Source organism: Aulonocara stuartgranti (assembly GCF_965226115.1).
Source record: "Aulonocara stuartgranti genome assembly, chromosome: 20".
NCBI lineage: Eukaryota > Metazoa > Chordata > Actinopteri > Cichliformes > Cichlidae > Aulonocara > Aulonocara stuartgranti.
Genome location: NC_138956.1, coordinates 15,923,452 through 15,995,540, shown reverse-complemented (window position 1 = coordinate 15,995,540; position 72,089 = coordinate 15,923,452). Strand labels below are relative to the sequence as shown.

General features: G+C 42.3%; 2 protein-coding genes across 6 annotated transcripts in view; one reads left to right on the top strand and one right to left on the bottom strand.

The window, feature by feature from the left end:
- Nucleotides 1-18,919: 18,919 nt before the first annotated feature.
- Nucleotides 18,920-47,444, bottom strand: LOC309696697 (protein FAM110A). Of its 5 annotated transcripts, none has more exons than XM_082518042.1 (4): nucleotides 47,110-47,444; nucleotides 46,310-46,419; nucleotides 22,102-22,498; nucleotides 18,920-21,816 (listed from the first exon to the last, which is right to left on the bottom strand). In XM_082518042.1, the coding sequence occupies exon 4, from the start codon at nucleotides 21,804-21,806 to the stop codon at nucleotides 20,415-20,417; it is 1,392 nt and encodes a 463-aa protein (XP_082374168.1). In that variant the 5' UTR covers nucleotides 21,807-21,816; nucleotides 22,102-22,498; nucleotides 46,310-46,419; nucleotides 47,110-47,444; the 3' UTR covers nucleotides 18,920-20,414. The 5 variants fall into 5 exon arrangements, with proteins under 5 accessions (XP_082374168.1, XP_082374167.1, XP_082374166.1 ...); XM_082518041.1 differs by having other exon boundaries at nucleotides 46,342-46,419; XM_082518040.1 differs by having other exon boundaries at nucleotides 46,350-46,419.
- Nucleotides 47,445-71,816: 24,372 nt separating this feature from the next.
- The window catches only part of cox4i2 (cytochrome c oxidase subunit 4I2), a 7,774-nt gene continuing 7,501 nt past the window's right edge, over nucleotides 71,817-72,089 (top strand). Inside the window, exon 1 of the mRNA XM_082518075.1 lies at nucleotides 71,817-71,958. The gene's annotated coding sequence lies outside the window, so the exon portion shown is untranslated. The remainder of the gene's footprint in view (nucleotides 71,959-72,089) is intronic.

Here is a 72,089-nt window from a genome sequence, read left to right as displayed (position 1 = left end):
AACCTGCAGCTCGAAGCCTTCTCTTCACAGTTGAAACAGAAACTTGCTTACTATGACCACTATTAAGCTGTGCTTAAAGGTGTTGTCCTGTGAGCCACCTATCACACAAGCTGTTAACTCTCAGAAACTTGTCCTCTGATTCAGTTGTGCCTTTGCGTCTGCAGAAGCACAGACCTCGTCCTTTCAGTGTTTTCCCCAGTTCTTGAGTGGCTTTTGATGGTGAAGGAAACTGTACTCATTGACACCTTGACTTTTTTTGCAATTTCCCTGTAGGAAAGAAATACATTTTTAAATGTTAGGATGGTCTTACTCTTTTCCATTGTTAATTGCCATTTTCTCGCCATTTTTGTAGCAACACACTACTTTCTGCAGTGCAATACTGTTCAAGTGATGCTCATGAGGGTATGGTACAACAGTGTGTTCCAACACTGCTTTTATGCCGACAGAGGGGGTTGTACGTAATCCAGAAAAGATGGAACACCTGCAGGAATTAGTAGCACCAGCTTTCAAGATTGATCAACCTCCGCTGCTGTCACAATCTGGCAGAAGCAGACTGTCTGGCGTGAGGAGGAGTATCCAAGTGCGGACACATGAAAACAAAACTTTTATTAAGGCTGGATTAATGGACTTGAGATTTTTGTGAGCTTTTCATGATCCTTCTTCCTGATGTTGCTTTCACTTGGTATAGCTACATCATGTCACATACAGCTGTGTGGCAGGCATGGATGGAGACACCCAGGGCTGGGTGATAGCAAGAATGAACTAAACGAGGCAGTTTAGAAAATTCTAAAAACATAACCTAGAGGATCTTAGCTTGGTCATTCTCAATTAACCTAGGTGATCATCGCATTTTGACCTTGGGATTTCCAGGTCATACTAGTCACAGATGTTTATGGCATTCCATATATGCCCTGGCTGCTAGCATCTGCACCCAGCTGTTATGTGCTGGATTGTCTGAGAGGCATTTTTGCACAGCCTGCACTGGCTGTGCTCTATCGCTCTTGTTCTTAGAGCGTGTTCCTGTGCTGCCATGATTAGTTCCTCTGTACTCCAGTTTTCTCCATCCATTGATAGGATTTTTTGATATCAGTCACTTTTTCTATCTGCCGGTGATACATGCCGTAGAGGGGCCTCCCCTTCCATGATGAATTCTTTTCTTGCTCCTCTTCCTCTGGTTGCTGCTACCTGAGGTTTTCACTATAAGCACATGATCAGTCATGGCCATCTTCCTGGTGTACTCATGGATCTTTTTTGTTTCATCCCGGATAGTGGTTCTGACTCTTAGTAGTCCCCAGCCTCCTTCCTTTCTATTAGGGTGCTGAGCTTGGAGTGAAACGCTATCTAGTTTGATGTCAGTGGCTTCTATTTCCTTATTGGCCAGTGTAGTATCCCAGCAGGGTATCTGGTAGTCTGGCGAGGTGTTGACTGCCTGGATCTTGTTCTTACTCTTCACCTGACTCCTCAGGACATGCATTACTCTCTGCAGGTATTTGGTGCTTGTGGCTTTCCTAGCAGCCTCTTCATTGTTCCCATTTTCCTGTGGGATCCCAAGGTACTTGTAGCTATCCCCAATGGCTGCAATGGTAGTGCAATCCCCTCAGTTCTGATTGCTTTCCCTCTCTTAGTTACTATCTGACTACACTTATGCAGTCTGCTTGACATTTGAATATCACTGCTGTAGATCCTTGTGGTGTGGATGAGTAAGTCAATGTCTTGTTCACTCCAGCTCAACGTCATCCATGTAGAGGAGGTGACTGACAATTTCTCCATTCTGTAGTCCCTATGGTTCATAGGGAAGCTCCAGGCACTGATGGAGCTTCTTTAGCCAGTAGGCATGAATCATGTCAGGACTTAGTGCTGTCCAACTCTTCATACTTGAGACTTTTTCATGGATTTTCAGGGAGGTTTCTATGGTCTGCAAGTAGCTCCAGTAGCCGCTGACCATTGTTGTTATGAGTTGTGTCCTTCTTCCATATGCTCTTTCAGTATTGCTCTGTTTCCAGCCATGGTAGGGGTGTTTTCAGATTGTTGCTCTGCCACTGGGAGTAGACTTTGGATGGTTCAGTGGAAAACAGTTGGTTAATTCTCCTGTCTGTGAAGGTTCTCAGTTATCCAGGTCACCGAAGTCTAAGGAGCTTGGAAAGAAAAGCGCGTGTGTGTGTGTGTGTGTGTGTGTGTGTGTGTGTGTGTGTGTGTGCGCGTGTGTGTGTGTGTGTGTGTTTGTGTGTGTGAGAGAGAGAGAGAGAGAAAGAGAGAGTGTGTGTGTGTGTGTGTGTGTGTGTGTGTGTGTGTGTGTGTGTGTGTGTGTGTGTGTGTGTGTAACAGGAATCATCGTCTCATGTTATTTTAGTTCAGATTAGGCATTGTCCAAAACAAAATGCAGAAAACTGAACATAGAAGTTTGGTGACAGAATCCAACCAGTACTAAAAGGAGGTCATTAATGAATCTCATTATATATATATATATATATATATATATATATATATATATATATATATATATATATATATATATATATATATATATTAGGGGTGCAACGATATTCGTATCGATATTGAACCGTTCGATACAGTGCTTTCGGTTCGGTACGCATATGTATCGAACAATACAACATTTGTAATTTATTTTATCAACTTTCCTTCTGACGATGCTGTCTGTGTTGAGCGCTCAGTGAATCTGTGTTCGACTACTCCGCCTAGGCTGCACTGTCGAGCGCAGATCCACTGAGCGCTCAACACAGACAGCATAGTCAGAAGGAAGAGCGCAGGGCAAGCTAGCAAGACAGAAGTTAAGCTCTCCTTGCAACAGGCAAATTGAACGTCATTCAGATCTGGCGTTTGGAATTATTTTGGTTTTCATGTGACGTATGACCCTGAAGGTAAGCGAGTCATGGACTAAAGTAAAACAGTATGTTGAATGTGCCATGCAATGCTCAATTACATTGGTGTGAACTAGTGTGTTAGCGCAGTTAGCTCGTTAACGTGTTGGCCGTCTAGCCCCATGCACGGAGCGATCGGCGGTAGCTCGTTAACGGAGATTTGCCGTGTTGTGGCGTTAAGGTCATTTCAACGAGATTAACCTGAAAGCACTAGTGGGAACACAACGAATATGACTGCACATTTACGCCGACATCATCCTAGTGCAAAGACAAGTGGAAGCAGACAAAAAAAAGCAAGCATGCTACTAACTTTAGCCGAGTCATTTAGACAGCTGTTTAATATGCTGCTGAGAATATAGCCCAGAAGAAGCGGATAGTATAGCTTTTATTTTGGAAAGAGCCATTTCTCTGTAATAAACTCTCTTTTCCAAAGATGAGTGATTCCTCAATCAGATACAGGGCTTGCAATATCGCTAGCCCGACGTCCCGGAGCTAGCGATTTTTTCAGTCGGGCTACCAAAATCTATCTCTTCCCTGCCCGTCGGGCTATTGTAGGAAAAATATGTGTCAATGCTTTTGCATTCTTTCGGAAATGTAGCTGGGTAATTATGTCATTAGCATCGGTGAGCCACTGTCAATATGTGACATATTGAAGTCGCGTTTGAATTTGCGCTTGTTTTTTTGCTTTCACTTTGCAATCGTGCGAACTGTGTATAGAGAGCGACAGCACTGATCTGTGAGTGATGATAATTTGTGCACCAATTCCTCTGACATCGTCTTATTAATCGTCATGTTTGCATAGTAAGCTAACAAGTGAAATCTCCCGCAGCAAGCTTAAACATGTGAGAGGTTGATCGCGCAGAGAATCGCTGAGCTTATGTGAGTGAGTGTGTAAAAGCATATATATATATATATATTAGTGGTGCAACGATACACAAAATTCACGGTTCGGTTCGGTTCGATACTTTGGTGTCACGGTTCGATATTTTTTCGATATAAAAAAATGTTCATGCATTTTTAATTTGTCATTTATTAAAATTATAAATATATATTTTAACTCAAAAGTTTTTAAATTTAACCCTAACCCTTGTGCGTATTTTTTATTTTGACAGCGAATGCGCACCTGCGGACCACTTATGTGCAGCCCTGGTTATTTAGCTCATCATATTGTAGCCACAGAAATTCTTTTGTCCATGAAACCATAAAGCTGCACTTTCTTTTTGCCTCATAGTCTGATTTGTCATAACTTCTCCGTTTTGTGGTAAGCTTTTCTTTGGCTGTCACTTCTTCACCCTGACCTGTCTTATTTGGCTCAGCAGAACTGAAATATATATCTGTCTGTGAAGGTTCTCAGTCATCCAGGTCATCGTAGTCAAATATAAATCCTGCTGCTTTTACATACGCACTCACATAAGCTCAGCGATTCTCTGCGCGATCAACCTCTCACATGTTTAAGCTTGCTGCGGGAGATTTCACTTGTCATGTTTGCATAGTAAGCTAACGATTAATAAGACGATGTCAGAGGAATTGGTGCACAAATTATCATCACTCACAATATCGCTAGCCCGACGTCCCGGGGCTAGCGATATTGCGAGCCCTGTATCTGATTGAGGAATCACTCATCTTTGGAAAAGAGAGTTTATTACAGAGAAATGTCTCTTTCCAAAATAAAAGCTATACTATCCGCTTCTTCTGGGCTATATTCTCAGCAGCATATTAAACAGCTGTCTAAATGACTCGGCTAAAGTTAGTAGCATGCTTGCTTGTTTTTTTTCTGCTTCCACTTGTCTTTGCACTAGGATGATGTCGGCGTAAATGTGCAGTCATATTCGTTGTGTTCCCACTAGTGCTTTCAGGTTAATCTCGTTGAAATGACCTTAACGCCACAACACGGCAAATCTCCGTTAACGAGCTACCGCCGATCGCCCCGTGCATGGGGCTAGACGGCCAACACGTTAACGAGCTAACTGCGCTAACACACTAGCTCCCACCCATGTAATTGAGCATTGCGTGGCACATCCAACATACTGTTTTACTTTAGTCCATGACTCGCTTACCTTCAGGGTCATACGTCACATGAAAACCAAAATAATTCTAAACCCCAGATCTGAATGAGAGTGGGGGAGGTCCATGTTGTAAGGAGAGCTTAACTTCTGTCTCGCTAGCTTGCCCTGCGCTCTTCCTTCTGACGATGCTGTCTGTTTGAGCGCTCAGTGAATCTGCGTTCGACTACTCCGCCTAGGCTGCACTGTCGACCCTAGGCTGGGCGGGGGCCCGGGCCGGGCCTCGGGGGCTCGGGTCCTGGTTGGTGTGTTGCCGGGGTTGTGGGCGGGTGGGTGCATGGGGGCCCGGCCCTGGAGCAGGGTGCCGCCGGTGCATTGAGCCGCCTGGGGGGCTCTTCAACTGGTGGGGGGGATGGTCACATCTGGCAGGAGCTTTCTTCTCTCAGGAACTCTCTGCAGGAGGGGGAGATACAGGAGAGGTGGAGGAAGATCTCAGCCTGGGCGTTTACCGTCTTATGTAGTCTGGAAGATGTGTGGTTGGTGGGGTGGGTGCAGTTTTCTCTGTGGTGGGGTTGGGTGGACTGTCCAGGGCTCTGTGGAGCCGGGGGGCGCTACTGCACTGGGCCCCGGTCTGATGGGCCTGGGCCCCCCTTCCCTGGCGGGTCGCGGAGGGTGGGAGTGCCTACTGGGGTCAGCGGGGGAGCTGGCCCCAGGGAGGGGTTACCTGCCCCTCCCTTCCTTCCCTCCCCATCTCCAGCTGCCTCCCTCTTCCCGCTCCTCCACAACCACCCACACATGCAGGGCCTTGGAGTGGGGGTATGTCACCAGGGTGCAGAGGAGGCTACCCCCCCCCCTGTCCCCTTCTGGCTGCCTCTGCCTCAATTTTATCCCACAACTTAGACATTCACATTATTCACACTCTCATTACACATACATATAGGATCTTGGGGGTGGGCACAATCACGGAGTCCAAATCACCATCAGGGTGTATACCTCACCCCTGACGTCGTTGCCCACCTCTCAATTTTAAATACACTTAGTCATTGAGGGCTAGCAGGAGGGACCATGCGCTTACCTGCTGCTCCTTGGCAGGTAGCTCCATGCCCTCCTGGGTTTTAATTGCACCTTAGAACACATATGCATCAACACTACAATGAGCGGGTGGAGGGAGGTTTGGAGTCTTCTCCCACCCCCATTCTCTGCGGCCTGCTGGAGCGGGGGGGCTAGTAGGAGGAGTTGGCCGTCCGACTGCGGTCTGGGGTGTGGGGCCTCCCTGCTGCTGCGGAGTCGGGGTGGTCTGCCTCTCCCCACCGCAGGGAAAAGGGTAACACCACCTGGGTCTGGGTGCAATTCCCCCCTCCAGGGGCAAGGGTACCTAGACCCGGTTTGTAGAGTACGCTTGGGGAGTGTGATTGTGTGTACAGCGTCTCTTTATGTCTGTCTCCACGTTGGTTGAGTGTGGAGTGAGTGCATATGAGAGCATGAGGGTGGGAATGGATGTTTGTGTCTGTGTGTGCCTGTATGTCTGTGTCTATATGTCAGGTTGGGTATCAGACGCCACCTCTCTGGGGACACCTCAGGCCCTCCAAGGTTTGGAGGCCTATCTCCACCCACCACCACTTCCCCTGCCGGTGGCGGACTCCCTCAGGTGTCGGTGTGTTGGTGGTTCTTTGTGTCTGGGGGTGGGCGTCCGGGTACACACCGGCTCACTCCTTGGCGGCCGCTTGTCGGGGCCTGGGGCCTGGGGCTCGCTCGGGCCCCTTTGGAGGTGGGGTGCCCCCGGCCTCTCGGCCTAGGGCTCGGTCACTCAGGCGCAGCTGGGGGCCGGCGGAGCTCACGGGCGCGTCACTGCAACCCCCCCTGGCTTCTGCTCCGCGGCTGCTGAGTGAGCCCTCATCTGGGACTCTCCTCAGCTCTTACTGGAACAGTGGCGCGGCTGCCCCTCTGTTGGTCTTCCATGGTCTCTTGTGTTCTGGGGGCCTCTGGATGTCTGGAGTTTTGATCTCCTCCATACCCGCTTCACACCCTGGAGGATGGGGCTGTGGCCCCCCCACACTCCCTAGCAGATCATTACATGGAGAAACCTTTGGAATGCAAGCATGCTGATCCACACAGGTATGCACACATGGGTATTCACAGACGCGGACTAAAGCTTTCTTGGCTGCTGCCTCAAAGCACACTGTGCGCTGTCTATCTTGCGTGCTGCACAATATCGTTTATTACTTAGTAAATACTGATATCTATGACTAGCTAGTTTATTGTGATGGTGCTTTGTTTTCTCTATTATTATGTTGCTCTTTGTTGTTTGCTGTCTCCTCTGTTTGTTTGTTTGTTTGTTTGTTTGTTTTTTCTCCATACAGGTGACCCAGGAGTTTTTTTTTTTTTTTTGTCTCTCTTCCCCCCCCTTCTCACCGTCTCTTCTCCCCTTTGGTTTTCTTTCTTTCTCTCCCCCTCTCTCTCTCATTCATTCCCCCTGTCCTATTTATTAAAAAAAAAAAAAAAAAAAAAAAAAAAATGACAAAGGATGAACTGAAGCTCTGCCATCACGTAATGTCGCATACTGCTGTTTCTGATGTCATTTAAAAAAAAAAAAAAAAAAAAAAAAAAAGGTAAACATTAAGCCTCTGGAGATCAGCCTACTTTCTCTTTGCCTCACACACACTTGCCAGGCACATTTGTGTGCGTCTGGCAGTTTTTCAGAGGCGGGTACACTCCATGCATCCGCTGATTACTGCTGAGGGGAAAAGGAAGAGAGATTTTGTTTTGGCTGCAGGAAAAAATTCTGTCCAATTATTAAAAAAAAAAAAAATTGTCACAGTGCTTTTAAGCTTTGCAATGACGTATATTCAAATCAAAGTTTCCTTGGTTGTACTTTGCTCTTTTCTTTGAATGTTCTTTTAGGAGTACAGTTATTTGTTAACTGTGTCCTCCCTCTAAGGCACTGGCTGCTGTACGAAAGATAATTTACATGAGAGCAAAATGACTGCAAAGGATCCAAATCCACGTCTGTTTGGTGTTTGCATGTTGTTGTCTTAAAGCTCAGCAGATTTGTTCACAGATTACTTGGCTGAGTCTGAGACCTCAGGTCAGTCCAAATTCTTGTCGGAATGTCAGCACATAAAATCCAAGAGGCATGAGTCATAAAAATGCCAGGGCAAGGAATAACATTGACAGAAAGAGAAAGATTAAACAGATAACAGAGGGAAAAAGAGAAAATACGGGCGTCAAGACATTTTTTTTGAAACTGTAATGAAACAATCGAGGCATTTATATGGGTACTTTTCATGTTCAATACTTCAAATTTGACCTTTTCTATTTGGTTCCCTCACTACCTTTACAGCTCCATTGGAAAAATTAGGTACTTTTCAGATTGTCCTTTGTTTCCTTTAACTCTGGCAAGGTGTTTCAGACTGTTTTCAAACTTTCCACATCTGTCTCCGACATGCCCAGCCAAGACTCCTAAGGCTCCAGCCACATAATCCTTGTTTACTTATAACGACAGACCGTCCAGACAACCATTTGAGTATTTGAAACAATCTAATTCTGACATGCCTGTAAATATATATCACATGACGTTTATACTTGGCAGGTATGCTTGTGGAACAGTGGTGGTAAAAACTATATACATTGTTACTACAACATTGCTGGCCCTGTAGAGGAACACGTGTAGATCAACAAAGTTCACGTAACCATTAGGTTTTTATGGCAGCGCAATGCAGAACCATATAGCTACTAGGCAATGTGAATCAAATGGACTTGACTAACTGATTATCAGCAAGTGTGAGCATCTCTATAAAACAAGAGGTTTTGGCAGTTTGCTAGTCTGGAGCATTCAGGTATCGGGAGGAAATATATCAGCAAATATGTGAGAAAGAAGCAATTGTTTCTGCCAGTCAATTTGGGAAACCCATTTCCAAACAACTTGAAGGCCATCCTTCTACAATGAGAAAGATTATCGACAAGTGGAGTAGACCTCCCAGCAAATTCACCTTAGACTGTGTGATACTCACAGAAACTGCAAAAAACCCAGGAGCTACATATCAGACTCTACCAGTTAGCATGTTAAATATTAAGGTTCATGCGAATGAACTTGAAAACATGAAACATCTCATACCAGCTGTCAAGCACGGTGGTGGAGAGGTGATGATTCCAACTGCAGGACCGGAATGCCTCTGTATACAAATGTGAGGCATCTGAAGTGTGGTTGAAACTGGGTCATTTAACAGGTCAATGTTCCCAAAGAGCAGCAAATCTACAACAGAATGAAAAGAAAAGAATCATGCTGGTCCAATGGGCCAATCAAATCTCAGACCTGCACGGCGTCAACGCATTAGCGTGGTTAGCTCATTAACACATTAGCGCCGTCCAGACCCACACACGGTGCAATCCACGATAACTCACTAACGGAGATTTGCTGCGATAATGTGGTTATGGCGTTAAAGTCCTTTTAACGAGATTAACGCTGACAACACTATAAATAATATTAGAACCTACTAGACTAGACTAGATTATTTTTAATTATGTCCCATAATTTACTTTCCTTTTCACAACTGCACTTCTTGAATCAATGTAAAGAACATAAGGGTAAAGATACCATCACACTAAATTCAAAACGCGACAACTGTGAGACTAAGACCAATTTATTTATAATCACTTATGTAGGCTTTTACACAACACCTGATAAGCAAGCTTAATTACTGGCATCTTCCCTTTGTACAGACATGAGTGTGTATTTCAGATGTGGCTTTGCTGCTCTGCAACTCTGTGCTGTCCCGTCTGAGTGGGTCTTGTGTGTGTTATAAACTGCTGATCTTTGCTGTGGTCTGTGAGTGCGTCAGTATTATGAAATATCCACAATCCACCTCATTTAATCACACGCATCCTAAACACACTCTTAATCACACCATGCTTTCTAGATCAGCCTCCCACGTCTTCTGTTTCTAGTGGGAAAACATGGGAGTAAAATTGTGCCTGTCAGCAAACACTTGGAATCCTATCTTGCACAATGCAGACACACTGTAACATCACTATGGGTGATTCTTACCTCACCTTAGTAGTAAAGTGCTTATATTTTTAACCTATTACTGTAGTTATTCATGGTTAAAATGGGCTAAACTATGTGGTGAAAATGTGTACTTTAAACCTGATAGTGAAAATGACCACAGCAGCACCAATTCATCTCTAGTCGGAAAAATGAAAACTTTGACTTACTGATGGCATTAGGTGAAGGGCACTCATTCTTTACTGTTTTAGAAAATATCTTTAGTGATCATATGTGATTTCAGGGTGGCCAGAAATAACTGTCAACCCAAATTGTGATAAAAATTCTATTTATTTACATTTTATGGTTTGACCAGGGTTACGGTTAGAGTTACAAAAGATGACATGACACCTACAACCCCCAAAAGTCTCAAAAACACTGGAACACTGTGTAAATTATAAATAAAAGCAGACTGTAATCATTTGAAAATTTCATAAATGCATATTTGACCGTGTCCTTCTGAATGCCCTGTGGGGGTTGCTCCGGGAGTGTGGGGTGTTTGGCCCATTGCTACAGACCATTCGATCCTTGGTTCGCATAGCCGGCAATACGTCAGACTCGTTCCTGGTGGGTGATGGGCTCCACCAGGGCTACCCTTTGTCACCAATTCTGTTCATAATTTCTATGCATAGCCAAGTAGCGGAAGGCTTTCACTTGGATGGTCTCAGAATTTCGTCTCTGCTTTTCGCTGATTATGTGGTTCTGTTGGCTTCATCGTGTGATGGCCTCCTGCTCACATTGGAATGGTTGGCAGCCAAGTGTGAAGTGGTGGGAATGAGACTTGGCACCTCCAAATCCGAGGCCATGAAAAGGGTGGAGTGCCCACTCTGGGTCAGGGATGAGTTCCTGCCCCAAGTGGAAGTTTAAGTATCTCGGGGTCTTGTTCACAAATGACAGGAGAAGGGAGCGGGAGATCGACAGACAGATTGGTGCTGTGGCTACAGTGATGTAGACACAACACCGGTCTGTTGTGGTGAAGAGAGAGCTAAGTGTAAAAGCGAAGCTCTCAATTTACCGGTCGATCTACATCCCTACCCTAACCCTATGGTCATGAGCTGTGTGTAGTGACCGAAAGAAGGACATTGCAGATACAAGTGGCAGAAATTGACTTCCTCCGAAGGGTGGCTGGCCTCTCTCTTAGAGATAGGGTGAGAAGTTCATCCATCCGGGAGGGGCTCAGACTAGAGCCGCTGCTCCTCCACATCGAAAGGAGGCAATTTAGGTGGTTTGGGCATCTGACAAGGATGTGTCCTGGGCACCTGCTGGGTGAGGTGTTCCAGTCATGTCCCACCGGGAGGAGGCCCCGGGGAAGACCCAGGACATGCTGGAGAGATTATACCTCTTGGCTGGCGTGGGAACACCTTGGTGTTCCCCCAGATAAGCTAGAGAAGGTGGCTGGGAAGAGGGAGGTCTTGGCTTCTCTTCTTAGGCTGCTGCCCCCTTGACCCGAATGGATGGATGGCGTATTTTATACAGAGTATAACACAGAAAACAAATCAAATGTTTAAACTGAAAGTCCAAAGCCTAAAGCCAAAATGAATACATGACTGTGCTGGACTTGTGTTTGCCTAAAATGCACCATTTTTATGTAGATTCTTAGTCATCCAGGTCATGGTAGACGTAGGAGCTTAAAAAGGCAACTGGAGTTCATGAAAAGTTCAACTAAAGCAGGCGTTTGGAAGAGAGGAGTAGCGTCTAGAGCAAACATAAAGATGTCCAGTCACCTTCTTTTTAAGTTTCTTAGTCTACCATTTTAAGAAAAATATTCGTTCACTTGAAATGTGATGGCAGCAACATGTTTCCAGAAAGTTGGGACAGGACCATGTTTTATACTTTACTTTTGTCCATTTTAAATAAGACTGCAGTGTTTCTGGACTATGTTCACATATGGATTCTTCTTTGCATGGTGGAGCTTTAAACTGCATTTGTGGATGCCACACTGAACTGTGTTCACAGGCAGATTTCTGAAAGTGAACATGTGGTGATTTCTATTTTTAATGCAGTGCCACCTCAAGGTCCAAAGTTCAGTATTGATTTTGAGCCTTATCATTTGAGTACAGATTCTCCAGATTCTCATAAACTCTTGATGATGTCATGTACAATAGATAATTAAATATTCAAGGTCGACACAATTTTATGTTAAGGATCATTATTCTGAAATTTTACCACACTTTGTAGACATTGTGTTCAGCTTTCTGAGCTTCTGTCCATCTTTACTTGTAAGAAACTCTGCCTGTCTAGATGCTCTTCTTAGACCCAGTCGTGTTAATGACCTGTTGCCAACCTAACTATTACTACATCTTTTTCTTGAAATAGCTGTAGTTATGTCTGTAGTTATGTTAAAATCAAACAGGCGGTGGTAGCAAACACACAATGGCACTGCAACCATGTAACAAGCAATTGTGGTGTCTAGACACATTATATTTACAAAGTTTTCATTTCTACCATAATTCCCCAGTGAAGCTCTCAATCACTACCAAATCCTTCATCATTCTAGTTCATAAAACATTTTTTAAACCATTTCATTCAAAATAACACCTGCCGCTGTTTTTGCTAGCACTAATGCTGTTCAAATACTTATGGCTTATGGCCATACCACCCTGAGCACAGCTGATCTCATAAGCTACGCATGGGCAGGTCTGGTTAGTAGTTGGCTGGGAGACAGCCTGTGAATGCTAGATGCTGTAAGCTTGGGTGGCAGTGGTCAGCACCATTGCTTCGCAGCAAGAAGGTTCCTAGCTCAAACCCTTGCTGGGGCCTCTCTGTGTGGAGTGTTTCCATGTTCTCCCTGTGCCTGTTTAGGTTTCTTCATGATACTCCAGCTTCTGCTCAAAAACATGCATGTAAGGCTTATTGATGATTCTACAGTGGCCATGGATGTGATGCAGACAAAAATGGATGGTTGTATAGTAAAAATGCGACGTAGTCTAAAGTGCTTTGCGCAGTCAGTGAGACTAGAAATGTGCTATTTATACATTACATTAAACATGCTTTGTGAAACACAAGCAGCCTCATATGAGCAACATTGTGACTATCACAGTAACTATGACTAAACACGCTGATACTGATGTTGCTAAATTTAAATACTGAATCATTAAACTTGGTAATTACATTTGAAAAAGTTTGATGCAGCCCAGTCAGCAAGATTACAAATCAGCAGGTAATTAAAAGTAAAATGACGAATTCTTGTCAGTTGAAATTCAGCATTCAATTAAATCTCATTTATATGGCGCCAAATCACAACAGCAGTTGCCTCAAGGTGGTTTATATTGTAAGGTAGACTATAACAGGGGTAGGCGACTCCAGGCCTCAAGGGCCGGTGTCCTGCAGGTTTTGGATCTCACCCTGGCTCAACACACCTGAATCAAATGATTAGTTCATTACCAGGCCTCTGGATAACTTCAAGACGTGTTGAGGAGGTCATTTAACAATTTGAATCAGCTGTGTTGGACCAAGGACGCATCTAAAACCTGCAGGACATCAGCACTGGAGGCCTAGAGTTGCCTACCCCTGCTCTATAACATTGTTGCCACGTCGAACATTATGATGTTGCCCCTTACTAAGGTTTTTCTATCTAGGATAACACATTACATATAAGTGTAAATTTACGCTGAAAAAAAGATTGCTAATCTTTTATTTTAATTAAATTTTTAATTCATTCTAATTATTTGTGAGCACAACATAAAAAATGTCACCTTGTGATTATTTATTTGCTCCATGGAGCCAACAAAGGACTCCCAATCTGAAGAAAAGGACTTTTCTTTGTGACTGATATAAATAGCCACCCAATCCTGGACTGTAATCAACACTGACTACTGTACATAGCACCATAGACAGTATAAAAGATGGACAACCAAATCCTGGTTTAGCTCAGTGGGATGAGCCATATGAGCAGAGAGGAGTAGGCCTGAGTTTGAGTCTGGAGCCCTTTGCTGCATGCCTTCTCCCCTCTCTCTCTTCCTGCTTTACTGTCTCTATTGGATAAAAGCTAAAAAAAATTAAAAATGATGAATAACGAGTTGCAGTAGATCACTGCTGCTCCCTGAGAGTTTTTCCTTCCCACTGTTACCAAGTGTTTGCTCAGTGGGTCATGTGATTGTTGCAGTCTATTATAGTAGGGTCTTTACCTTACAGTATACATTGAATTGAGATGACTGTTGTTATGATTCGTCTCACCAGCAGTTATTTGATCTGTGATTACTTGAAGTTGCTGAATGTAATTGACTGCCAGTGATCGCTCTGGTCATTGGTGTTAGTTGCTGTTTAGACTCTCTTACGCTACACAGGAGTGCTGAACAGCTCCATTTTCAGAGGAAAAAAATCTGTCACCACAGTCTCATGTCTTGAAGACAACCTGCAGTGAATTCTTTGCTCGGAATAAATAAGATTTGAATATTGGTTCTAGTGGATATTCAAATATTTTGGACTGTTTTTCAATGCACTTTTCCAGCATATTCACAGTTTAATATGCCAAATAGTCAAACCACAGCAGGAACTAAGTATCAGGTCTGTCTGAGGCCAGCTGAATGACAAAAGCTGCTTCGTGTCCATATGTATAGAGGAATGTAAACAAAGCATAATGCTCCATGTGATTAGGAAGCATCCAGAGGCTGGTATGATTTAGATGAACAGATAAATGCTCAGAGTCTTTATACGGAGCATGGAAAATTGGGAGATGGGTGTCGAGAGATAAGGGAAGCAGCGCAGCACTCTGCAACAACATGTAAAGCTAACACAGACAGCCCAGTTTTGCTTTCCCACGGGATGTACAGTAGGTCCCACTGAAAGACACACACACACACACACACACACAAATATAGTCAAAAACACAGAGATCCCATCTGCCCCAGCGTTTTAATCAGCTTATCACTCCCAGGGCCATTCAGAACGACTATATCAAGCTCTGACATACATTAGCGGTACTACAGGGATCAAGCGATATACAATCCTCACTGCAATACTCCTCACGTCACACACGTACTCACACGCACAGTCACACAAGTCCAGCACAGTTGTGCATTCATTTGGCCTTAAGTATGCGTGCAATGAAAACATGGATCCCAAAAGGATTGAAAACATCATCTGTGTGTAAGCGCCACAAAAGTCATCAAACATGCTAACGCACTCACACAAATACAAACTCTGTGCGTGTGCTTGTGTATTCTGACATAGTGCCAAAGCCCAGCTGATCTCTCAGTAAATATGGACATATGGTCAGCCAGAGTGGGGAGAGAGGTAGTATGAGGATGACACAGAGATGGTTCTTCGTGTGTTTTCATTTGTCTGTGGGGAGACCACAGCAGGGGGAGACATCTTATCCTCTCGAGACATGTGTTGCTCTCCCAAAGCTGAAGTGCTTAGCCTTTTTGGACTCTTTACATCAGCCCATACCACCAAACCCTACCTCACCCAGAGGAACAGGTCAGAGGTGTCCGCTCTTGGTTACGTAACTACTCTATTATGGAATGAAAACAAGGGAATTGTTGTGCCAGACTGAGGGGCTTGTTATGTAAGGCCCAGAAGATGTGATGCAAGATGATCAGCTTGGAATACTTCCTGGCAGCTGAAGTCAACCTGTGACCTCTGTCTTTCTTTCTCTATATTTGTCAAAAACCCAGGGCTGCTGCCCTGTTGTCCTTTTTATTAAAGAAAATTAATCAGTGTAGTTAACTTTTCAGATCTTTTATCTATCTCTTCTCATAAAAAAGTGCAAACACAGTGACAACTAATTTTGAAAAATAAAGTAAAACAGACTTAGAGTGGCACTCACGTGTGACCTAAAAGTCAATTTAGCAGAAGAACAGATTAAAGTTACAGAAATGACTTAGTTCTTCTTTCACAATGCTATAATGGCACCACATAGAGAAATTAGCAGCACTAGCTTGACAAACCGACCAACTGCTAATATCCTTGTGAATGTAGAGGGCAGAAAAGCATGCTCAATCACATTACTCTCTGTTGATTCGATCAAAATTTGGCTAAAATTAGCACTGAATTTGGATGACAAATGCAATCCAGTAACATCCACCTCCCAGTAATCCTGTCCCTACTCTTCAGAAGATCCATCCATCCATCTTCTGGTTATCAGGGGCCAGGTCGCAGGGGCAGCAGCTTAAGCAGAGAAGCCCAGATCTCGCTCTCCCAGCCTCCTCCTCCAGCTTGTCCAGGGGATCATCAAGGCGTTCCCAGGCCAGCAGTGAGATATAATCTCTCCAGCATGTCCTGTGTCTGCTCCAGGGCCTCCTCTCGGTGGGACATGCTCGGTACACCTCGCCAAGGAGTTGCCCACGAGGCATCTTGTCAGATGCCCAAACCACCTCGACTGGCTCCTTTCGATGTGGAGGGGTCCTGGGTGAGGGACCAGACAAAGAGCGACTCAGAAGACCCCCTATGAGCAGAACACCAGGGGAGCAGTTCACCCTGGATAGGGTTACTGGGCCCTGCCTTGGAGCCAGGCCCGGGGAGGATGAGCCCATGTCCCCAAATACGGGACATGGGCTCATCCTCCTGCAGGCCCACCACCAGCATTGTGAGCCGGGCGGCGACCAGGAGTGGAGGCCCTGGCAGACCGAACCCCGGCTACCAACACTGGCAATTGGCACATGGAATGTCACCTCTTCAGAATATGATGTACGTACTGGACCTGTGGCATCTACAAACCAAGTTGTATTTTGCTAATATTATATCACTGAAAGTACTATTAGCTAATATTGTAAGTAAGTAGCAACAAAGTAGCTGGGCAAACCATAACCAAGCTAGCATAACTAGCTAAAATAACTAACATTATTGGGATGGAAGAAGCATTTGTAACAATGTGGCATTACTTCAGTGTTTATAGGCATTCTGTAACATTAGGCACATCATTAATTAAGGCTATCGGCTATCTTATTTTTTATTTCAGATGTCTGTTCAACTGAAATAATTACATTCTGATGGTGTCAACTAAGCCTGTCATACAGTATCAACAGCAATTGGTCAATGGGTTTGTTTTTCATTTTAAAGAGCTGGTTGTTGAAAACTAACAATGTGCTGACCAAATGTAGACTAAGTTAGCCTCGGGCTAGTTTTCTCTAATTTAGCATGAATGATCACCTGGATTCAAGATAAACCGATCAGAATTTGTTGTTCAAAGGTCAAAGTCGGTTTAAGTTAAGACTTGCCCCACTCTTATTTCAGAAAATAAGATCACAGAACATCTGATACAACCAAATACTTACAAAATGAAGACTCAAATAATAACAGAATTTCAAGCAGATGTCAAACAAGTGTTGACATTATATCCAATGATATGGTTCCCAAAGTTCTGCAAAAACACTTCTGGTCATTCAGCAAAAAATAAAGGTTTTTATGATTGCATTTCATATTTGGTTGGTGCTCACCTTTCTTCTACACTATAATGACACACATGACTAGTTGCTGGAAACGTTACCCGATTCCTCGGTAGTAACATTTCCATTGTAAGTTAACTTACTGCGATTTAAAGGAATACCCAGCTGTTTTGACCAAGTTACCGTATGCTCAGAAGTCCATTCAATTCTCGCACAAGTCTTTACCCCAATTTTCTTTCTTGTTATTTAGCTCCATTCACAGGCTTCTCTGTGGTGCTCTTCCATCTCTGAGCCCTTGACTTTTGCGATCCATTGGTCAGTTAGATTTTCTACTTCTCTCCTTCCAGCTCAGTGTTGCTTGCTGTTCATCAGAGCTGCTTGGGAAATGAAGCAGGCTGCTGTCGTGATGCCCAAACCCAGGTTCCAGGCAGCAATATTTATCATTTGCAACAAAGTTCCCCACTTCATCACACTTCAACTCTCTAGCCACCCACACACTAAAAACCAGTCAAGAGAATGTCAATCAAAGCTATGTTTTGGCAGACATAATGAATGAGACCATACCAGGGTTTGAAAGGACTGGTTTCAGGCATGAAACAAGAACCTCAGTCCAGCTGTTTGAAAATGCCATAACACAGACATAAGAAACCAGAACTACTCATCTGAAGTGGTGTTTGATCTGAAGAGTTGGTCTGGAGGGGTGATGAAATTATAGTTTACAGTGAACTGGATCCCAGACTGTTCAAAAACCCAGGATGGTTGAGTTGAAACTAAATGTTATTCCTTACAAAACATATTAAAGCAAGTTTATTCATCATTAGTACAAAATATTCTTACACTTGAGGGCTTTGACACTGCATCTTGCCTGAATTGTTGAGTATATTTAATATGTTCTGGAAACTCTCTCTGCAGCTTTAGGATCAAACACTTATGTGATAAAATAAATCTATCAATTACAAATACCCTAACAAGTCCACAACTGAGTTCTTAGTCTTTAAAGCGCACAACTCTCGAGAACATACATCTTGCACCACATGCATGTTTATTTCAAGTCAGTTGCAGTGGAATCAAACAATAACAGAATCACTGTGTTTCAGGCTACTCCAGCATGAGCCACTTCTCTGCACGTGTCCTTTGATCCATAAAGCACTAAGCTTTTCGGTCACCTTCCAAACCCCAAAAGCAGAGATTCTGGAGTTAGATGGAGTTTCAGCTTTTGATTGCAAAGCTGCTGCTAGAAATGGGCCCCTTTCACACTGCCTCCCCTTAAATAAAGCAGTTTAAAGACCTAAAAGGTCCAGATCTCTGAAAAAGGTGTCACAAATGGCACAGTGAAGGAAAGTCGGACTTTATCTACACTACAGTTTGTTCCGTCTCACTAAATATCCGTTTCAGTACTTTTGAGTAAAAACATAACAGTAGCTCCTAACCTGGTGTTACTGATTACAACTTGCTCAGCAATTTTGTGCTGATGTCAGATTGCCATGTGTCAATTATTCATGTTGAAATATAATTTAAAGCAGACCTGCTTCAAATGAACTGAGCTGGACTCGGCAGCAGCCTATCATAAACACCAAATAAATCAGAGGAGTGACTGTTTGGAGCCATACGCTGGAAGCACCACCATCTGCCTTAATATTTAGAGAGAAATAAAGAAAAACCACAGAGTAACGTAATTGAACATTTTGTTTTTTTTTATTAACTGCTCAGAATACACCATGGTAAAGCATTTTCCATCTCTCATCTCTTGAAGATTCTTTGGGCATTGAGTGATGGACTCAACAGCATACTGCATGTGTTCTCCGGCCCTCTCGTCTGAGGAAACGTGGCCGCCACTCACACTGCTGGATAACTTACGAAGGCAGTAGATGCAGAGGAGAACTCGAGAGAACTCACACAGGGTGAGGGAGGAGACAGACCTCTTGTTCCCAGACAAACAGGAAGTTGAATAAATACACAACAGTCTCACTTTCTGTGCTCCCCACAGAGAGACAGGTGCAACATTCACACTTTGCATTTGTCTCCTTCCTGGATTTAACTGTCATCCTACATATACTGTGATTCTAGTAAACACCATCAGATTGCACTTAAGAACAGAGATTGAATTCTGTACACAAAGTCATCCAATATTAAAAAATACATTAAATTACATTTTCCAAATAAATATTGGTCCATTTTGTTAGTATGCCATCTTCCTGAGACACTTTCAGAGCCGCAGACATATTCATACAGCAAAGGTAGCTTTTCTTTTGATCCATGAGTATTCTCTTTTCAGTCTTCCTTTCATCCATCTTTTCGTTTTTCCCTCCAATTTTTTCCCACCCTGGAGGCTAAATATCTTTGTCATGTTACACTTACTTCAACCGTCTACATGTGAGCTCATCCTTCATCATATGACTTGCTCTCATACGTGCAGGGACATACACAGCAAACTGATTTCTCGGGCTGCACCAGCACAGCGTGAGCCACGATGTGAGAAAGTGTTGCGGATGCGCACAATTAGAAGACGTTGCACTCCGATATACAGACAGCACTAACTGTAATTGACCTGAACGTGAGTCAGTGCAGCGAACTTCTGTGCAAGGAAGACGTGTGCTTGATGACATACCCTAAAATATAATGTATACAAATGATTCACTTGCATGCTGACACAAACGTGTATAATAACAGTCCAACAGCCTAAAAGGTTTTTGAAAACAAAAAAACAAAAAACAGGAATATGATCGTAGAAGCTTTTTGTGTGAAAAAGTTTCACAGTATCAACGTGGTTTTCTTCCTGGCTTGCTCAGTGGCAGTCTGCCTTTGTGCCAAAACACACACACACACACACACACACACACACACACACACACACACACACACAGAGTACCTTTACATAAGGAGACCCTATCGCAATCATCCTCTGCCTTCATCCTCACCATTCTCTGACTATTATTGCTTTCAATACCAATATTGTTATACAAGACCTACAAAGGGGGGGGGGGGGGGGGGGTGCATCTTCCGCTGCAAGTACTGACTTGCAGCCCAGTTCTAAACATCCGATGTGAAATTCCGAGAACAAAAAAGAAAGTCTTTACAGGAAACACATCAACTGCAGGATTATCCGTATCTGTAACGTAAGGCAGCAAAAGATGAACAAACAGGAGTCCGAGTCCCTGACGGTCTATACGTTAGAGACGGCGTTGTTAGAATCTCTCGCCTGTCGGATGCCATACAGCCACTTGATGACTCGAGCGTTCCTCTCGATGACAGAGATGCCATACGGGACCCGCTCGTTGGCCCTTGACGGACCGTCGTCTTCGTCGTCCTCGTCCTCCCTGACCCGGTCGTCCCCACACTCCGAGCTGGGCGTGCTAACGCTTCGGAGCTTGGAGACTGACACAATGTCTGAGTTGGCCCTCGTGAAGCGCTCCACCCCGCCCATTCCCTCCACCTCCTCGGGGTCTAACCCGCAGTAGTTAAAGAAACGCTCCAGGTCGGCTGTGGCACGGGAGTAGCGGTCGCTCAGGTCCGACTTGGAGCGGTGCAGTGATGGGTGCTTGCGGGCAGACCCTTTGGAGCTGGCGTTTGAGATGCGGGTGAAAGCGGGTGAGGCTGGAGGGATCATGCCTGCTCGGACTAGCATTGGACTGGGTGGCAGGTAGGCTGATGGAGCGGGGATGGCTTGGGATGACTGAGGGAGGGGTTGCGGTTGATTCTGGGAGGGGGGAGGGGGTGACGGGGGTGGGACTTGGGGGTGTGCGACTTGGCCCTGGGGTGTCTGTCTGGGCCTGAGCTGTGGCTGCAGCTGAGCTCTCTGGGGCTTCCGTATCTCAGCATGAGGCCGAACGTCCACCCTGCGTACTGTCACCGAGTTAGGGGAGCTGTAGGGAACTGGAACGCCAAAGCGGGGTGTGCGAGCTGGCACAGGGGGTGGACGTCGAGTCACTTCTGCTGCCGCCGTCCGAAGATGATTGTTGAGTGGAGAGGAGGTGCAGGAGGAGGTGGACGATGAGTTGGCGAGGGCGTGATTCAAAGGTTTGAGGTTGTTGGAGAGTCGGCTGCTCCTCTCCTGCTCTCCTGAAAGACTGCTACTGATGCTCTTAGCTCCCGATGACGGAGATGACGAGGAAGGGGAGGTGGAGGAAGAGGACTGGGAACAATGTGATGGTCCATCACATACGTCATTGATTAGGTTATTTAGAATATCCAAGTTTAGAGCAGGTCGTCTCCTGTCTCCTGCTCCCTGCCTGCCTGCAGTGTTCTCCCCCTCAGCCGGCGATCGGTTAACTTTCCGGGCTGGAGGGGTGTTGATCATCATCCCCGAAGGGACGAGGGGCTTGCGGATGATTGGAGGCTGGATGGGGGCCTGGCGGGTGAGTGCCACCTGCTGGCTTTTAACATACTTGGCCTTGTCGGCCTCCAGGCGCTCCACGGCGCTCAGTTTGCGGGCCCCGGGCTCAGCCTGTCGGCGGAAATACTCCGGACCCTTATTGAGTATCCTGAAAGGCATGGCAGAGGTAAAGGGGACCCCGGCCAGACGGCCATCTGAGGGCCGCAGGGTCTCCACTGGCATTCTGCACGAGCTGGACAGAGAAAATAGAGATTTTCCATGAGTTACAAGTAATTGGAACATAAAATAATTCACTTGTATGTGAAAACAGTTTTACAGCTTCATGGTCAGACACTAGCTGACAGGAGGAGAGGCAGGCAAACACCTGGCTTTAATGGTCAGTGAACATCCTTTTAGAGCTCCCACACATCCTCTCTAAGCTTAAGGGAAACAAAAAAAGGGCTCTTTTGTACTCTTTTTCTCCCCACTCCTCCCCCTCTCACACCCGTGCTCTCAGAACCCCATTTAACTTCCTTACCGGTCGCTGTGCTGCTCCTCTGCCTTTCGTCTGTCCTCCACGACACCTCTCTTGCACTTTTATTTGTCCCTTTTCCCAGTCCGGGCTCAGTGAAAGGCTACTTGCGAGACAGGGTCAGTTGGGGTCAGATCCTCCACACCAGCCTTGTGCAGACCACCTCTATTAACTCAGCTGTGATCCAGAACAGTGAGAGACTGGGTCAGGGTCAGTCTTTTTCTTTTTTTTTTGTTTCTTTAAATCCAAAAGGCAAGTCTTGTAGATCAGTCGCCAGTTACTCAGACAACACCACAGTCTCTCTGATCCTCTTTACAATCCTCTGTTTAGCCCCAGCCCGCCTGTCCAGTTGTGATCAGATCCAAAAAGCCGGCCGGCAACTCAGCAGGAGCGCCCTGTAGTCCTGGAGAGGGTTAGAAAGAAACAAGTCCAAGTCAGATAAACCTCCACTTTCTTTCCACCGCTTAATACCATAACGCATCCACACATACTCTCTCTTTTTCCACACATGCACGCACACTTCTCTGGCTGACAGACGGGGACTCTCTTTAACACTGAAGTGGAGCAGACGGGACAGGCTTTAATACAGAGTCTGGCTCCTCCCAGCCAGCCAATCGCATGTCGCCGGGAGACTCGGAGGGGTACAAGGGGCGGGCTGGGAGGCGAGAGGTGTGCTCGCATTGGCTAGGCTCAAAGGAGATCCTGACCAATTGGGCCCCTCCCCCTGCCTTTCAAGCACAACAAAACTGAGGCAGGGCTTTCATTCAAATGAAAATTCTTTGAAAGGGAGAAAGGGGGGAGAGAAAGGGGACGGCGGGGGAAAAGAGGGGCACCGCAGATGCAATTTTTACATTGACTTGCATCAAGCTCAGTGGGGTGCTATGAAAACATGTGAAAAAAAAAAAAAAAAAAAAAAAAACCACTGAAAGCCTGCACAACTGTTCCTGCTGCTGAGCTCTTTGTGTGGCTGTTTGTGTGTTTGCATTTTAGCCTAATGAAGACAAAGTAGATGAAGATCACCGAAACCAAACCTGATTCAGCTTTTAAAAAAAAGAAAGAAAGAAAAGAAAAATAGTGTAAGAACAAAGTTTAAACAAAGAACTGGGACAAAGTTTTTCCTCTGCCGGAGCACAATTAACTTGTGGATTATTTCTCTCAGCTTCAGGGCTTTAAAACACTGCTAACACACATGCTGTTCATTTATTTCCCCCTTCAATTCCACAGAAAAAAAAACAAAAAAAAAACAACCCCACTCTCCCCCTCCTCCACACCTCTTCCCTGCTGCATGTTATCATTTACAGCCTTACACTCCAGGGTTACATCACATCCAGATAGACGGCACGGTGCGTCCCCTCCCCCACCTCCACCTCTTCTCCAGCACGTCTATCCACACATTTTTAATTAATCTTTTTATAGCCGTCTTCCTTCCCTGTCTCCCTCAACATGTGACCCTGTTTTTCCCCCAACATCTCGCCCCGTCTGACTCCCTCTTCACGCTCACATCCACAAACAGCAGACCAGCAGCAGACGAGAGAGAAAAACTGACAGCTTACACTTAAAAAGAAAAACGCACACACACGCTTAGCTTTCATCTTGTAACAGACCAAAGAAGAGTTTAAAATAGCCTACCTCAAACTACTCAAACTAAACACTTTTGCAGCACAAAAATAAAAACAGAAAGAAAAAAAAAAGATTCCCAAGCATGAGTGAGACGACCTGAAGCTTCTGCACAAAGCCTTTGGGAATATATGCATTCAGGGGATGGAACAAAAAATAATAATAAAATAAAGAGTCTTTCATGAAAAACACAATACAGAGAAAGCTTGAAGTGAGCTTGAAGTAGGAAAAGAAAGGAGAGGTGGATTAGCGGACAAAGTCACGAGATAGATGACGTCAGCACAGACTTGTCTTGGTGTCCTAAAAAAGCTCAAACCACTGCAGGGAAGCAGCTCTACTGTATTTTTTCCACATGTTCATCCTTATCATAGCGCTCAATGCAACTTAACACGGTTAAGCTTTAACGCACAACACGTCCAGTTATGTGACACCATGGTGGCGCTCCACCCGCTAATGTAAATGCCTGCAGCGCACAACAGTAAATACACTGAAGACCACAACCCACCTGGAGCCACTCACACACTCCCCGTCACTGTGCTGATTAGCACTTTCATCTGACTGTGTAAGTTGAGGAATTCGCCATAAAACATATGTAAAACATCACTGATCTGCTGCTGCATGTGGATCTCTTTCTTTCACATTGTTGTTTTCCTACATTCATCATCCTCACGACAAACTAACTAGTAGTTTAACAGCTAAAAGGTTAAAAGGTTTCAGGTAATTATAGAATTTCTTGTCCCTGAATCTACTCAAAGAAACTCATCTTAGAGAAAATGCTTTAACAGAAACGGTGAAGACAAACGTTGGGTCACAGAAACCTCAGCCACCTCGGTTTTAGTATGCTGTGGCCTTGTCATTACACTTACACAGCCCTCTGCCAAGAGGAGGAAAAAACACACCTCCTTTGCTCCAGATTTAGAGTCTTTTCATGTCTTTAAAAACACTAATTTCTGTAAGAACTGCCAACCTTTGCTGGAGTATTTGTTCTATTTCACTGTGTCCCAAAATGTCCAGCCAAACAGCTTGTGATCCAAAGTCTACACATTTTGTCTTTTTAAAGCGTGGTTATTGATTTCTATCACTCCTAATGACTAACATACACTTATACACAATTACTGGTGTGAACAAATCCCACAGACACAAAGGGGGCAGGAGATCCCTGTCACACCAGCATAAACCCACCTCTGCTGATAACTCTAATCCCCTGATCCACCCTTTATTCAGTCTTTTTGTTATCATTCTGCGCTCAACAGTTTGTGCATTGATATTGTTAGTGAAGGAGAACGAGTTCCAACAACTGACAACAATTATCGTCAAGCTGCTAAATGAATTCCCTCTTCATGGAGATTAGATTTGCTTTAACTATGTAAATGTTAACCCAGTTACCCTCCTTCCTTTGAGCCTGCCAATGAGAAGAGTCGTCCACATGCAAATACTGTGAGCCTGGATAGTCACTACTTTAAAAACAGCAGCTATTGTCATTCATCTTCTCCAGTGAAAGGGGTCAGATGGCTAAAAGCCGCTCTGCTAATGGGACTAATGTGTGTGCAAACGGCACCATTAAGCCTCTCGTCCCCACCGGTCCACGAGTTGAGCGTTGCAGCAGCGCTCAGTCTCGTTTCTCTTAACTTTTCTGCCTCTTGGTTTCCGTTCATGTTCTGTAACTGTAGTTGATGATGTCTCCAAAAAGGCAAAGGGCCGAGGAATGATATTCCTATTCCTCAATGGAAACTTGCGCATTGTGATTATCATCACAAAACTATGCAAACCGCTGAGTTGTTATGAATCGGACTGTTTTTACGTTCAGTTTTCTAACCACCATATAAGTGGCCAACAACATGGTTTATGATGTCTGCATGAGAGAGAGAGAGACTGCGTTTCATGGCGTGTGAGTGACTGTGGGGGGTGAATAACAGAATGTTTGAAATCAAAGAGAGAAGCCCAAAATGTCTGCGCGCACAAATGTTGTAAAGCAGCTGAAAGGAAACAGTGACTGGCATTTTACCACAGCTGACTTGACCGTGCCGCCGGCTTAAGTGTAATTACAGAGAGAGCCCATGAATGGGAGCAATTTGCTTCGCCAATATTTTCTAGCAAGTTACTGAATAAGTAGCAGCTCGTGAGGAAACGGGTTGCAGTAGGAGGGTGGGGGAGGAGGAAAAGGTGAGAATAGACAAGATTAGAAAATATATAATAGCAGAGAAAACAAGAGAAAGCCCAACTAAGAGAGATGGTGTCAACCTCCCATCCAGGGTGAGCCTCACAATAAGAATGAATCATACTGAGTCTTAAACAGTTCCTGATGCTGACTCAAAGCCAGAGTGCAGCTCCATGCGATACCATTCAAATCCTTCAGTTTTTGAGCCTGTCAGCTTTACCCCAGCATGGAAGGAAAGAGGTGGTGAGTTCATCAACAGTGACTACTCAGCTGCTTCACCCACTGGAGGGATGAGCAGGAAGCCGGGATTTATTTCACAACAGAACGTGAGTGGGAAAGAGAAAACCAAACAAACGTCCTCGGCTGTGGGCAATTCCCGCAGGTTGACCCTGTTTCGCGGTGAACTTAGCTCATCTATTTCTGGACACTTGGAGTTTCCCGATTTGCTCCTGAAGCCTGTGAACACCCGACTGTCAACTGCAAGGAAGCCCACATGGAAATGCTGCACTACAATCCAAAGTGTTCAGGAAGGGGGAAAAAAGAAAAAAGCAAAACAAACAATGCTCCATGCTCATAGAAACAAATAATGAAGTCAGTGAGTGGGTAAGTGATCTAGTGAGCCAAAAGTCACATGCTTCAGACTGCTCAGGCAGTTTTTTTCCTGCTCCTAGCTCTGTAGATGACTGAGCGCACTTATCCCTGATTTAGTTATAACTAAATCATTCACCTGCTGTGCAAACCTGTTTGCAAGTTAAGCCAAAGGAAGGTCTACAGAGTTATAGTTTATCTATTTGGACCAGACCTGAATTTATCTGTACCAAAACCCAGTTCAACAAAAGGTCAAGAAACGGGACAGTAAGCAAGATGGATCGTATTAACAAATCTCTCATCTCAGTGCAGGGTTCAGCTGGTGTCCTCCCTGTGGCTTCCAGATGAACGATAACCTGATGAGAATCAGACCAAGCTTGGACAGAAACTAATGCAACACAAGCCCCTGCCCATTATCCCACTGGGACACTCAGCCGACGTTTTTAAAAATCAATAGAGAGCTTAAAAGAAGGGTTCAAAAAGTTATCAACCACTCCCCTTAGGGCTGATTTAGGGAGCTCCAAAGAATGATAATGAAGACAGACAGTTGGTCGTGACAGCGTCAGACCTTGCTGTTATTCTGTTGAGCGGCTATCAGCTTCAGCCACGTTGCTTGTTTCCAACTGAAGAACTGCTCCTGGCTGGATGGACTGACATGCATGACTGAAGTGTCTGGACAAGGTTATGCAACTGTTTTTATACGGACAGAAGTCGAGTCGACTGCAAAAACAACCACTGAACCATAAACCGACAGTTATTATAGCACCCAGCTCGTCTTTTTTCCCCTGGATCTCCCCGCTTCTGTCAATCCATCCGTCCGTCTCCCCTTAAACCCCCTCCTCCACCTCTGCCCATATCTGTCTGTGTCTGTGGCCCCAGGAAACGCACACATCCATGTACAATTACACCAGAGGGGGGAAAATGGAGGTCAAACCAATGAACTCTTGTGTCTGTGTGCCTGTGTGTTCACGTCAGGAAGAGAGTTTTGACTGAGTAGGTAATCACAGGAGAGCAGGTGGCTGAGTCCTCCCTTGGGAAAACTAAGCCAAGCTGTGAAGACAAATACAGAACATCTGTGATGTGTCCACATTTGTAAAATAAAGGGAAAAAATAGATATAGGGATCATTTGAGTGCAGTAAGTAGTAAGAACAGTGTGTAAAGTGTATGCAAAGAAGATGATAAGAACATCTAACGGGTATATAAATGAAACATCTGCCTTTTACTCCAACTTCCTTTTAAGCTGACATCAAGTTAAGATGTGCCAGACATAGAAGACTACATAAACAGTGCATACAGACACAACATTAACATAAACAGATTCTTATAGTGAGTCAGGTTAGCAACACAACCAAGTTAGTTAAGGCATTATAACAATTTAGCTAATTCAACTCTTAACCCGAATTTGCACTGTAATATGGTGAACATGTCTCAACTCTGTATATTTTATATATTTTATTTATTGTTTACTCTATTTAATTTGTAAAATATGTGTACACACACACACACACACACACACACACACACACACACACACACACAGAAAAATATTTAGTATACACATCCAGAAATGCATATACTATTATATATTGTACATATATTTATTAGTTTCAGATGTAGCCATTCTTGTATTTTGCTTGTTTACATTATTGTATTTTGCACAACTCTGTTGCTTGTGAAGCTCGCACACAAGAATTTCACTCACATGTGCTGTACCAATGTACCTGCACATGTGATGTGACAATAAAAGTGATTTGATTTGATCAGAACAGAGGTGGCGGACGTTAGCAGGCAGCAGTGCAAACAAGACTGTTGAGTTTATGGATTTATTGATTTAGCTAGTTCTGACCACAATTAGTTCATTAGAGTGTAATTAAAATTGCTGCCCGAGTTCTAGTGTATTTTTGCTAAAGGTCTGATACCCATGAAGTTTAGGTTTTAAAACTAAGAACTATTCCTGAGCTCGAGTGCAAAAGGTACGTAGGTATATAAATTAGACTGCATGATATTTGCATATCATTAGCCATTTTTCACCCTTTCAACCACTGATAGAAAATGCATATTTTGTTAACAACTGTGATCCTAAACTACATATTGTCAAGAGGCACTTCACACTTATTGGTGTGACTCTCTTGAGTGGGGGGTAAACTATACCTATGACCCCCCCTCAGGAGGGTCCCATGAGGCTCACACCCTTCAGTGGTATGTAAATTACTTGTGTGCTGTGCTTCTATTTTCACTTTAGAGCTCATTAGAGTTACACGGCTCAATTGTAATCTCAGAGCGCCACCCTCCAATCGTCACGAAATGTTAAATATCTGTGAGATTTATATAGTTTAAGCACACTGTAACCGCTTGAGGTAGAGCATCAGAATTTATAATGACCCTTGATTTCCTTTACACGTGCAATGAGTCTCACCACAGCCACTTCAGACTTCTGTACAAAATGTATGTAGGGTGTACAACAGGGGTCCCCAGTCCACGAGGGCCGGTGTCCCAGTAGGTTTTAGATCTCACCCTGGGTCAACACACCCATGATTAGTTCATTACCAGGCCTCCAGGCCTCTGGAGAACTTCAAGACATGTGAGGAGGTCATTTATCCATTTGAATCAGCTGTGATGGATCAAGGACACATCTAAAACCTGCAGGGACACTGGCCCTCGTGGACCGGGATTGGGGACCCCTGGTCTACAACATAGCCTATACAAGTGCCCACTGCCAACCTTTATATGCCTGTGAAGGCTTAAATTTATGATGCAGAAAAAAGATTCAGCACTGTCATTTTTATTATAATTTTCCCCCCAGAAATATAACAAACTGTAAGAACTTGGACAATTCTTTTCCCTCCTATTCTGGGTACTAACATGCAGGACTACCACTCATTGACTTTACAATGCCTGAAGACATTCTGCCATTGCTGCATCTCCAGAGGATAAAATAACTCTGATCCAGCAAAGATTTTTTGCTGATTACAGAATCCACTATGATATACCCACCCCCCATCTGATCGGAGTTTGCATCAGTGGCTGGGGGCAACTACTCCCACCTCAGTCAGCTGGAGCTAATCTATTAGACAACGCACACTCACACCTTGGGGTATTAAAGCATTAAAGTAAATATACCTACTATTGCAATTACATGGTAGTTATGTCCTTTTAGTATGCAGCTGTGTTAAGCACAGTCATCTGCTGCCATAAAGACACACACACACACACACACACACACACACACACACACACACACACACACACACACACACACACACCTCTGCTGTAATGGGAGAGCCTGAAAGCAACCGAAAATAAATAAATAAAATAAAACAAGAAGAAAAGGGAGGAGAAAATATCCCCCCTTCAACACGGTGATGAACACATTCCAGACACAATCACCCATCGCTGTCCTTAGTCAGATAAAGAACACACACACACACACACACACACACACACAGGAGGGAGAGCGGTCACTGGAGTCGCCTCAGTGGCTAGGCCTCAGAGTTGGCTTGGATACAAGGAGTGTTTTACTCATACATGTACAGACACACTCACACAGGACACATTCTTCTGCCTTTAACCCTTTGTGTAATCCTTGATTAGCTCTCACACTGGTGCTGAAAGCCTAAAAATCATTCATGAAAAAAAAGAGTGGGGAAAAGTCAACTTGTTTAAAGAGAGATATTATGTGGGAGATAAAATGAAGCACCTCTGGAGTGACAACAGTCAGCACAACACGTTGCTCTACAACAAGAATTTAAATTCAGTTTTAGGGAGGGTATATTGTTGGCTCTGCCAGTACATGTGAAGCTTCGCAGCCCCTTACAGCTGAGAGAATGAAATTAGTCCTGGAGCAGAGCTGCCAAAAGTTATAATCAAGACCAGTATTTTTAGGTTTGGCACCCAACTCAAGGACAAGGAAGTACCGGCAGCGACAGAGAAACAGACAATAGCACCCGCTGTGATAATGCAGGATTTCATCCAGAACTGAATGTCATTTTAATAAAACAGGGAAAAGAAAACCAAATCGTTCCATAAACTGACAACTTTGAAGCGTGACCTGTCCTGTGGATACCTGCCAGAGGAACAAGCCCTCCCCTCCGTTTAGATAAACAACCCGCACGTGTACACCCTGCTGACTGTGCTCAAACAGGAGAAAAAGCAAAGTTTACTTACGTTCTTTAAGCTGTTAGCCGGCTCTAGGAAACCCAAAAAGAAATACTGAACGTGTCAGGCTGAAGGAAGCAGGCAGCAGCTCCGAGCGTGCAAAGCTGTTCTCAGCTGCTGCGAGTTGCCAGTGAGCCAGTACTTGTGTATGAGCCAAATGAACACTAACCTGGAGGGAGTCTCTGCTCTTCAAGCTATAAGACTCTCCCCCGTCTCCTCCCACATCCAAGGGAAGACTCCACCTCAGGAAAAGACCGGAGGAGGAAAAAAACCCAACACTATGTGAACAGGAAGCCTGAGTTTTTCCAAGCAGTGACACAAACCTTCCTGACACTTTAACTCTTTGAAATTGTCCCGTCAGTTACCCAGAACCGTGGCACCGTTAATACCAGAAAAGGTAACGGGGCTTTGTGTATCGCATCCGGATGCTGAGGTATCGCCAGTCACTATAAGGGAAAAATCCGAGAAGAATAAAGCAGTTTCTTTAACAGCTTTAGCAGAATTATCAGTCTCAGGGGGGAAAAAAATGGTAAAGAAACATTGTAGGTCATTGAAACACTTCGGTAATCAGCATCTAGTGGAAGCAGTATGTAAACTGTATGTGTTGCACTCCAAGCAGATTACTTTGCAAACACTGAATTACTAGTTTTTACCTCTTGACCCTCTCGTCCCCATGAAGACTTTTCAGAGCAAATAAATAAATCTAAACTTAACTCTGTGGATTCTATTTTATCATCTCATCTTAACACTGTAGAGATAAACGGCCAGTCCCTCCGGAGCAGAGATGCACTCATCTAACATGTGGACTGTACAGAATTCTGATCTTGACTTAAAAAGCTGCAGCAGATATGAGTGACAACAGCTGATGGGACAGCAGCAGCTAGCAGGAGAGCTAATGTACTCCCAAAAATGCCTGCGACACAGTCTCCCTTTACTTAAATGTAAAGTTGGTCAACTGTGGTCACACCAAGTTGGTTTGACTGGAAAGTTCCAGCAAGAAGACGCCTTGGCCTCCATCTCTTATCTACTTTCACTTGTTATCTTTATTCAGAGAGACATTATATAAAGGTAGAAACTAGCAGGGCATTTGTTTGTGTAACACTTAAGTGTTGTCATCAACTCAATTATTGTTATTTCACTTCCTGCCGTTTTTTGCAGCTCTACAGACGGGTGGAGGGCGGGTGGGGGCGAGGGTCCGGAAAAGGAGAAACTAAACTGTAAATAACAGTTTCATGCAGCAGAGTAATGACTCTCACGCAGAGCTTAAATTAGATTTGTGCCTTAGATAAATATTGCCCATCTCAGGCCTAATTTGATTTGACATTTTCCTAAATGTTAAATACAGATTTAGTACATTTATATTACTGGATTTATTTGCAAAGTTGAAGCAAAGTTCACCCTGATGTTGACTTACTAATAAAAAAAAATAAAAAAATGATTAGGTGCTAGGTCAGTGTTCAGTATCGGTACCCAAAGCCAACATGTGCATCTAATCCCAAATGGAAACGTGGCATCCCTAATCATAAGGGCTTTGTTTGGTGTCAACCTCCAAACCATTTTAATGGTAGAGTTGAGAGGACTACAATTTTCCAGGTGGGTTCCATTTAATTTACCATCTGTGACAACGTCCAAATAAAAACACTCGTGGCTTTCTTCAAGTGAAATATTACCCTTTTCCTCTCCAACAGATCCAGAGATAACGATGTATGCTAGTAAGTGAGAAAGTCAGGAAGGGGAGTGGCTTAACAGACAGTGGGCGAATTCAAGAAAGCAAATATTATTATCAAAGAGGTGTGGCTGAGGATATCCTGTCACTGAAGGCAGTAAAACAGCAGTTCAGGAGAAGCCTTACTACTGGAATACCTCGACAGGATTCCTGGAATACTATATATAAAGCTCTGTGTACTATATTTAAAGAACACAAAAAAGCAAAACTTACTTGTCTTCTACATTCAATATTTTTTTTTTGTTAACATCTTCCACACTGTGGCTGAGCTGCTCTTGCTCATTACAGTCTGAACACACAGCGGCGCTTGTTTAAAGGAGCAGTCAGGGCAGGCTGCACCAGACCAACAAACACATACACAGATTCAGGTGCTCACAGTCACAGGTCTGAGTCCGACACACATGAACACAGCGGTCAGTCATTCTTCTGAGGCAGCAGCAGTAGGAGGGGACTTTCACTCCATGCTGCAGAGGAAACGCTGTCGACGGCTCTGCATTAACACAACGGGAGTAGGTTAGATAGGACAATAAATAGTTCAGCTGGGTTGACACATTCCAACACCTTCTCTACCTCCACTTAGGCTCTCCTCCCTCCCTTCCTTCCTCTCCTCCCTTCCACTTCATCACAAAAACTTCTCTATTCCCCCTGCGCATAATCTGCTAACTTTTATCCTGTGTCAAAAATTTTCCCCTTTTAGCCTCTCCCTTTCTGTTCCACATTCTCTCGTCACGCATGTAGAGCTACATGATCTCTGACCAGTATGACATATTAGCCTCTTTTCCCCACTACTACCTTCTCGGCTTGACCAGACCATTAGGGTTTTCAATTAGGTGGTAGGACAGGTACCAGGTACTTTTTAGTACCTACTTGACGTAAGCAGGTCGAGATGAAGGGGGGAGTGACATCAATGGATGAGTCATGACAGCAACTCCTTCACAAGAATCAAACCCGCCATTTTTGAAACCCACAACAAGTGAAATGGCTAAACACAAACTGACACCATGGTCCAATAATGAGGTGTTTACTATTGGTTTAGCAGCAGGTATATATAACGACACCCCACGCGCATTATGTTGGTTCTCAAATGTAATGGAAAAATGACCGAAACCCAGTAGAGTAGAGTAGAGTAGAGTAGAGGCAGTGCTAGTGAACAAGAAGCAATTGTGAACACCCTCCAGGCAGAAAAAAAAAAGAAACCAGAGATGTGACAAAAACTGCAATTTCTTTCATGGTCACTTGAGTTTGGCTTTAAAAGGTGAGTCAATCTCAGAGGGATCCCATTTTAAAATACCCAGCTTAAGAGAATTATTACTTTATATATAAGCAGTTATCCAGTTCTCTGTAATGCACCTGTATAGTTTATTTGACTAACTGATGCTAGCAAGATTGCTAACCCAGCTTGCTAGCATTAGCTAATAACTTCTGTGCATTTATTTGGGAAGTTAAGCTAAATCATTACATTTATTTTTATGATTGCCACACCATAAAACTGCAGATCAGCTGAGCAAAAACAACAACAAAAGTTTACTATTTTAGGGTAGAGTCAGCAATTGGCTACTTCAGACTGACATCATTAGCCATCTCAAGCCCAAAAAAAACCCCCCAAACAAACAAATATAATGATCAATGATGAGATGAGAGATGATGATGAGATAGCCTTTATTTGTCAGTTGCAGGTCTTTTGCCCACAACCGAGCATCACATTGGGGAGACAGGTCAAATATCCCAGCATTTACAGAAAAGATCATTTAGAAGGTTTAGTGGAGTTACAAGCCAGCCATAAAATCTAGAGCTGACATATTTCAGAACGATACCTCTGTAACTCTGAACTTAAACAACGATGTAAAACTAAATACCAGATTTTATTATGAAATTATATTAGGATCCTATAAGGACAGGACTATATCGTGTAAAAAGGATGCTGAAGCACCAAGACAGGATCATACTTCTTTGCAAATGTGGAATTTTCTCATATATTTAAATTCATGACTGAGACAGAGACATGGTGCTCTAAGTATCTAAAGCAGTCAGAGAGCGTTCCCTGAACGTCTTCCATTAACACACATGACTGTGCTCTGAGACTCAGAGGAGGCAGGTGGATTAAATGTATTAGTGTGAATGTGTGGTGCCTTCTCATTTGGCAAATACTCTGATCTATGATACACAGATGCAGACACAGGCTCTCATACAATGTTGAGTCAATATTGACAACCCACTGGAAGTCCCCCCCCCACACACACACACACTTTTTGATTCCGAGACCACCGAAAGAGTGTGAGGGGGGATAAAGTTACAGCTCCACCCACTTTCTCTCATACCACAACTATAATCTCTGTCACTTGATGCACACACCCAGATACACTTCACAAATGCAGGGACTTGCTGGGCTAACATGTCACATTACTCTTCCCGTTACATGCTGGCATGTCCAAGCAGGCCCAGTGTCTGTCATCCTGCAGGAATCAAACTGAGGTAACAGAGTAGGAGTGTTCACATAACTCACAGAAAACTTCTCAAAAGCACTGCTGTAAGAGCTTGGATGAAAAGCACAAGAAGTTACGTTCCTGTGGTCCAAGTTTCTCTATAGATACTCCTGCTAGTTCGCACAGTGAAGGGCATTTGCATTCAGAGACCACAGAATTTCAGTGACACTGGACAACTTTAAACTTCATGTTTCCAGCAGTTATTTAAGTGGGCAGGTCCCAAGTTAAACTGAAGCAATTACCAAAGAGCGAAGGTTACCATTGATTGACATATGACAGGGCGGTAAATGGACATCCCCATACACAACAAAGTGCTGCACAAAGAGCAAACTGCTTTCTGTGTGGATGCACCTAAAGTGTTGACCAACACAGAGCAACATGATACTCAAGGACTCTTCACCACACAGTTCTTACTGAGGCAGTTACTCATTGAACATTTCAGGTTTTATTAGATTTTTGCAGGCACTGCTGTAAATGAAATTGTACGTCCCCACTAACCCAGGAAGAGGATTTTATTCATACTGCCCACTTCTACTCTACTCTATTAAAAAGGTACTCCAGAGATTCAGTAATGCCGTTTAAGTAGGAGAATTCACAGGAGGCAGATTTTAAAGCAGTCCTGTTCTGTTCACGTGCACATCCACATTTTAAATTCCAGGACTTGACCGTGACTGTGACACATGAATTGTGTTAAAAGGTACTCAAGTGAACTTTCTTCTGATAGCCTCCCTCACCCCCAGCATATACAAAACACACAGTAAGGAAACATATGATTGGTCACTGGTTGAAATAGGTATACACTGGATTCTACACTTCCCTCAAAGGTTCATCTCATGAATACTTTTTCCATCGTTTGGTTATTTATTTAAACAATTGTACATTCAACCATTTCCCAGGCATAAATACTCCTCAATAGCTATATTGGTGCGATATAAAATCTAAATCAGAATCCTTTAATAATCCCTAAGCAAATTATTTAAACAAATTGTAAACAAAACAAATAAATGCAGCTAATTTTTATATCTGAACACCTGAAAAAAAAAGGTTGAAGCTCCGGCAACAATATGAGTGTTACAAAACTAAAACTACACTTTTCACCCAACAAGTGGCCTTTAACATCCAAACTCCTCAGTGCAAATCCTGTGATGTCAGAGTCAAGCTATGATCCCAAATTCTTAAAGAGAGAGAGAGCGAGAGAGAGAAAAAAAAAAAATGGCAGCATAAAGAAGAATGATGCCGCTATGAATTCTTTGCTGGTTAATTACATTTTTACTTGACCTGCAACCACTCAAGCTCTAAAAACCCAGCAACACAACACGTACCAATGCTGTGCCTCAAAGCAAGGCTACTCACTACAACCCTGCACATAACTTTGCTAATGGTGCATCACGCCTTGTTTAACAACAGTAACTGGATGCTACAGGTCCATTATGGAATTAGTTGGAAGAACACTAATGACTGTGTACCAGATTACATCTGTGCTCATTAAGAACACCGTTTACTTAAGCTTACATCAATCCGCACACTGTTTCAGCGAGCTGGGAAAGGCAGCTCAGGAGTAAACCTGCATTTATTTGCTCTTAGGAGAGCCCCTCCTACAGAGTTGGAAAGTCATTTTCTGACTTGTTTTGAAGTCAGAAACAAAATTGCCCTTAAAAGACCGTGTGCTTTGTTCAAACAACATGTGGATAACAGTTTCCCAGAATATAGCTCATTTACCCGTCTTACTCACGTATGCTGATAATAACTATGTTTTCCCACTATGGTAAGCTACCCCTAACAATATAACCACAAATCTAACAATATGACATAAATAACCCGACAACCTGCATGTACTTATTTTAAAGCACCATGTTAAGTAACTTTACTTTCAGTAGTCACCAGTGAATAAAACTGCATTTATAGAATAAACAGTCAAATCTGACACTTTCTTAAACTTCCCTTCAAATATCAACTTCTCATTGAATTCTTTGCCATTTATCGTCTCACGTATGCATTTCTTTCCAACTCAAAAACTAACTGATAATCACGATCGGTCCTTCCTCATGAAATGGACTCTGTACAACACTACAAACAATTTGCATCTACATGAAGACAGCATTGCAAAAGTGATACTAACATGACACAGCAGCAGAGATCTATAGCATAGCGACATGTTAAAAGCTGTTTATTTAGTTAGTAGGTCAGTAGCCCCTGTGTAGAGGGGGCAGGGTAAATAATGGTTAACTAGAAGCCCGTTTCCAAATAATGACCTCAAAACAGCCAGAGGCACCGCATGGAAGATCCTCACAAAATAAAACAAAATACAGAAGCGCGAACACTATCCATCCATCCATCCATCCATCCATCCACTCACCCACTCACTCACCCACCCACCCACTCACTCACTCACCAACAGGCGCAGTCATGTGTGTAGAATCCAAGAACTGATGAGCAAGCAGTCAGTGACACGTCAAAGCTAAGCACAGACTCACCAAACCAGATATTTCTACTTCTGTCGTTGCTACTTCAGTGTTAACTGTCTAGATCCCAGTACCTGATCCAACTATGATTAATGGCCCTGTGTGTGTGTGTGCGTGTGTGTTCCTGTCTAGCTATCTTTGTGAGGACTGAAATCTGCATTCTACTATACTTGTGAGAACCAAGAGTCACTTGTGAGGACACACTCACCGGTCCTCACAAGTTTGAAGGCCTTTTTGAGTCTCAAAATGTGGTTCTGTGTGTGTGCGCGCGTGTGTGGAGGCTGCTTGTATATAATAGCGCTAGAGCTGGGCGATATGAGATTTTTTCATATCACGATATGTTTTTTTCATTTCAGGCGATAACGATATCTATCACGATATAAGCCAAATAACTATATTTGTAAGATTTAAATGTGCCGTTGCTCACAAGTAAAATGTGAAATAATCAGCAGCTTGTTTTTATTTAAATATTTATTTCCCATAATAAGTTCAACAGGGTAGATGTACTTAAGGAACATGAGACTTTTTCAGATAAATAAAGGCAAATATTGCAAACTACACAAAAGGCAGCCGCTAAAGCGTTTAAGTTTCAAAATAGAACAAACGAAACAGACTAAATTGTCAATTCCACTTAGAAACAAAATATTAATTCTAAAAATAAATCTTAGTTTGTTTTACAGAAGAACAGACAAAACTGACTAACCTTTGTCAATATCAAATAAACTGAGAACTAAAAGGAAATTCTCAATCTCTCCTTGTTGTATAGCTTAGCTTTTCAAACAGTTTTAACAGTTACTTTAGTCTGACAAAAGCCGAATGACGAATTAGCGCTTCCAGTCAGAGACTGAGGCTACGTCCACACGTACACGGGTATTTTTGAAAACGGAGATTTTCCGTTTTCGTTTTAAAAAATAATCCCGTCCACACATAAAGGCAGAAATGAAGGAAAACGCTGCTATGAACATGCCAAAGCAGCAGGTGGCGCTAGATTCCTAACCGTGCAGAAATGTTGGCCAATCAGAAGTCTAGAAGCCTCGGTGGGAAAAAGTAAACAAAGCTGGGGCATAGAAGCAGAACAGAGTCGTATGTGTGGAGGGACAGTAACTGTGTGTATATGTAAGCATTTAAACACTGCAGAGAGTAGAATTAACAGTAACAGTATTGTAGAAATTCATTTCACCGAAACAATAACGTGGCGCACAGTGTGACGCATGCACCAGTTTATTGTATTTCCAGACTTGCTTTCGGCACATTTACAGTGCACGCTACTCTGTTTTTGTCAGACTTGAAATAGCCGAAATACCTTCACACTACGGAACTTCTATGGCTCTTCCGTTCGACAATCTCTCCGGCATTGGAACCATCATCTGTTTTCTCTTCGGTCACGCTCGGTTGATTTTTCTAGTCGGCACACTCATTTCCTCCATTACGCGCTGGCTCCATTACCCGCTGGCTGCTTCCCAAACAAACACACGTGCGGCTTGGCACTTGTGCTGTACGTAACAAGTCACGACGTGATGCTGCGGCTGTGATTGGTTCGGCTCTGCGCTGCTTAATTTGGATTGGCTGACCTTTTTTTTTTTTTTTTAAGAGGACAAGAGCGGCGAGGTCTATCGCGATAGCTTAATTTCTCTATCGAGTAAAAGTTATATCGCGATACATATCGTTATCGTTCTATCGCCCAGCTCTAAATAGCGCCAAACAAAAACACCATTAACTGTAGATACTGGGAACAAAATACCTTTTTTAGTAAATAAATGCTCGAGTAACACTTTCAGAAACTTGTTTTCCTCTTGTGGAGGCTCGCTCAGCTAGCAACTCCACTGAAAATAAAACTAAAAACAATTAAAAAATAAATTTAAAAAAAAAATCATGGGTTTTCCTTTTAATAGGTCAAGTTCCTCTCTGTGCTATACAGCATCTCTTAGTCACTACACCAACATGAGAGCCCCGAGCTGCTGACCTCGAGAAGTCAGGAGATACAGAGGCACAGATTGCCTGGACCAGAAGTCACACTGACCTCATTTCTTAGGAGGAGACTTGACTAAACTGTAAGTACAGCCGCATGACTCCTACCATCTGGGATATTTGGACCAGAGAGGGCTTAACCTGACTGGGAAATTCAAAGAATTCTCTCTGTAAAAAACAAACAAAAAAACAGCATGAACACGAAAAAAAAATAAACATGTAAAAATGTTTTTTTTGATCAGTTTTTAGAGCCTTTGGTTCTAAATAACACTTCTCAGACACTGGGGGCAGAAAATCTGCTTTGCTCAGCTATTCAAAAATAATAATTGGAAAAGACAAAAAAGAATGATCAATCTGCAACTGAAAGGAGACACTAAACAATCTCTGCAAGTATTTTCTTATATAATGAAGCATTATAACCAGCTCCTCCTCTGGTGAGTGCAGCTGGGAGTCACTGCAGCCCAGTAAGCCCATCGTAGAGACACATAAAGCAATTCTCCACTTGCTTTAGGCTCAAGTGTCCTTAAAGCCTTCAGCCGATCCTCACCACCATAGCCAGCTGCAGTACACTGAAATGAATCTTAAATATTCCCCTATTAACACTTTATGAAGGTTGTTGAATAAGTTAATATATCCACTAGACCATAAAAAATTCAACAACCTCACATTAACCTTCACTTACGAGTTCCTGCTTTTATCTCATGACATTAAAATATTGCAATGAAGGACTTTCTTAAAGTAGACCTATAATTGTTCCGTAGATATACTAAATACTAGAGGTGGGAATCACCATACATCCCACGATACGATATTATCACAATACTTAATGCACAATACGATATTATTGCAATATTTTTTTTTAAATATTTTGCGATATTCAGATTCTGTACATAAAGGTAAACTTTATCAATATTCATTTTATCTAATATCAAAGTCTTTCTCTTTCTCTCATTTCAGTCAGTTTTATTGTTTGTATTACAGTCTAGTCCAACTTAACTGAATGCAACCATCTGGTACAATTATAGCTATTCTGAACTATGCAATTTGTGAAAACTATGCAGCCCCTTCAGCAACTGAAGCATTTGAAAGTAAATTAAAACAAAATATAATTTTACATTAAATAAAAAAGTTTTAAACTTAATTAAAATAAAACATGTCTTAAATTAAAATAAGTAAACTGTCATGTTTATTGCTGCCATAAAAAAAGTTAAACACATTTGGACAGTGAAGGAATGTCAGGATTCTTGCTCAGAAAAAGGATCAACATGCTCTGAAGTCAGAGTTCCAGTCCACAAAAACTTTTTTTGTAACAAAATATCGATTTCTGCTGTCCCTGTATTGATACATTATTAACAAACAAAATATCACGATACTACACAATATCGATTTTTTCCCCCACCCCTACTGAATATATAAAATATATTTAATATAAAATATTAAAACATGATCAATGTCTAAAAGCTCATCAAGATCAGTGAGTGCATGTAATCTCTGCAAGCATAAAAAGCTCAGACTTCAGACTGCTCCTCATGTTTTGCTTTAGGGCTAGGGGTGTCCAACTCCAGGTCTCGAGGGCCGGTGTCCTGAAGGTTTTAGACGCGTCCTTGATCCAACACAGCTGATTAAATGGCTAAATTACCTCATCAACATGTCTTGAAATTTTCCAGAGGCCTGAATCATTTGATTCAGGTGTGTTGACCCAGGATGATATCTATAACCTGCAGGACACCGGCTCTTGAGGCCTGGAGTTGGACACCTTTGCTTTAGGCAGTCCCACCTGTGAACACAGCAGTCCTGCATAGCTACATTTCAAGTCTACTGTAATGGACAGCCAATCAGGAAAAAAAAAGTTGCCTCAAAGGGAGCAGAGCTCGTTTCTGAAAGAGGAACTGAAGAGCTACACGAAGGCCTAGTAACAATAAGTAAGGATTATTTTTTAACTGTCCGGGAGTTGAAAACAAGCAGAATAGGTTTCTTTTAATGGCCAAGGAATGAGTTCAGTAAACTCATTTCAATGTACAGTATTGTGCAAACACTTTAAGTCACCCCTCATTTGATTTATTTTGCTTCCAAGGAGGACTTTGTCATTTTTAAAGTGGTCTTGAGCAATAGTTAACCAGGCTTTTCTGAAAGGCTTTCAAAGTTTAAACATTGGCTGTTCTTTTCACTCATTTTCAGTCCACACTTTGTACCTGATCATTTTCAGAGGAATGCTTTGTTTGCTAACCCACTTAACACAGACCCGTGAGTCATTCAAGCATAAAAACACACATAACTAAAGGGGTAAACCAGTGTTGTGTCTACACAACAGAGAATTTAGCAAAGAAGCTAAATTTCAAATTTCTTTAGTTGAATCTATGAAAAGATGGTTACACAGTGTGAACGGTATCCGAAAGCCATGTGCGTAAAAAACAAGAAACGAGGTCATTCTGAGGACCAGGACTGGACTCTGGGTGATCGATCCAAATGAAATATAATGAAATATTTGGTTCAAACTGTCATTAATTGCAGATGAGAGATGTACAACAGTGTCTACAGCCGTTAGTGAAAAATGGTTGAGGCTCTGTCAACCATTTTAACAGAGAGCCCAGGTCGATCCCCGGGCTCTCCACCCTGGTCGTTGTGTCCTTGGGCAAGACACTTTACCCTACCGCCTACTGGTGATGGCCAGAGGGGCCGATGGCACGATATGGCAGCCTCACTTCTGTCAGTCTGCCCCAGGGCAGCTGTGGCTACAACCGTAGCTTGCCTCCACCAGTGTGTGAATGCGAGAGTGAATGAATAGTGGCATTGTAAAGCGCTTTGGGTGCCTTGAAAAGCGCTATATAAATCCAATCCATTATATTATTATTATTATTATTATTATTATTGTCTGGGGCTGCATTTCAGCCAGTGCACACTCTGCACCCATTTCCCATTTTCTTAACAAAAATATCAGGAAATAATGGGTGGGTCAAGACTTTTGCACAGTACTGTATATATGGGCACAAGAAAAGATGCTTGACCTCTAATCGCCAGCACATTTGGATGGCTGTGACTCAGCAGACGACGGAGTCTGTGTGATCGTTAGAAAGTGCTATGAAAAAGTGCTTTGAGGGCTTAGACTCAAAAAGCCCTTCACAAGTCCATTTACCATTTACTTGCAATCAAAATGAACATCATATTTAGTGACATGTGAGTAAATAAATCTGATACTAATCTGGTTCATCCAACGTAAAGTAGTTCGTGGAACAGTGTTGCATAACGCCCAACTGTAGCTGTGGCTGCGCTGTATACTCTGGCCAAATGGAGCAGATTACCCTCCCCAGTCTGAATAACAGTGTCAGTGTAAGATGATCTCATCGCCATGTCAGTGCAGATAAACTGCAGGACAGGACGAAGATAAAATTCAAAACACAGGTGGCACCATGGAACAGATGAGAGCCAGAGACAAGTCAGGAAGCTACAAATACACAAAAGAGGAGAAGAAGAGAAAGAGACAACAAGCAGGACTTGGCAAACTCAGCAAAACAACGCAACGCTGACAGCTTCCAGGCAGCAAGTGTGAAAACGCAAGCCTCTGAGTCAGTCCATGTGACACGATGAATAATACCGACTGTTGCAACAAGCGTAGTGGGAGTCTTTGTGCCTCCTACGAACACACCACTCCAAACTCTCCCTTTGTTAATCTTGGCTAAACTCGACTAAAACAGAACTCATTGTAGTTTCTCTCAAAGATGAGTGTTTACATGTAAACACACACATACACACACGGAAACCCAGCGTGCACTCTGCAAAGAAAAACATTTTCCCTTGTTGTTTGCTATATTACAGTCTACAGCTAGTGGAGCATTACATAGCTTAAGCCACACTATTATTTTGGTGGCTATTTGTTGTGATGGATTGTGTGTAGGTTTCAATGGAAAATATGATATTTTGCAGCTAATCACAGGCTTGCTGCCACATAAACAGTGTGGATAAGCTGAGAGAAAACGGAACACGACTAGACTCCAGCGGTGAGCCAAACTATTATGAGTGCCATCTGGGGTAACTTTTCAGATGAGATGTTCCAGCATGTGTGTGTCTGTGCGGCAGCTATGTTGGGCACAAACTGTGACATTACAGTCACTGACTAAAAAGGATTGTTCCCCCCCCTTCCCAGAAAGGCTAAAATTAAGATGAGGCACCACCAGAAGGACCAAAATACTGAAAAGTAAACAACAAGAAAGATTTTTTTGTTCTTAAAAAGATGCTCTGAGAGATTCTGGGACAGCAAAGCATCATTCTGGGTTTCTGCTGGTTCAGAATGACATACATCCCCTCCTCTTACATTAAAATCCATGAGTCTGATACTTTACTGTGACAAATATATCCATCGTCTTATCTTTTCACACCTGACATTTTGATGATCAAACATGTCTTTTATATTTGGGCAAATATTATGAAATATGTTGTGCAAAAAGAATTTTTTTTAAACAAGAAAAACCTTGCTCATTTAAAGCAGATTTATAAAGATTTACAGTCCCGTGTTAAACGCTACTACGCAACTGGCCACTTTGTTAGGTACACCTGTTTAATTGTTCGCCAACATAGACACCTAATCAACCAATCACATAGCTGCAGCCCAGTCCATTTATCCAAGTCAACATGGTCAACACAACCTGCTGAAGTTCAAAGCGAGCATTTATATTATTTATACGAGCACAAAATCATAACTACAGTCATCTACAATATTAGATATTCACTTCTGCTTCAGGATGCATCAGATAACCTAAAAGACCGAGTCAACACGTCTTTAGAGGGGAGAGGAGGTTCATAAGAAAACAGTGGATTGCTACGTCTAACCATGCACCCTTATACAGTGGGGCAAAAAAGTATTTAGCCAGCCACCGATTGTGCAAGTTCCCCCACTTAAAATGATGACAGAGGTCAGTAATTTGCACCAGAGGTACACTTCAACTGTGAGAGACAGAATGTGAAAAAAAAAATCCATGAATTCACATGGTAGGATTTGTAAAGAATTTATTTGTAAATTAGGGTGGAAAATAAGTATTTAGTCACCTCAAACAAGGAAAATCTCTGGCTCTCACAGACCTGTAACGTCTTCTGTAAGAAGCTTTTCTGTCCCCCACTCGTTACCTGTATGAATGGCACCTGTTTGAACTCATCATCTGTATAAAAGACACCTGTCAGTCAGACTCCAAACTCCGCCATGGCCAAGACCAAAGAGCTTTCGAAGGACACCAGGAAAAGTATTGTAGACCTGCACCAGACTGGGAAGAGTGAATCTACAATAGGCAAGCAGCTTGGTGTGAAAAAATCAACTGTGGGAGCAATCATCAGAAAATGGAAGACATACAAGACCACTGATAATCTCCCTCGATCTGGGGCTCCACGCAAGATCTCATCCCGTGGGGTCAAAATGATCATGAGAACGGTGAGGAAAGATCCCAGAACCACACGGGGGGACCTGGTGAATGACCTGCAGAGAGCTGGGACCAAAGTAACAAAGGTCACCATCAGTAACACACTACAACGGCAGGAAATCAAATCCCGCAGTGCCAGACGTGTTCCGCTGCTGAAGCCAGTGCATGTCCAGGCCCGTCTGAAGTTTGCCAGAGAGCACATGGATGATACAGCAGAGGATTGGGAGAATGTCATGTGGTCAGATGAAACCAAAGTAGAACTTTTTGGTATAAACTCAACTCGTCGTGTTTGGAGGAAGAAGAATACTGAGTTGCATCCCAAGAACACCATACCTACTGTGAAGCATGGGGGTGGAAACATCATGCTATGGGGCTGTTTTTCTGCCAAGGGGACAGGACGACTGATCCGTGTTAAGGACAGAATGAATGGGGCCATGTATCGTGAGATTTTGAGCCAAAACCTCCTTCCATCAGTGAGAACTTTGAAGATGAAACGAGGCTGGGTCTTCCAACATGACAATGATCCAAAACACACCGCCCGGGCAACAAAGGAGTGGCTCCGTAAGAAGCATTTGAAAGTCCTGGAGTGGCCTAGCCAGTCTCCAGACCTCAACCCCATAGAAAATCTGTGGCGGGAGTTGAAAGTCCGTGTTGCTCGGCGACAGCCCCAAAACATCACTGCTCTCGAGAAGATCTGCATGGAGGAATGGGCCAAAATACCAGCTACTGTGTGTGCAAACCTGGTAAAGACCTATAGTAAACGTTTGACCTCTGTTATTGCCAACAAAGGTTATGTTACAAAGTATTGAGTTGTATTTTTGTTATTGACCAAATACTTATTTTCCACCCTGATTTACGAATAAATTCTTTACAAATCCTACCATGTGGATTCATGGATTATTTTTTCACATTCTGTCTCTCACAGTTGAAGTGTACCTCTGGTGCAAATTACTGACCTCTGTCATCATTTTAGGTGGGGGAACTTGCACAATCGGTGGCTGACTAAATACTTTTTTGCCCCACTGTACACAAGCACGGTTTTCGCGAGTGCTATTCAGTGACACGCTCTTCAATGAATTAAAACAAAACCAAACAGCCCTTGTCATTTCCACCACTATTTTGGCACTGCTGGTACCAAGTAGCATGCAAAGTTTCTGAACTAGACAAAAGGCTGTTATCAATGTTAACGCAACATCTTCCAATCACATTAGAAGAGCAGGATCTCGTCTATTGCTTCAAAAACAGTGAAAATACACCCTCGGGCTGTGGTGGGTCTCCGTCTAAAAGCCCCATAAGCTTCTTTCCAGACAACACTAACCCACACTCCTGCTACTATTTGATGTTTCCTCTCTTCAGAAACAAAGTCTTTGCAAATTCTTCAGCAGTCAAATGCGAATACCAGTAGGCCAGAGCTTCACCACTGCTATAAACATGTTTGAATAGTAGTAATGTTTTTCCAGTATAGATGTAAGAAGCAGTCCCATCTACATTAGCTCAATTACAAGCCACAGCAACAACAAAAAAGTGGCAAGTGAGTGACTTTTCTAGGCTGCAAGACACACATTCCTATCCTGGAAATTATTAAGAATGGAAATTACAAGGGTGCGTTTGTGACTGTCGCCCCAGGTGAAAAGTGTTGCAAGGCATTTACCTCACCTCGTGCCCATTACTGCAATCTTTTACCTGCCTACCTCACGCGCAGAATTTTGTAATCAGGTCCCATTGTGGTATCTTAAAGATAACTCAGCTGACCTTTTGACCCTGGAGGAGTGGACAGAGAAATTACCCAACATGATTCAGAGCTTACATCACATACAAAACAACTCACTTTGTCTAGACATGCGTTTGACATAGATAGATTAGATAAAATAGACTATATAGATTGAAAGGTTTAAAAAAAAAAAAAAAAACTTAATCAGCTGAAGAGAAGGCTGCTAGTGTCAATACAGGAAGGGACCTCCAATTCAACAGCAATGCATTTAGGGCCGTAACTTCCTCCTTTGACACACAAAAGGGAACCGTTTTCCTCCCCCCTGGCAAAAACCTGAGCTTCAATACATCAACATCCCGAGCACAGTGAAGCTCTGCATGACCTTTAAACCAGACTCACATCCTTTTACACGACTTCCTCTTCTTATGCAACACTTCTTTTGTGCACGTTTCCAGTTAAAGAGCACATTTTCCAGCATGGTGTTCTCCGCAACATTTGAGGCCTGCTGCAAGCTCAGTGGGCCATTTCAGACTCTACAATCGCGAACCTACAGATCCACAGTCAATATCTTCAATAGTAAAACTAATTCGTATCTCAAGGTCCCCTTAACACAATGCAAAAAGATGTCCATCTTCCTTAGATGCGACTCCACTAGCCAATACACTGTGGCAAAGGTGTATTCCTCATACAGGTGCGTAACATTAACCTATACAAATGAGCAGTTCAAAAAGATTACTCACCTGCAAAACCAACTGAGTAAAGCAAATACAGTTCGACGTTCAAACAGCTGTGTCAAAGCATTTAAACACAAGTAAACCAACAGCAAGCTAACGGCATTGGAGTTCACTTTCACGAAACTTTCAATGTTGGCGCGGACGAATCCATTAATTAACTCTGAACACACGGTTACATTTGGGCTTTTGTAAAAGGGCACATTTAAAGCTTTGCAGTCTCTCCAATAGCACTGTAATAATGCGTTTACACTGTTGTCCCTTTCATGTTGTGAAATTCCGAGTTCCTTTAATATTGCCAAGTTTCTTTGAGAAAGCTTTAAGGAGCACCCCTAAACCGGTTCCCACTTTGGTACGGTCCGAGCTCCCCTCATTGGCTAGCCGGAGGCATTTGCAATTTTTGGAGGACGCTGCGTGCCCGGTACCTTGGTAACCCCATTGCTCTCGCGAGAATAAAAAACAGGCTCAGAACCGAATTTTGAGGCAGAGGCAGAGCAGATTTTCCAGCAGCCGTTGTGTTCCATTATATTCATGAGCAAAATTGTGGAAATACGCATTTTTCAATGCTATTCTATATATTAAAAAAGGAATATGTATGAGAAATGTCGAACATGCCTGAAAATAGAAATGTTTTTCTAAGGGCTCTGTAATCAAGCAGCTGTACAATCCCCAAATATATCATTATATTCTATATATTTTAAGGGATAATATGCTTAATCCTACACTAACATGGAATCAAAATGACGGGATTGCTATATGACCGCTAGTGTGACTATATGCAAGAACAAAACAATATAGGTTGTAATAACGTAAAGTCGGGGGGAGTTGAAAGTTGGACATTAGTAAGGTTACAACTAGCAGCTCTCTCCCACTGGAAACACAAACTGTCCTTCATGTTCTTCCCACTGAGAGGAGACTAATGCAGGGACACAAGTTCAGCTAATGACAAAACAAGCTGGGGGATGATCTAATGTTTTGGCAACAAACTGCTTTAATTAACTAATTTAGGATGACCTCAGCTTCAAGAAGAGAGGAGTCCTTCTCTTGCCTCTCTCCTCACATACGTGCAGAGGAGGATGTATCACTTACCGCACCAGTTCCCACGAGGAGAATCTTTGTTTTCTTCTCCTCATTTTATTCCTCCCTGCATCATCCTTTGAGTTAAAGAGGCAAGGCTAAACGTCTGGATAAGTGTTGATAAGAATGAGAGTGATGCAATGATTATACTTAGCACACATCAAAGAGCAGCCAAGAGCTAAATGTGAGGCGATCATAGCACAATCACAATATAAGTGAGGGTGTATGATGGTGGATGGTTAGTTTCCATGAAATGTTTCTAGAAATGTGGTGATGTGAAAAACAGGATTTCTTCTTGTTCTCTTTATTTAAAAAAATAAAAGGGTGGAGAAAGAGAGTAACACTTGATGGGCAGCATGACCTTTCCTTTCCTGACCTAACAGCACACATCATTACACACATTACACCACCTGTTTCAGTGTGTAAGCTTGTTTGGTTTTCAAAGTAGGATCCAGTCAAGAACAATATAATGTTACACATCATAACAGATTTCAAGAACTATTGAACCTGAAAAGACTGGCTTTTGAAATGTTCTGGTTTCAGCACTAAGGCACAACTTTTATTTTGAAGGTTCTTTGATTCTTGTTTGTGTAACACTTTGCTGTGGTTTCTGTAGATTGCACAGAAAATGCCAACTTATCTGCAGACGCTTGCCAACTACTTAATCTGCTAGCAACTAAAGCAGTCGGAACAAGGTTTTCGATGCAGCACTGAATAGTCACCTACAGACAGGCAGCAACCACTGCCCATCTGGCATACTCACATTTCACCAATGGTTGCCAACCACTCACCAACTAGACTTTTATGATTAAAGCCATCACCTGTTAGTGGGTGGGATATATTAGGGAGCAAGTGAACATTTTGTCCTTAAAGTTGATGTGTTAGAAGCAGGAAAAATGGGCAAGTGTAAGGATTTGAGCTCATTTAACAAGGACCAAATGGTGATGGCTTGACAACTGGGTCAGAGCATCTCCAAAATTGCAGTTCTTGTGGCATGTTTCCAGCCTGCAGTAGCCAGTATCTATCACCATTGGCGCGCGAGGAGGCATGTTTGGCACATGTGGTCTGATCCAACAGACAAGCTACTGTAGTTCAACTTGCCAAAAAAGGTAATGCTGATTCTGATAGAAAGGTGTCAGAAAACACAGTGACTTGCAGTTTGTTGTGTATGTGGGTGCGCATGCTGACCCCTGTCCACTGCTGAAAGTATCAACAATGGGAATGTGAGCGTCAGAACTAGACCACGGAGCAATGGAAGAAGGTGTTCTGGACTGAAGAATTACATTTTCTTTTACATCATGTGGCTGGCCAGATCCACTTACCTGTGGAACACCTACCATCAGGATGCTCCAGATAAAGAAGGCAAGCTGGCGGAGGCAGTGTGATACTTTGGCAAATTCTCTGCTGGAAAACCTTGAGCTCTGCCAAACCATGTGGATGCTACTTTGAAAAGTACTACTTAGCTAAGTGTTGTTGCAGACCATGTACACCCTTTCATGGAATCGAAATTCCCTGATGGCGTGAGGTACCATTGACCTTTACCCTGCAGACCTAAAAACTTTCATATAACACTATTACACCCAAATGACTTGCATACACCCATACAGATGATGTGAAAACAACACAACTTTTCTTTTTTATGGTTAAAAAACAAAAACACTCGGGAGAGTCAGAGCCAGGAGGTGCTGTTATGTCTTGAAATAGCTTTATTCAGTTCAAATTAACTGATAAAAGACATAAAATAAATAGATACAAAGTCAGTAGAGCGTCTTTGAGGTTTTGTATATAAATATGGCCAAAGGGGTTAAAATGAAAGCTCCAGAACTGTTTTGCTTTTCTAGTGATAGAAGGAGTGTTGTGTGAGTTTGATATCAGACATGTCATGAAATCTTTTTCTGTGACTCTTTATTTTTCATAAACAGGAGTTTTGGTATCAGGTTGTGTGATTGTGCCTTTATTTATTAGAGGCTTTTCTGATTATATAACTGTTTTATATTTGCCACCTGAGGCCTGCATCAAAATACACCACTATGTACCCACTCCTGAAAAAACAACTATCAGACCACACACATTCATAAAGTGAGCTTCCCAATTCATATAAATAGTATATATTTTCTAATCATTTGCCAGAACACTTACATTAGTTTCATATATAAGACTGTTTCAAATCTTATGTAACACAAGAACCATTTCCTCCATGGAGCAACAGTGACAACGTTAGATAGAAAGATCCAGTTAAACAGCAGGATGACTATTGTTTACAGCCTATGCTGGCTGATTGTATTTTCAATGACTTCCAGGGAATAATCAGGAAGCTCATGAGGACTCACGCTCCTTACCTTTTAGGAGAGTTTCCTGAAAGGTATTTCATCGCCATTGGTGGTGTCTGTTTTTGGTCACATGGGGTGTAGCAGGGTGTTGAGATCTTTTAGCCTTCTTCCCTTCCCATAAGTGATTTCTTGATTCCAAAGATCTGTCAGTAATTTTGCTTGGGTGAACTGAATTCTGTAACTGAAACCTCCAAGTTTGACAAATATACAAAAATAAGAAATCAGAAAGGAGCAAATACTTTTCCACAGCACTGTATAAGCCTGTATCAACTAACAGCCTGTGCAGGGTATACACCCTGTTTGACAGCTGTGACAGGACCCAGCCCCTCAGTGGCTATGGACTGGCACAGTGGTTAAAAAACATGGATAGATGAATGTTAGAGAATGAATTTAAATTTCTGTTCACATAAACTCTTTTAAAGGGGACCTGGCATGCTTTTCTTTAATTTTGTATATTAGATATTGTCAGTAAGAGTGGATGTAAAAACCATCTTGTTTATGAGAGGCAGCTACTCAGTGGAAAGCTGGCTTAAGGAAGTAGCTAAAAAAGCTTTTTTAGGCAGTCAGGGGCTACAGTAAGGTTATGTATAATATAGATAATGAATAGTTCCTATTGTTACATCTTTCACAAAGTAACACTTTATATGACAATAGGAGAAAATACCTCAAGTTATAAAGTCTCGTTGTCTCTATTGTGAGGGGGGAAGCATGCAGGCTCGCAAAAACTCAAATGTACTCGGAAGCAGGAAAAGTTTCATTCAGATTTATAGTATAAAAGGGCTAAAGTGTATCTTATTCCAAAATGCAGCAGTTAATACTGCCAAAATCAGGATACTTAAACAAGTGGTTATTGTGGGGGGAAAGCTGGTAAATATAGACAATAAGATGTTAATAAGTGCTTTATAATAGCTAATATGTATCCAACATCCTACTGATATAAGCTAAAAATAAATATAGTTAATGGTTAACTTAATGGTTAATATGTATAACCTAAGATAAAGTGTTTTATCCTTTAAACGGGAAATACACTTAAAAATCAGCCTCCTCTAGAATTCCTAACCAAATAGAGCAACTGACATTAGTGTGTGCCAACAAAAGGAAGTTCATACAGTCGACGTGCCACTCCCCCACCCAATAGTTTTGTTGTTTGTCAAGAACAATGATGTCGTGGTCTTCACTGCAACATACTACTTGCTCTGGAAGTTCCTTGGAAAACCTTTACTCCCACTTGTAAATTCCTTCGAGTCAGGAATGACATGATTTTGCTGAGTGGGCTGGAGCCTGATAAGCATCTTTTTCCAAAGAAGTTGGCCCAGATGCACATTTTTTCCTGCAGTACAAGTAAAATCAGTCTGTGTTTATGTAAACATCAGGATCAAAAGAAAAAAAATGAAGATTATTCACGTCATGTTGGGTTTTTTTTTTTTTCCATTGTACCTGGAAATGTTCAGATTGTTTTCCCTCTCACTTTGAGCATTTATGTTGATTTGTGTTGCTTCAGCTCCCTCCATCAACTGTAGCTGTTTATATGGCCAGTTTCCTGCTATTCAGAGGCAGAGAGGCTACTGCTGAAGAAAGGCTTGGCTCATATACAGGTAGTCCATCACTGCTGACAGCTTCTCTCTTTAAAGTTTTCCGCTCGATTCATCCAACCAGTTATGTCACTTCTCATCGACACTTCACAGTTTCCATCACAAAGCTATTTATGGAGCTGCAAAGGAAGTAGGTGTTTAAAAATAAAATTCTTCTGTTTACTTATCAGAACTCTAATCATTATTTTATTTTAATTTTTGGCACTGGCCTGTTGTTGTTTCTCCGACACACCATCAATCACGCACAGACTAGGGTAATTATCTGACATGGATTTCTACTCCTTTGGCTGCTTAACTTCAAGCCAAGTACGACAGTGAGCCCAAAAGGTGGAGAAAATATCACTAAACAGACAGCAAAAGCAGGGAAACAGAGAAGCTCGATGGGGTGAAGTCTCGAGCAGCAGCAAGCAGGAGTCTGATTTGCCTTGGCGCTCTGGTTAAAACGTGAGTTGCGGACAGAGCAATTGCCCCGGCAGCAGACAAGACTTCCAGCAGGGCCAACCACAGCGTCTCCTGGTTTTAGAGTGTTACCAAAAAAAAAAAAAAAAAAAAAAAAAAAAAAAAAAAAAAAAAAAAAAAAAAAAAAAAAAAAAAAAAAAAAAAAAAAAAAAAAAAAAAAAAAAAAAAAAAAAAAAAAAAAAAAAAAAAAAAAAAAAAAAAAAAAAAAAAAAAAAAAAAAAAAAAAAAAAAAAAAAAAAAAAAAAAAAAAAAAAAACTTTCTTTCAGTGCGTTTCGTCCAGACCGTGACTGCAAAACACCTCTGTCTCTCTTACTTTTTGTGGTATCTCGCTGTGCAGATAGTTTTGGGTTTTATTGGCCCTGTGTCTGAGATACCACTAGAAGACAGTGAAAAATGACAAAAACAAAATGTGCCTTTTCTGAAGGGTATAATTTCCACTGGGGATGCAGGAACACTGCAATCTCTTTGTGTCGTCTTACCTAAAGTCCAGATGAGAGAACTGGGGATGCAGGAACACTGCAATCTCTTTGTGTCGTCTTACCTAAAGTCCAGATGAGAGAAGATAAACATGTTGATACAATCATCTCAATTATTGCTTTGTACTCTAGGCAATAAGCTTCAACACAGTACTTTGTTTTGGAGACTTTATGCCCCTGAGCCAATATTACAAGCTGCCCTGTCTTCTTGGCTGGAACTGTATGCGGTCTGAAAGACAGACACGCAACACTGGGTTGTTACATAAATGACCATCATCATATTCCGCATGTTTTCTGTAAATACAAACCTGGATCACAGCAGTTTGTGATACAGACACAAACTTTATTGTATGGCAATAAATAACAGTAAAAAGACTGTAAGGAGACTATTGCATACAGCCAACTGTAACTTCCTTTTACACTTGTAAGAGTTGGTGAAGATGCATTCGAAAGCAAAAAGGCAACTCTTTAGTTTCAGTTTGTCTTTTAGTGTCATCTCTCTGCGTTTAGTTTGTTGGGAATGGGTCATCCTTTTTAAGTCCCATGTTTGTGTCTCAGAGGGTCAGATTATAATATAAGGTGTAGAAAAGAAAATGAAGGAAACTAAGCAGAGTTAGAATAATATTGTTGCATAAACTTGGATTTATCTACACTGTACAGATTAGTTAGACTTGTAATAACAGAATACTGCTCATTTCCTCCTCCATTTAAATAATTTCAGGAAATTATTTAATTTTGTTGTCCTGGGACTTTTTCTCCATCGTGTTCCCAGTCACTAAAAATATGATGGAAACCTCCTCATAACAAAAATTAAAAAAAAACAAAAACAAATGGTGGTTGCCAGGTTATTACACAGATTTTTTTTTTTCACATTTGGAAACTAGTTGCAAGTATTTACAGCGATCTCAGCAGCTGAGGGTGTGTTGCACACTCAAATCATGGGCAACCACTTTACAATCAATTGCAAGGTGATTGCACAGGAATCACCTTGCAATCACCTCTGACATTTGCAAATAATTGCTGTCTAATTTGTAAACACAGGCAGACTGCTAACACATTGCAATAAATAAGTTCTGATGAGTTCAGAATCTGAGCTAATTTTGTTTCTGGAACCAGCAAATTTAATTTGCAGTCATAAGGTCTGTCTTGATGTAACAAATATGTCATTATTTGTGATTCTGAAGTTACATTAACTACTTAAGCAAGTAAGTAGTTAATGTAAATTTCCGTTTAATGTAAGATTCTCTGTATGTAGATCCCATAAGAGATTTTTGCAGATTTTATCATAGTTTGTTGCATATTATCACAAAAGAACGCATGACATTGCTAACTTGACCCCATTCAATCGCAACCTGATAGCAGACTGATTCTGTTTTATCTGCATTTTATCGTCATTTTTTTGCAACAAAGTCACTTTCATTATGGCAACTGACTACAAGTGTTCGCAGATCTTGTCCCCATGGAAGCAACCATTTAAAAATCAATAAAATACTAATTCCTTGCACATGATTAAAATAATTTTGATTTCGAACTGTTTCCTCCAGTGTGACTGTAGCAAAACAGACATTGACTGTTATTATAAGATTGACTGTTTTTTACATTCATTGGGTTACAAGTGCACATCTTTTTCATTCCGATTTAAAATCTTCTAATTGAAGTGAGAGGATTTGATACAATCTGGTGTTTGCATCCACATCCTTTGTGCTGCACTTTCAAGTTCACTGAGTTAAATGACACAGTTAGGTAGTTCTTGTGTGTGTGCAGGCTCAGCAGGCACGTGTGAAGGAGTGGAGGGGTAAAGGTCAAGGTTGACCATTTCAGGTCAGGTGATCCAAGACAGATGGTGATTTCCTAGGGTTAGGGTGGCAGATTCCTTCTGGGACATCACAGATGCCCAGGGGGTCCCATATGCCTAAAGACAGAATGCTGAATGACTGTATGAATGAGTTATAGTTAGATTGGTGACGGTTAACACAAGCAAGATATTTATACAATATTGTAAACAGCATAGAGTATAACGTGGAAGTAGACCTGGTTCAAAAACTGGAAGGTTTAATGTGTCCCTGAGAATGTGTTGTCTAACATAGTATAACTTTATATGTAGTGTATCTGACTACACTCCAGCTCACTGGGATCACCCTGAGTCGTCTCTACCTAAAGGGTCTTAAGGTGATTGCTCGAGTCCACACCAAACTATCTTCTGGCAGCTGGATAGTGTAGTGGTAAGACTACATGTCTTGGAACAGGAGTCACAAGTTTGATTCCCACCCAGTATCCAGTAAGGGTCCTGGCTAGATCCCTCATGCTAACCACAAAAAAAATAAAAAATCCCTGGGATGGCGCAGCTATGTCTGCAGCCTGTCCACAGCCTGTCCACAGCACGGACACAAGAGCATTTCACTACACATTGTACCCTGTATGATAATACTGTATGTGACAAATAATAAAGTTTGTTTGTTGTTCTAAAACGAGTCACACAGAACAACAATACAAACTAATGCAGGTTTGAATGTGACCTAAAACTTACTAATGATTCCCTTACATGTCACTGTAAAATGAACATTTGGTGTAATAGGGAGTTATAAGGTAATGGAAATGTTTTATTTAAAAGCCTTTCCTTCCTGGAGTTATGAAGAACAGGTGGGCACACAACCACAACTTGCTGTTTTTTTATGCCTCAGCTTCAGAACGGATCACACAAACAAGAAGTCATCTTTCAAACCGCTGGTTTGATGATTTTTCTTTTCCTGTGCTTGGTTATCCATTTCTCCATTTCCACTCTTTGGTTAAAGATAATTTAACCAGGGTTGCTCCTTAGCTAGTTAAAAACAAATTACCCCAAAACGTGACGACTATTCCTGTAAGTAAGAGAACTTTGATGATTCCTAAAGATTATCCCTGTTTTCGATTATTAAAAACAGCATTTCACATTTGAAGCAAATGGTAGTAAATCTATAACTAATTTGCTATAGGGGCTACTGAAGTCAAGGATATCTGACAACAATGCAATCTGTGCCAAAGGTTACTGAAAACTCATAAATAAGATCAATTTTTCTATTATTCTTTGCTCCCCTCCTTCTCCCATATATCTATCCCTTGACCAGCTCCACTTAACTCTTCTTTGCAGACAAACAGCTGCTGCTCGACACCTCCACCAGAGCGAGGAATCATCCCCAGAGAGGAAAAGAGGAGAGGGTGGAAGGATGAGCAGGATAGAGGGAGGGAATGGATGGGTGAGACTAGACGCTCTGGGTTATAGGTCAGGCCTGCATGTGCTTGTGTGCTGACACATGTCCTGAAGACCCCCACACATCTCTGGAGGTCTGACACACACGCGCACACACACACACACACACACACACACACACACACACACACACACACACACACACACACACACACACACACACACACACACAGGCTTCTAAAGGCTTTATGGGGATCCACATTCAACAGACCTCCCCACTTGCACACTTGGGGATTTTTAACCCTGGATGCAGGATACGGGGTTTAGCTTAACAGCAGATGAGGGTCAGAGCCCAGGGGAGTCGAGGGAGATTTCCTAACCCCATCCACCACCTTTAAGACAAATACACACACCCTGAAGAGATAAGTCATAATCACTCCAATATTTCATCTCCCTCTTTCTCCAGTCACCTTCCACCTGGAATAATACTCATTCTCTGCCTTTGCTGTCACCTCTTTAAAAGTTTTGAAGAAAAGTGCTGCCTCAAACACCTTTTTCTTAATTAAAGAAAATCAGGTCACACAACTTCAATTGGTTTCTACTTGGCAGCCAGGCGGCTGCCATTAGCAAACACTAAAAATGCAAAATGCTTGACACACTTTCTAAAAATTTCCATAACACTGCAATAAACTTGTACTTCTGGGAAAAGGGTAATGGAGCAAGATTGCTGTTTGGTGGGACAAAAAGAGGGCTTAGGGTAGAAGTGTGAACGCTCTTTGAGGTGTGTAATTGCCTTTAAAAGAGGCCAAGTTTTTATTCTCAAGGGAACTTTGGCTGGATGACAAATGTCTGATGATGGACACATTGCAGGCAAATGAGAACAGGAAACCTCAGCCATCACCAATGTGCCAGTCATGCTCCATCTGTTACTCCATCATTCCCATCCAAGTTAATACCTCATCATGTTTGTTTGCTAGATATGAAGCAAGCAGTGTATTTCTCAACAGTCAGACCTTTTCAAAAAAAAGCATGTGTAAGCAGCACTGAGCATGGAAGTGCAGGTTACTCATTGTAATCTCAGGAAAACATGTACACCTGCACATTCATGAACTTATCCAATCATGCTGCAGCAGCACAGAAGAAGAAATACTGTGGCTACAGGTCAGCAGCATCGACGTTCCCATTAAGTATCGGAAACCAAACAAAATCCTGTTTAGATTCGACATTAAGATGCTTCTGGGTGATCTCACCATAAGTGTGAATGAGTCCAAGTTGGGTCAAAGATTTTCTGGCCTGAGTGATCAGATGTCTGTTAGCGGTGTGTATGCAGATGTGTGTTTGGCCAGATTGAAGCCGAACAGAAGCACACTCTTATTCTAACACATTTGGAAAACACAAATTTGGAAACACAGATAATGTGAGTTGGTTTGTTTTGTTTGTTTGTTCAAAACCAAATGAGCATTCATTGTATTCATTGTGTCAGAGGCCCGCACCTGCATCCCAAAGACTCAAAAGTATCTGCAGCCAATGTTCTGGAGTCAATAAACCATAGGACACCTAAGAAGACCTCTATTTTGGGGGGCACAATGAAGACTTAAACAAATACTTTGGCTGACAGATATAGACTCGGGCTGTGAGAGCTAATGACAGATGTGAACTGATCTACTATGAATTGCTCACTTATGATCGGATTCCTCGAGAGGCATGTAATGCTAGTCGTTAACAAGGCCTCTGGGATTTTGCCATGTTTGTCGGTTGGCAGACAGTTTGGCTTATTTCTGGACCTTCGGATCTACTGGATACGTCTTCACAACTCTTAAAAGCAGAAAAGTATGTCAGGATCGAGTAGAAATAGGCTTAAACAGCAGAAAACCATGCGCTTTCCTTCCTTGCTAACCGAGAACAGAAAACAAAGGCACTGACTTGCAGATTCACCAAAACTGGACAAATGTAGCCTTGTTTGATAAATCCTGACACAATATTAATATTGTGTTCCCATTGAGCTACACTGGGCTTGTTTCTTTAGGCTGTCTTCTGCTAGTCTCTACCTTCCCCCATATCATCATCCATTCCACAGCCATTACCCTATCATAGTGCATTTTCTTCAATTGTAGACCCTCCACTCTGCCTCCCTGTTAATGTAGGACATACGATGTGGAGTGTGTGGCACGTGCTACACTGCAGCAGAAGCATGGACACCCCCCCTGCAGACTCAGCTGCGTGCATATAGAGTCACTTCAACAAGACATGAATTATGGATCATATGAAAATGAATAATGAAAAGAAAATGATATGCATAGCTGGTGGGAGAAGCTTGCAAGGTCCCAATGTTTGTGGTTCATATGGCAACATATTATTTTTCATTTATAATAGTCAGATTCACAGAGATTAAGCCACTAGTTAGAAGCGGGGGAAAAAAAACATTAAAAAAATTAAATGCTGCTAAAACGAAGTGAAAACTCCTCCAGTTTTCTGTATTTTGGATGTGTATTTTACATTGCTACAGTGACTGCAGAGCAAACAAGCCACCATTGAAAATAACTGGGCAAGTGCAAAAAAAAGGGAAAAAGAATGAGGGAAAAAATGACAGAAGCAGGAATGAATTTAAATAAAGCACCAGGTCACTGAAAGTCAAAACATGGGAAAACCTGTACAGAAAAACTATTTTAGTTAACAGGAAGACAACAAACTATTTTTATAATCAAAAGTCCAGTTACATTCTCTGTTATACCTATTCTCATTTCCTTTAGTCTTAAAAGAAATTTTATAACACACAGTGGTACAACACACTTCAGAGCTACACGATATCTGGCACGCTATCTGTATGTATCCATAATGTACGATATATGTATCGTATATGAGTCAAAAACCCTGCAACATACTCAAACGACCTCAGGCCCAGTTCACATTAGCATCTCTCCAGGTCACCTGCTTGGCAACCTGGATACAAAAGCATTTCTTTTTAGAGACTAACCAGCCACGGAGGCTGCAAGCCAATGTACTACTAGTGCCGGTCCCAAGCCCAAATAATGGGGAGTGTTGTTTCAGGAAGGGCATTCAGCATAAAATTTCTGCCAAATCAAACATTCAGCTCATCGAGAATGAGATTTTCATACTGGATTGGATGGACGGATGTTAATAAAAGCACTTCCAGTACTGTTGACCAACAGGGTGCCAGTGGAAACTGTGCTACTGCTGGCTGAAGACAAAGGCAAAGGAAAGAGGGGGGGAGTGTTAGGAGGTGAGAGCAGGGACTTTAAATGAAAGAACTACGAAGTGAGAGCAGGTACAATGGAGAGTGGAAATCCAGTTGGTCCAGTTGGTTTTGAGAAACTGTTTATGTAGAGTGCTACACATGACTGGCTGTGCTAAACAAAAAAACCCAAAAAAACACTTGAACAGGAACTTTATCTTATTGAGTGTTCGTGGCATATTCAAATGATTTGACAGTGACTTGTAAACATGCAAAAACACGAAAGATGAAGTGATTGCATGCCACACTGCTGTGATTGTGCTAGTTATTTGAAAGTGTATTCATGGTGGAATATTTCAAACTGTGTTAACAAACAAATTCTTTAATTTATTTGTTCCACAATCACATCCCTGGAAGCACGTCAAGGTGTGCTTATACGGTTACCATGCAAGTCCTAGGAATAAGTCAACCGTATTGTTCAGGCTGTAGCTTGTTGGTTGATATGATCACTGCACGCCTGAAATTCACTTTCGCTTTTACATAAACACACGCGCACGAGGAAACCAGGAGCTGAGGGGATAAACTACGTTTTTTGTGATGATGATGGAGCAGTGAAGCTAAGTCAAAAGTTAAAGTGTGCACACTTGTGAGCAGTGGCAGTGTGTATGTGCATGAGCGTGCACGCCCACATGCCGCTATTCTAAGTGCAAGTGACATAAACGAGGAATCTTACATTTTAATAAGCGATGATCACGCTATCCCCAAGATCATCATCCATCAGCAGAACCCTAATAAAGTGTCAACAGTGGACTTGTTTCACTGCTGAAACTGTGATTTAACATCTGAGGTTGAAGACAAACGACATATTATGAAGCCAGTTCATTTAGTCTGGTTCTCATTTTGTTACTTGGCAACAGTAAGCCCAGCACATGTTACCGTAAATGCCACCCTCTCTTTCATTTGAGCAATATTTCATCACAGAAACAGCAGCAGGACACATGAATAATTATCTTTTAAATAAACAGATGATCATGATTTAACGTTAAATATCATCTCATATTCTTTGATACTTTAACCTCATCTAGTAGCTCTTCATCAGAGAAACTAACAGGTGAGTGGGTTGCATAGGTTCAGTCCCAAGCTCTTTTTCTTGTCCGTCTGTAAAAGAAAACCCATTAGCACTAATTGCATCAGCTTGGAGCCGTTTTATTCCTGTCACATTTACCCGAGGTCCTGCACATCCATGCCCCTTCACAAAATAGCCAGAGTTGACAGAAGACAGCAGAGTCTGTAGATTAATTGGTATTAAGTTAATTACTGCGTAGATAGGAACCCCATTGGGTCAGGACCCTGGTATTGTGTCCACAGGTGATCAATCATGGGAACCAAAGGTTTCCTGACACAGAGGCTTTCAGCTTTCAGGACATAGACAAAAACCGGGCCACCACTGCCACGGTAACCAAGCCACACAACAACCCCACAAGCATATTAACAGAGTAAGGCCATGAAAACCAACTAGTTCAGAGTCTTAACAACATCTAACCAGACTCTGAATCTTCACAAGCTCCACTAGTCATTATTTTGTTTGTGTGACCCACTTACATCAAAAGGCTATGCACAAGTTTTACTTCTCCTTTTACTTCTTCTTCACAGCACATTAGTCAGCAGTAAATAACAGTGATGCTGTTTAGATGTATTAATTGCGACAGGATTCAGATTTCTAAGAGAAACACTATTGATACATTTCTATTTGATTTCAATTCCTGATATCATGATGGGAATTAGGTCAAATTTTCCAGTCATTTCATCAGCAAAGACTCCAACACAAAAAAGTAAATGGCAAACTTATTTATAGCAAAGCTGTGAGCTAGGCCGGAGGCTGCAGTTTGGGGAAAGTTTCACTGAGGACCAGCAGCAGCTCCCAGGCCTGGCAGGTCCAACATTTTCGCCTCTCGTTGTTTGTCAACATGTGTTGACAAACTGAATTATAGGTCAGTTGATTCACTAGCTTTGTTGGGGTAAAGAGTTAAGGAAAGTACACATCATAGGTTTTTACCTCTCAATCGTAAAAGGCTGATGAGGTATCGGCTTACTTGAACATCCGAGTTTGTGAATGCGATAACTTGAGAACAAAGCCATGTAGGATTTTGACATTTATACTGCAGGTGCATCTACTGAGGGTTGCTCCTGGCCACCGCCAGTATTTTTAAAAACTGCTCAACACAGCGAGACTCTTAGCTAATTAATCAAATGTTCTAGTGGTATGATCTATCAGTCATGCTAAACTATCAGATAGTAATATAGTAACATAAATTAAAATAATGCCAATTTGGATTACCTAATCGAGTAAGGAAAGCAATTCCGCGACTTCAAGCAGCGACAGGAGAAACAACAAGTGGTGACAAAGTGGTCAGGTCCTGAGTTAAACTTAATCAACTCTGAGGAAAGAGGAACTACTAATTTGAGACCAAAGGATAATGGTCACTGACTTATATCCATCCATCCATTCGCTTCCGCTTGTCCTTTTCAGGGTTGCAGGGGGCGCTGGAGCCTATCCCAGCTGTCATAGGGCAAGAGGCGGGGTACACCCTGGACAGGTCGCCAGTCTGTCGCAGGGCCAACACACAGGGACAGACAATCATTCGCACTCACATTCATTCGCACATTCACACCTAGTGACAATTTGGATTATCCAATTAACCTATCCCCACAAGCTGCATGTCTTTGGACGGTGGGAGGAAGCCGGAGTACCCGGAGAGAACCCACGCAAACACGGGGAGAACATGCAAACTCCACACAGAAAGACCCCGGCCTGATGTTGGAATTGAACTCAGGACCTTCTTGCTGTGCGGCAACAGTGCTAACCACCGTGCCACCGTGCTGCCCCCGTGATAAATGTCGTGATGCATGCTCAGTCATCCAGGTAAGTAAACTAGCACAACTGACTGAACAATGGGCTGTGAGGTCAGTTCCTTAATCATTAATATGCAAATTCTCATGACCATTGATCAACAACTACCGATCAAAGCCCAGTGCTGCTAGTTTCAGTCACTGTGCAATGTACCGTTTATAAGGTTGGGGAAACCTGCAGTCAGCTGAGACTGAAGAGTTTTTCCACTGAAAACGCTACGCCCAAATGAACAGAATCAGCCTTTTGGCAAGGTGATAAATATTACATTGTAGGCAACTTCATACCAAAATGTCTGCTAACAACCAACCATCAGAGATGCACGATGAATGAGTGTCTTGGAGTGTAGACAACCCTTTATGTATCACACAAAGAAAGTCAAGAGAGCAAGGTTGCTTGTTTGGCCAGACTTAAACACCAGTTCATATGATCGTCCTTGCACATACATGCTAACATGAGGTCATGACTGCTGAGCGAGGGAGACTGCTGCCTCGGTTGGTTTTGCAAAAAAATGTGAAAAACCTCAGCAATTGCTTTGTTTCCTGTTTTGGTTTGTATTCATGTTCCAAATGTGATTTTTTTCTGAGCTGGGACTACCAGAGGACTGCAGCACGTTGAGTATGCCTCAGTACAAGTATAAATAGTTATGGGAAGATTTGGCATTTTTCCATACCTGTACTTCTTATAAAAGTCTTCTAAGAAACTTCCTATAAAGAAGAATGAATCTATGCTTATGAGTTTAAAGCATTGTGCTGAATATTAGCATTCCATTAACCCTGTTGCTTTGGTTGCATTTGAACTAATCGCAATGAGCATGTTTAATTAAATTAATTATCATCAGGCAGTAATATCTTGGGGACTGAACACTCACTGAACACCTCCATTTGATGAGTTTTGTAGTAACTTAAATATATTTCAAGGCGACTTGAATGTGCTCCTGTAACTTGAATTCTCTCAGTGTGATTTCCTTTTGGACAAACAAACAGCAAATCTGGATCAGCTTTCCTGGATGAGAGAAAATAGCCAAACCACAAAATGTGGGTGAGAGATCTTGCCCAATGAAATCAAGACAGCACAAAGCCTGCAGAAACAATGTTATCGCACTACACCAGAACTAACTTTAGAAATTTGGGAGCGAACTGAGAGGAGCACATTACTGAACAAGCTACTGATGAGTTTGATTTCTAAGTTAAAACGAATCAAATTATCTTTTTCATTTCAAACTAAAACATGCTGTTAAAATGAAACTCCTCCCTAGGACTGAGAGGGACAAGAAACTCTCAGGGTCAAATGTAGAATCTGTCCTGGGTCATCATGCTGTACGGGCTGTAAGACAACTCATGATCATGTCGCCAATGTATTTTAGGAGATAAAGTGTAAGCAGGGAATGTGGTGACATTGAGCTGGAAGTCAAGTCTATTCTTTATGGACTGAAGAATACAGCCAAAGTATGAAATGTATACGTGAAGAGCAAAGTGACCTCAGGATCATTTTATTTTCAGATGTTGCTGCTGTTTCCAATGTGAAGCTTTGCAGTTCATTGGGAAGCAGAAGAGATGAGGTCAGGGGCCTCCGAATCTATGGCCCTGAGGAGGAATCTGACCCTGAAGCAAAGATATTTGTCAGTGTACATGTTCATCTATGATGAAACGTTATGACAAGGCCGAGAGGATACAATACACACAGAAGGAGTCTAGTTTCCCTGAGAGGATTTACAAAGTTTCAGGCAACAAAAGACCAAACTTTAGAGGAGGCACAATTGTGTACAAGGTCAGTGAAAAGGCAGGTTTTATGTGAATCTGCCTTATAAAAGCACAGAGAGAAGTGTAGAAACTGAAAGACTAGAATTCTTATTGAGTTCTGAGCTCAGTGAGGCTAAACTAAATATGTCAAGCTTCTTAGACTAAGCTAAATATATGACCTTTTCCTAAAGCCAAAGTCTGTATCCATTGCTACCTAATTAATGCATATATATACAGTGGGGCAAAAAAGTATTTAGTCAGCCACCGATTGTGCAAGTTCCCCCACTTAAAATGATGACAGAGGTCAGTAATTTGCACCAGAGGTACACTTCAACTGTGAGAGACAGAATGTGAAAATAAAATCCATGAATCCACATGGTAGGATTTGTAAAGAATTTATTCGTAAATCAGGGTGGAAAATAAGTATTTGGTCAATAACAAAAATACAACCCAATACTTTGTAACATAACCTTTGTTGGCAATAACGTTTACTATAGGTCTTTACCAGGTTTGCACACACAGTAGCTGGTATTTTGGCCCATTCCTCCATGCAGATCTTCTCGAGAGCAGTGATGTTTTGGGGCTGTCGCCGAGCAACACGGACTTTCAACTCCCGCCACAGATTTTCTATGGGGTTGAGGTCTGGAGACTGGCTAGGCCACTCCAGGACTTTCAAATGCTTCTTACGGAGCCACTCCTTTGTTGCCCGGGTGGTGTGTTTTGGATCATTGTCATGTTGGAAGACCCAGCCTCGTTTCATCTTCAAAGTTCTCACTGATGGAAGGAGGTTTTGGCTCAAAATCTCACGATACACGGCCCCATTCATTCTGTCCTTAACACGGATCAGTCGTCCTGTCTCCTTGGCAGGAAAACAGCCCCATAGCATGATGTTTCCACCCCCATGCTTCACAGTAGGTATGGTGTTCTTGGGATGCAACTCAGTATTCTCCTTCCTCCAAACACGACGAGTTGAGTTTATACCAAAAAGTTCTACTTTGGTTTCATCTGACCACATGACATTCTCCCAATCCTCTGCTGTATCATCCATGTGCTCTCTGGCAAACTTCAGACGGGCCTGGACATGCACTGGCTTCAGCAGCGGAACACGTCTGGCACTGCGGGATTTGATTCCCTGCCGTTGTAGTGTGTTACTGATGGTGACCTTTGTTACTTTGGTCCCAGCTCTCTGCAGGTCATTCACCAGGTCCCCCCGTGTGGTTCTGGGATCTTTGCTCACCGTTCTCATGATCATTTTGACCCCACGGGATGAGATCTTGCGTGGAGCCCCAGATCGAGGGAGATTTTCAGTGGTCTTGTATGTCTTCCATTTTCTGATGATTGCTCCCACAGTTGATTTTTTCACACCAAGCTGCTTGCCTATTGTAGATTCACTCTTCCCAGTCTGGTGCAGGTCTACAATACTTTTCCTGGTGTCCTTCGAAAGCTCTTTGGTCTTGGCCATGGCAGAGTTTGGAGTCTGACTGTTTGAGGCTGTGGACAGGTGTCTTTTATACAGATGATGAGTTCAAACAGGTGCCATTCATACAGGTAACGAGTGGGGGACAGAAAAGCTTCTTACAGAAGACGTTACAGGTCTGTGAGAGCCAGAGATTTTCCTTGTTTGAGGTGACCAAATACTTATTTTCCACCCTAATTTACGAATAAATTCTTTACAAATCCTACCATGTGAATTCATGGATTTTTTTTTCACATTCTGTCTCTCACAGTTGAAGTGTACCTCTGGTGCAAATTACTGACCTCTGTCATCATTTTAGGTGGGGGAACTTGCACAATCGGTGGCTGACTAAATACTTTTTTGCCCCACTGTAGCTGACAAGTGACTGATGGGGACAGATAATCAATCAAGCAGTCAAATGTATTTCACAGAATTTTGCCTGCAATTATTCATACTGCTGCTAGAGCTGATTTAACTCCAAAATATAAATATAGGTCATAATAACAGATTTTCATGATGCTGCATCCTATTTACCAGGAGAGATGTGAGTGTGAGGAGCTCATGTCATAAGGTAACTCAGAATGGGTCTATTTCTTTGTGTTGAAAGGGGTCAGTTGAGGTGGTTCGGGCATGCTGGCTGGATGCCTAATGTTGATATATTCTAAGCATGTCCAACACCCAGAATGTGGAGGGATTATATACCCCATTTAGTCTGGAAACATATGCATTCCCGCAGGGCTGAGCTGAGACATCCGGCGAGAGAAGGACTAAAGGGCCATTTTGCTTACTCCAACCCAATTAAAGAGTAGCAAATGAACAGATGCAATATATAGAATTAAGCTCAGCACGCACTGCAGTAAATGATCCAAAAATCAAATGTAGCTCGTATGTTTGGCTACTAATGTGGATTATGCATGCAGAACGAGCACTTGATCCCAGTCCCTTTCATCCTTAGTCATGCTTTGGTGTTCTCTTTGAGGGGATGCCAACGAGGGGGCGATGGCACACTGCTCACCGATACAACCCAAAGCAGCAAGGCTCAATATTACAGAAGGGACTGGGAAGTGAAAGCGAGCACGAGCAATATTGCTAGTGTGGGGGCAATTGGGAGTATGCCCCAGTTATGTACAATGTTGCAAGGGCAGAAGTGGAGGGGACAGTCGTGCAGACTCACGTGCCAACGCACGCTGTGATATTTTGCCAAGGTCCAGACAAGTTATACAGGAAGAACAAGGCCAAATAAAACACGTTGAGACACGCTGAGGGTAAGCTGTGACAGACAGAGCCAGGCACGAGTCTGAGGCTTTCGCACACACACAGAGCACGAGGGCAGGCAGCGGCAGAAAGATCTGAGGCCACACGGAATCAGAATGAGTTCTTGCTTTCTGTGACCTACATACACCGTGTTAAAGGAATTAAGAGTTTGTTGTAGACGCATTTGTGGCTCGTGACTGACGAGCAGACGCTGAGTCCTCGATCCTTGTGGGTCTCTGCCCTGCGGCTCCCCACAATAACATATGATCAATAGCACATGAGGAAATGAAAGAAAAAAAGTCAAAATAACAAAATAACTTACAGAGTGCAGGAATCACAGGGTGCGAGTGACTCCCAGAATCACTTTCCTGCAGGGCAAACTCAGTTGATTAAAAAGATGTGATGAAGCCCTCATCTTGACAAACGGAGATGATAACTGATGACAAGGCACTTGCCATCAATTCCAAAGAGCGTCAGTGCTACCGTCTGAGATCAGTGTGCTGAGTGTGGCTTTTGTCAGGACATCAGATGGGAAACATGTTTGAGTAGGCAGCTGAGAGATCTGCCGTTAGGCCCGTTTTTAAGGAGGCGTGTTGATGTCTGTGTGTGTTAATGTGCCAGATTGACTCCAAGCTGATTCCCTCCCTTCAGCCCTGATTTCTGCTGCTTTATTGTCCTAAAAAGGCACGATGGCTTAGTGGTGGACAAAGGGGAGAGAAGAAATGACTGATGGCAAATGCTTCTCATGAGAGATGGAGCAACATCTCCAATTCTAATGGGACAGCAGAGGGTGGCTGGGTGGGGTTGGGGGGGTCAAAACAAGGTGAAACCCCAAAGGAAATAAAGCACAAGTGTTTGAGTAGGAACGAAGGGGTAGGCTTGGGGATATCTGCCCCGTCACGGTCCTCATCTCATTTCCATAACTAAATCAGGGACGCGTGCCCTACTGTGTTTGTGTTGTACTGCCAGCTGCTGCCTTCGTTTGACAGACGCAGCACCTTCGCTAAATGTCACTGAGAGAGCTGCTTTGTGTCTGCTGAGATAAATGCATCTCACAAGCTTGATTTTCGAGAGTTTTATCATCCGTGAGGTTGCTTTGGCTGAAAAATGGAAAATCTGAAACTTATGCGTTTCTTTGATTCAAATACTTCTCGAGAACTGAAAGCTGAAACCTACTGGTCGGGCAGCATGTGGCTGCTTAATGACACTGACAGACAACACGAGAAGCTTGAACGCTCACAGGCGCATCTGCGTTAGCTATTACACTGATGTAGAAAAACAGGACAGGCAATGAGCTTCAGGGAAATAAGCAGTATTTTTAAGCTGCGTTGGAGTTCATGAATTATGAAACCATAAAATAAAGGTTTTGTCACGCATTCAAAAGTTACTTTAAGAGAACTTAACTGGTTACATATGTGGTGTTCTGAACGACTGTGCAGATGGTTTTTCTTGTAGTTATGCTACAGGCATAAATGTTTCAGTCAACATCTTCATCTCTGTCACATCCAGTTCTAAAAATAGTATTCCTGTTTTTATTCAGCTAAATCAGAAACTCGAAACGCTGTGACTGAATTCTCAAATGCTGAATGCTTTAAATGGTTGGAAAGGAACTTATATACACCAGTGAAATACGGCCTGGATCAGTTCCAGCAAGATAAATACTTGGCTTTGTTTCAACTCTAACTGACAAATGTGCCTTTTTTTAATGCTTTCATTTTGTAATTATGATGCAAGCAGGGTCGATTCTAGGATCAACCATAATGTTGCACATACAGTGCTTTGAACTTAATATTAACAGACTATGTTTGCAAATCTCTTTAGATCTCGATTCAGTTGCATACAGATTACATTGTTGGCTTCAACGCCATTCAGTTTTATTTATATAGATTGATATTACAACAACAGTTGCACTTTATATTTTAAGGCGAAGCCCCAAAATACAAAATTTAGAAGCAACCCAATTAGCTGGATGGTCTACTGTAGTGTCTTAGAATAATTCATAGTAAGTAATCAATATTATTCACTAGATTTAGGATGGGCCCTTTAGAATTTTCCAAAGTAAGTTAAAGAACAAGGAAAGAAAAGAGGACAAACATACACAGCATTGTTTCAGTCTCTTAACCACATACAGCAGAGGCAGTCCACCAAATCATTAAGCACTTACAGCACCATTATTCAGCAAAGACAGTGGGAAATCACCCTGCCTCTCCACACAGCTGGACAAGGAGCGAACTGGTAACAGAGTCGGTTTTACACAAATGTTTTGTAATTCATACAAACCTGTATTGTCCAGACTCAACACAGAGCATTGTGTATTCAAAATTTCAAGAGTGGAGAATAGATTGTAGTCTGTCACATGAATGTGGACAAACATAATTTCTTGAATGTGACATGTCCATTCGTTTCTTTTTGCTCCCTCTCTATCCTCCTCTCAGTCTTTGTGTTGCCACCCAAAAGTTTAATGTAACAATGAAACAGAATATGCTACTAATGTCTAGTGATCTAGCTAAAGTCAAATATAAACAAGTAGACACTTTATAAGTCACAGCAATACCTCCACGTTCAGAACAGTTTGCACTTTTGCTATGTTTCAGTTGATGAAACATAGCAAACAACAACAGCAACAAAAGTCTTATTCAATAATGAATCCGTTAAAAACAATGGCATAAACTAATACTACATGCATTATTATGATTATTATGTTTTTAGTGGTGCTATGAAGAAACCTAGGGGTGTTTAGACTCTTTTTATGGGTGCTCAAACTCACCTATGGTTACAAATAAAGAGATCAGTTCGTTAGTCTAAGGATGTTTGTGTGGTACTGCTGTCTAGTGGGTGTATCTGGTATTACCCCTAAAAGCAAAAAGGGTAAAAGGTTAGTCCATCATTTGCAACTACAGTTTTTTATTTACCATTATCATTTTTTTTAAGAATAAAACCCTTTAAAGTCTCTTCTTGTTTTTAAGGTTCTATACTGATTACTTCAATAATATCCATCTATCCATTCTCTGCCGCTAATCCTTTTTCAGGGTCGCGGGTGGGAGCCTATCCCAACTGGGACTCTTCACCATTGGACCCTAGAACTGAAGAAACTTCTCGGATGAGAGGTAAAACGTCTTCAAGCAACTTAAAGAAGTCCAGAGGCTTTTCTTTCCAAACTCCTTAGACTACATCCTGGACAGGTCGCCAGTCTGTCACAGGGCTAACACATAGACAATCACTCACACCTAAGGGCAATTTAGATTTCCAGTTAAACTAACTGCATATCTTTGAACTGTGGGAGGAAGCCGGAGTACCCCGACAGAACCCACACAAACACGGGGAGAACATGCAAACTCCACACAGAAAGAGCCCGGCCTGATGGTGGAATTGAACTCAGGATCTTCTTTCTGTAAAGAACAGTGCTAACCACAATGCCACCCACTTTAATAATATATGACTTTTCTATTTATGTTTTAAACTGTTTTGTTGATGAATGTTAGGAACCACACTGTGTGTTGAAATTTGCTTGTGAAGGCAACTACTGCTACTGAAAAGGTAGCAGTAGAAAAGGTAGCAGTATATATATTTTTTTTTTCTTTCTTTTTTTCTTGCAGTGGCCAAGTGAAAGTCCAGACCGCCATTGATTGTGGCGAGGCTTAAAGAAAGTGGAGCATAACTCAGTTAACTCAATTGAGTGACTGATAGTGTCATACAAAAGACAATTACATAAAATTATTGTTCTAAAAGTTATTGTACTAAGTGTGCTCAGGTTTTCCACACACTGCTTTGTCATTTTGGCTCAGTTATTGTTAAGTGATGACACAGTGTAATGTGGCATGTGCTGTTGTTCATCTCATGTTGTATTTATCCAATTTTAAGACTTGATAACGACTAGATCTTTTTTATTGTGTCCAGATATGCAAAACTCTAGAACTGACAGAGAGTGTACTTTGATTATGACTACAGATGGTAGGGAAGGAAGCAGCATGGGCAGGACGTTCCCCCAACTCTGCATTCCTGCCTCACACTACCACCTGGCTGAATTCCAAAACTTAGGAGAAAAATGGCACTTTTTTACTTTGTTTATCTTTTTGATTTCGCTCTGGAAAGTGCATTTAAAATTCTTTATCTACTTAGATGGAACACTAAACAAAGATGGGATAATAATTTATGACAAGATTTCCTTTCTTAGCAAATAACTCTAGCTGTACTTTGACCCATGCTGGCTGGCTTACATTATCAGCCAGCTTTTCCTGCATTTCCCAGACTATAAACTCAGATAGTGTCAGTGAACCAAAGCGTATAATCTTAGGGTTATATAAAACAACATGAGTGAAAGAAACATTCCCGACTAGCTCCCTTGCTTTTTAATAACAACATGTCTGCTTTATTTTCCTTTTTTTAAGTCGAGTTTAACTGAAAAGTGCTTTTTATGTCCCCACCCCCTCATGAAGAAATGTTTAAAAGGTTAATACCACCTTAACTGAATTTTGGGTTCTAGGTATTTTGGCAGACTCACACAACTGAGCAGTGTGAGGTTACTATGAAAAGTCTGTCCTTATTTGACCCCTGTCCTCCTGCCTGCACATAGGAGACTGTTGACCAGCTTGTGCACCACATATAACCCAGTAGCAGTTGGTCACAGCTATGAGATTAATGAGGACCTGGTGCCAGCATGCACTTGTGCATGAATTAGGGGTAAATCGTGGAAACTTTACCCTTTATTTCCCGAAATCTCTGTCTGACTGTTCATATACAAGCACTCATCTCTCATTTTGTACTGTAAAAGATAGCCCACTGTGTGTCCTAATGTAACCTCCACAAATGTGAGCCCAAAGTCTCCACTCTGGCTGAATGTAAGCAGTGAAGAAAGCACATGGAGATGGGTCAGTAACAGAAGTGTAATGTGCCCTTGTATTGCCTTTGTTCTGCAGTCTAAACTCTGCCTGGCTCCCTTCTTTGCTATCACATGCTTTGCTTGATTGTTTACTTGCACTAGTTTGGTCACTCTCAGTCTAAGCTCCCTCCCTCTCTTTCTCTCTACTCTTCTTTCCATCCAGCCTCTCTCACCCACACACCAGCTGATTCCTGCTTAGTGTTATGTGGCGATAAGGGCAGAGACGAAACGGGAAAGAAAGCTCTAAAGAGACCTTTTCTCTCAAGATTTGGCTTTTTGCTGCTGCAGCTTTAATTCATCTGCTGTGAGTATCTTTCTTTGCCCGATCCAATAAACAGGCTGTAGTGTTGTTTGGCAAGGAACACTTTAGGAAATAGATGAAATAATAGACGAGTCTCCCTGCTCACACAACCCCAAACTGCAAGGGAGAGGAGG

Coding starts and splice junctions, on each gene's coding strand:
- LOC309696697 (XM_082518042.1), bottom strand. CDS start 21,806: ATGCCAGTGGAGACCCTGCGGCCCTCAGATGGCCGTCTGGCCGGGGTC.